The 60,948-nt window shown below is 64.2% G+C and overlaps 7 protein-coding genes across 15 annotated transcripts in view; 6 read left to right on the top strand and 1 right to left on the bottom strand.

Annotated features, from left to right (window-relative positions):
- The first annotated feature begins 6,605 nt into the window (after positions 1 to 6,605).
- PIM2 (Pim-2 proto-oncogene, serine/threonine kinase) lies at positions 6,606 to 10,369 on the top strand. The gene is made up of 6 exons (XM_074937461.1): positions 6,606 to 6,638; positions 7,586 to 7,714; positions 7,915 to 7,965; positions 8,533 to 8,905; positions 9,139 to 9,315; positions 10,022 to 10,369. Exons 1-6 carry the CDS (start codon positions 6,606 to 6,608, stop codon positions 10,189 to 10,191), a joined length of 933 nt encoding a protein of 310 aa, XP_074793562.1. The 3' UTR covers positions 10,192 to 10,369.
- A 1,898-nt stretch (positions 10,370 to 12,267) lies between these two features.
- SLC35A2 (solute carrier family 35 member A2) lies at positions 12,268 to 20,347 on the top strand. The gene is made up of 5 exons (XM_074937914.1): positions 12,268 to 12,351; positions 15,073 to 15,255; positions 15,796 to 15,947; positions 16,120 to 16,814; positions 19,848 to 20,347. Exons 1-5 carry the CDS (start codon positions 12,300 to 12,302, stop codon positions 19,873 to 19,875), a joined length of 1,110 nt encoding a protein of 369 aa, XP_074794015.1. The 5' UTR covers positions 12,268 to 12,299; the 3' UTR covers positions 19,876 to 20,347.
- A 645-nt stretch (positions 20,348 to 20,992) lies between these two features.
- On the bottom strand, positions 20,993 to 23,358 carry PQBP1 (polyglutamine binding protein 1). 2 transcript variants are annotated; one of them, XM_074937917.1, is made up of 7 exons: positions 23,309 to 23,358; positions 22,964 to 23,045; positions 22,316 to 22,427; positions 22,076 to 22,185; positions 21,774 to 21,905; positions 21,462 to 21,522; positions 20,993 to 21,188 (listed from the first exon to the last, which is right to left on the bottom strand). In XM_074937917.1, the coding sequence occupies exons 2-7, from the start codon at positions 23,028 to 23,030 to the stop codon at positions 21,032 to 21,034; spliced, it is 639 nt and encodes a 212-aa protein (XP_074794018.1). In that variant the 5' UTR covers positions 23,031 to 23,045; positions 23,309 to 23,358; the 3' UTR covers positions 20,993 to 21,031. The 2 variants fall into 2 exon arrangements, with proteins under 2 accessions (XP_074794018.1, XP_074794016.1); XM_074937915.1 differs by having other exon boundaries at positions 23,251 to 23,338.
- A 409-nt stretch (positions 23,359 to 23,767) lies between these two features.
- TIMM17B (translocase of inner mitochondrial membrane 17B) lies at positions 23,768 to 26,084 on the top strand. Of its 2 annotated transcripts, none has more exons than XM_074937919.1 (6): positions 23,768 to 23,864; positions 24,750 to 24,849; positions 25,055 to 25,118; positions 25,236 to 25,364; positions 25,525 to 25,635; positions 25,932 to 26,084. In XM_074937919.1, exons 1-6 carry the CDS (start codon positions 23,839 to 23,841, stop codon positions 26,018 to 26,020), a joined length of 519 nt encoding a protein of 172 aa, XP_074794020.1. In that variant the 5' UTR covers positions 23,768 to 23,838; the 3' UTR covers positions 26,021 to 26,084. The 2 variants fall into 2 exon arrangements, with proteins under 2 accessions (XP_074794020.1, XP_074794019.1); XM_074937918.1 differs by having other exon boundaries at positions 23,834 to 23,883.
- Positions 26,085 to 28,365: 2,281 nt separating this feature from the next.
- On the top strand, positions 28,366 to 36,527 carry CDK20 (cyclin dependent kinase 20). Of its 5 annotated transcripts, none has more exons than XM_074937907.1 (9): positions 28,366 to 28,482; positions 29,159 to 29,260; positions 29,552 to 29,665; positions 30,773 to 30,961; positions 31,248 to 31,369; positions 31,514 to 31,576; positions 32,368 to 32,491; positions 32,601 to 32,756; positions 36,066 to 36,527. In XM_074937907.1, the coding sequence occupies exons 1-9, from the start codon at positions 28,414 to 28,416 to the stop codon at positions 36,510 to 36,512; spliced, it is 1,386 nt and encodes a 461-aa protein (XP_074794008.1). In that variant the 5' UTR covers positions 28,366 to 28,413; the 3' UTR covers positions 36,513 to 36,527. The 5 variants fall into 5 exon arrangements, with proteins under 5 accessions (XP_074794008.1, XP_074794012.1, XP_074794010.1 ...); XM_074937911.1 differs by lacking the exon at positions 36,066 to 36,527 and adding an exon at positions 33,078 to 33,477; XM_074937909.1 differs by lacking the exon at positions 28,366 to 28,482 and adding an exon at positions 28,484 to 28,568.
- Positions 36,528 to 39,807: 3,280 nt separating this feature from the next.
- Positions 39,808 to 55,777, top strand: GATA1 (GATA binding protein 1). 2 transcript variants are annotated; one of them, XM_074937913.1, is made up of 7 exons: positions 39,904 to 39,972; positions 41,590 to 41,627; positions 45,122 to 45,315; positions 45,869 to 46,255; positions 46,352 to 46,497; positions 54,358 to 54,483; positions 54,950 to 55,777. In XM_074937913.1, exons 3-7 carry the CDS (start codon positions 45,144 to 45,146, stop codon positions 55,247 to 55,249), a joined length of 1,131 nt encoding a protein of 376 aa, XP_074794014.1. In that variant the 5' UTR covers positions 39,904 to 39,972; positions 41,590 to 41,627; positions 45,122 to 45,143; the 3' UTR covers positions 55,250 to 55,777. The 2 variants fall into 2 exon arrangements, with proteins under 2 accessions (XP_074794013.1, XP_074794014.1); XM_074937912.1 differs by lacking the exon at positions 41,590 to 41,627 and having other exon boundaries at positions 39,808 to 39,972.
- A 1,894-nt stretch (positions 55,778 to 57,671) lies between these two features.
- Positions 57,672 to 60,948, top strand: part of HDAC6 (histone deacetylase 6) — a 14,308-nt gene continuing 11,031 nt past the window's right edge. Inside the window, exons 1-7 of one of the 2 annotated variants that reach the window (XM_074937889.1) lie at positions 57,674 to 57,792; positions 58,013 to 58,119; positions 58,416 to 58,541; positions 58,742 to 58,830; positions 60,274 to 60,358; positions 60,525 to 60,565; positions 60,941 to 60,948. The exon at positions 60,941 to 60,948 is cut by the window's right edge and continues 89 nt beyond it. In XM_074937889.1, the coding sequence (XP_074793990.1) occupies positions 58,117 to 58,119; positions 58,416 to 58,541; positions 58,742 to 58,830; positions 60,274 to 60,358; positions 60,525 to 60,565; positions 60,941 to 60,948 (352 nt within the window). In that variant the 5' untranslated portion in view covers positions 57,674 to 57,792; positions 58,013 to 58,116. Of the gene's footprint in view, positions 57,793 to 58,012; positions 58,120 to 58,415; positions 58,542 to 58,741; positions 58,831 to 60,273; positions 60,359 to 60,524; positions 60,566 to 60,940 lie in introns of both variants that reach the window. The other variant, XM_074937890.1, reaches the window with a different exon arrangement.

Here is a 60,948-nt window from a genome sequence, read left to right as displayed (position 1 = left end):
CGGTCGAGCTGGGGGGGCTGCGGGTCGGGAGTGAGGGTGTGAGGATGGGACGCAGCAGGGAGGGGGGAGTGTTGACCTGGGAATGTGCCCTGGGGAGGGGAGACCTGAGAGCCGGTCACCTGAGCCGGGAGGGGAAGGGGAGGTGACACCTCTGCCTGGGAATGTGGACACAGGCTGGAGAAGGGAGCCGGCTGGGGGGGTTGGTTTCAGTTTGGGGCTGGGTGGAGTGACGCAGGGAACCCCAGGGCTGGGGTCTAAGCTCCCTGCTCCCCCAGAAGGACTTGACTGAGGGGTCCTGGGTGTCCCCACAAGCTCTGTTTTGGACTGTGTTCCTGCTGTCCAATAAACCTGTTTTACTGGCTGGCTGAGAGTCTCAGTGAATCCCAGGAAGAGGGGTGCAGGCCCCGGACTCCCCCACACTCCGTGACACCTGGTGGCAGCGGTGGGATGTACTGCACCCCGTGAACGGCGCTTCCTGCAGTAAGTGACTGGGGAGCAGTAAAACGAAGCAGGATTGACGGGGACCCGGCGTGCTGAAGATTCAGAGAGAGACGGTTTCAGGGGGCGGTTAACCCCTGGGAGTGTGTGACCAGAGAGAAGGACTTTTGCAGTAACAGGGTCCCCCGGGGGATCACAGCGAGCGGTCCCAGGGGCGGAGGAGTCTGCAGCTCGACCCTGGCAAAGAGGTGGTGACCTCAAGAAGGACTGGCACCCTTGGGGTTTTTCCTGGAAACCGTGGACAGCTGCCCGGCCTGCGAGTGGCCAGCCGGGAGATGTACGCTAAACGCCTTAAGAGCGACCTGGTGGAGCTGTGCAGGCAGAGGGGGCTGCGCGTCGGGAGGTCCACCAAGGAACAGCTGATTGCCCAGCTGGAGGAGAGGGATCGCTTGGATGACCCGATCCCTGTCCCGGAGGGAAGCCGCCCGGGGGACGCAGCGTGGGCCCTGGGGCCTGACCGGGCTGGGAGGGGTCAGACTGCTGCCCAGGACATCCCGAGACCCTTCCTACCTAGGCCTGGGGGAGGGGTTGTGGGAAGCCCAGCAAATACCGAGGGCCCCCTGACCCCAGCAGCCAGCAGGGGATCCTCCCGGCGGAGCTCCCCGTCCCTGGAGCGGATGCGGCTGGAATGGGAGAGGGAGAGGAAAATGAGGGAGCTGGAGGATCATGAAAAACAACGTCAACATGAGCAGGAGGAGAAGGAGAGGGAGCGTCAGGAGAAGGAGAAACAAAGACAGCGTGAACTGGAGCTGGCCAGGCTGAGGAGCAGTGGGGCCCCGGCTGCGGTGAGTGCGGGGGGACCCAAGACTGCAAGGAGCTTTGATAAGTGCTTCCTGGCCCAGCGGAAGGAGGGGGAGGACATAGATAGCTTCCTGACGGCCTTTGAGAATGCCTGCGAGCTGCACAGGGTTGACCCTGCAGACAGGCTCCAGTTCCTCACCCCCTTACTGGACCCCAAAGCCGTGGAGGTCTACAGCCGGATGACAGGGCCGGAGGCAGGGGACTATGAACTGTTCAAACAGGCCCTGCTCCGTGAGTTTGGGCTGACCCCCGAGATGTACCGGAGAAGGTTCCGGAGTCAGCGTAAAACGCCTGAGGTCACCTACCTACAACTGGTCAACCGGACGCAGGGATATGCCCGCAAGTGGACAGCGGGGGCCCAAGCTAAAGAGGACCTGCTTGACCTGTTCGTACTGGAGCACCTGTATGAACAGTGCCCTTCCGACCTGAGGCTGTGGCTGGTGGACAAAAAGCTCGCGAACCCCCAACACGCAGGGCGGCTGGCCGACGAGTTTGTGAACAGTCGGTCAGGGGGTAGCAAGGAGGAGTCCCAAAAGAACAGGCCCCCCCCCGATGCAGAGAGAGAGTCACCATGGGGCCTCCCAGCGGGGAAATCGGGAGAACCCCCTCCCAAGGGGAACGCCTGGCGTCGGGCCCCTCCGACCCGCTCGAGGGGACCAACGTGACCTGAGCTGCTATCACTGTGGCCAGAGAGGCCACGTACGGACCCAGTGCCCCGGGCTCAGGGACAGACTGAGCAGACCCAACCTACCCAGGGTTAACTGGGTAGGGACCCAGCTGGACGAGGGGCAGACGGCCCAGGCAAGGGGGGCTGCCAGTTTATCACCTGCTCAGGAGGGAAGAGTACCCCCGGCCAGCTCCGCCAGAGGGCTGGGTGCTCTGGACTCAGGGTGCTCGGTTTACAGGGTGGGTGCGGGGCTGTCCCTCCGGAGAGAGTGCCTTGTTCCCCTCGAGGTGGATGGGAGGAAGGTCAATGGATACTGGGATACGGGCGTGGAGGTGACGCTGGCCCAGCCCGAGGTGGTGGCCCCAGATTGGGTGGTGCCCAACACCTACCTGACCCTGACGGGGGTGGGCAGGACCCCATTCAAGGTGCCCGTGGCAAGGGTACACCTGAAATGGGGGGCCAAGGAGGGCCCCAAGGATGTGGGCGTGCACCACCATTTGCCCACTGAAGTTTTGATTGGGGGGGAACTAGAGGACTGGCCAAGCGACCCCCAGACCGCCCTGGTTGTGACCCGTAGCCAGAGCCGGCGAGGGGCACTGCGACCTGACCCTGGGGAGGGTACCACACCGGAGGCGCGAGACCCTACTCTGGTGGGGAGGGAGCTCCGAGGGGCACGGCTCAGAGAGGCTGAGGCCTCAGACCTGGCCACGGAGGGGGAACCGGGCCCCATCCCTTCCCCAGCCGCTGAGTTCCAGGCCGAGTTGAGGAAAGATCCCTCCTTGCGGAAGCTCAGGGACCTGGCCGACCTCAGTGTGGGACGGACCATGAGGAGAGGCTGCCAGGAGAGGTTCCTGTGGGAGAAGGGGTTCCTGTACCGAGAATGGGCTCCCCCAGGGGAAGGGGAGTCCTGTGGGATCAGGAGGCAGCTTGGGGTCCCCCAGAAGTATCGCCGCAAGCTCCTGTCCCTGGCCCATGACATCCCCCTCGCAGGGCACCAGGGAATCCGGCGCACCCGGCAGAGGTTGCTACAGAACTTTTACTGGCCCGGGGTCTTTACCACCGTCCGGCAGTATTGCCGATCCTGTGACCCCTGTCAGAGGGTGGGGAAGGCCCGGGACAAGGGGAAAGCGGCGTTGAGACCTTTGCCCATCATAGAGGAGCCTTTCCAGAAGGTGGCCATGGACATCGTGGGGCCTCTCAGCAAGACGACCCGGTCGGGGAAGAAATACATTCTGGTGGTGGTAGATTTCGCCACCCGCTACCCCGAGGCAGTGCCCTTAGCTTCCATTGAAGCAGACACCGTGGCAGATGCGCTCCTGACCATTTTCAGCCGAGTGGGGTTCCCCAGGGAAGTCTTGACAGACCAAGGCTCCAACTTCATGTCGGCCCTGCTCCGGTGCTTGTGGGAGAAATGTGGGGTCCGGCATGACTGGGCCTCAGCGTATCACCCCCAGTCCAATGGGCTGGTGGAGAGGTTTAACGGGACGCTAAAGATGATGCTGAAAACCTTTATGAACCAGCACCCGCAGGATTGGGACAAGTACTTACCTCACCTGCTGTTCGCGTACAGGGAGGTGCCCCAGGAGTCTACCGGATTTTCGCCTTTCGAACTGTTATATGGAAGGAGGGTGAGGGGCCCCCTGGACCTGATGAGAGACGAGTGGGAGGGGAAGGCCACTCCCGATGGAGAGTCAGTGGTGGAGTATGTCCTGACCTTCCGAGAGAGACTGGCTGAACTCATGGGCCTGGCCAGGGAGAATCTGGCCAGAGCCCAGAGGAAGCAGAAGGTCTGGTATGACCGCACGGCGCGGGCCCGTGCCTACGCCACCGGGGATCCGGTGATGGTTCTCATCCCCGTGAGAAAGAACAAACTACAGGCCGCCTGGGAGGGCCCGTTCAAGGTCGTCAAGCAGCTCAATGAGGTAAACTATGTGGTGGAGCTGTCGAACCGGGCCCACCACCGCCGGGTGTACCATGTGAATATGATGAAGCCATATTATGCCAGGGGGAATGTGGTGTTGGCCGTGTGTGGACAGTGGGAGGAGCAGGGAGATGACCCTTTAGTAGATCTGTTCCTTGGGACCAGAGCTGGTTCCCCCCTGGAAACAATCCCCCTCTCGGATCAGCTCACCCCTGTCCAGCAAGCTGAGGTCAGGGGGGTGCTGCATCCGTACCGACAGCTGTTTTCCAACCAGCCTGGACGCACTAATCTGACTGTCCACCGGGTGCAGACAGGGTCGCACCCGCCGATAAGATGCTCCCCCTTCCGAGTCACGGGGAAAACTGCTCAGGACCTGGAAAGAGAGGTCCGGGACATGCTGGCTTTTGGGGGTGATCCAGCCATCGGCCAGCCCTTGGGCCTCGCCGGTGGTGCTGGTCCCCAAAAAGGATGGGTCGGTCCGGTTCTGTGTGGACGATCGGAAGCTCAATGCCATCACTGTATCGGATGCCTACCCCATGCCCAGGCCGGACGAGCTCCTAGACAAGCTGGGAGGAGCTCGGTACCTTACCACCATGGACCTTACAAAGGGCTACTGGCAAGTGCCGCTGGATGCAGATGCCCGGCTGAAATCGGCCTTTATCACCCCTCTGGGGCTCTATGAGTTCCTGACCCTGCCTTTCGGCCTCAAGGGAGCGCCGGCCACCTTCCAGCGCCTGGTGGACCAGCTCCTGAGGGGGATGGAGAGTTTTGCCGTGGCGTATATTGATGACATCTGTGTCTTTAGCCAGACCTGGGAGGACCACGTGTCCCAGGTTAGACAAGTGCTGGACCGACTCCAGGGGGCTGGGCTGACTGTCAAAGCGGAGAAGTGCAAGGTGGGGATGGCGAAGTCTCTTACCTGGGCCATCGGGTGGGGAGCGGCCGCCTAAAGCCAGAACCGGCCAAGGTGGAGGTGATCAGAGACTGGCCTGCTCCCCACACCAAAAAGCAGGTCCAAGCCTTTATTGGGATGGCAGGATACTACCGAAGATTTGTGCCCCACTTTAGCGCCATAGCCACCCCCATCACTGAGCTATGCAAGAAGGGGAAGCCAGACAAGGTGGTCTGGACCGAGCAGTGCCAGGAGGCTTTCCGGGCGCTGAAGGAGGCTCTGGTCAGTGGCCCAGTTCTGGCAAACCCAGACTTTGACAAGCCCTTTGTGGTGTTCACCGACGCCTCCGACACGGGACTGGGGGCGGTGTTAATGCAGGAGGATGAAAAGGGGGAGAGACGCCCCATCGTGTACCTGAGCAAGAAGTTGCTACCCCGGGAGCAACACTACGCGGCCATCGAGAAGGAGTGCCTGGCCATGGTGTGGGCCCTCAAGAAACTAGAGCCCTATCTCTTCGGGCGACACTTCACCGTGTACACCGACCACTCTCCCCTGACCTGGCTGCACCAGATGAAAGGAGCCAACGCCAAGCTCCTGAGGTGGAGCCTGCTCCTGCAGGATTACGACATGGACGTGGTCCACGTGAAGGGAAGTGCCAACCTGATAGCGGACGCACCGTCCCGGAGAGGGGGCCCCGAACTTCCCCAGGTCACTGGTCACAGTGACCCCGCTCCGTTCAGTCTCGAAGGGGGGAGAGATGTGACGATGTGACGCAGCAGGGAGGGGGGAGTGTTGACCTGGGAATGTGCCCTGGGGACGGGAGACATGAGAGCCTGTCACCTGAGCCGGGAGGGGGAGGGGGAGGTGACACCTCTGCCCAGGAATGTGGATGGAGGCTGCAGCAGGGAACCTGCTCGGTGGGTTTGGTTTCGGTTTGGGGCTGGGTGGAGGAACACAGGGAACCCCAGGGCTGGGGTCTAAGCTCCCTGCTCCCCCAGAAGGACTTCACTGAGGGGTCCTGGGTGTACCCACAAGCTCTGTTTTGGACTGTGTTCCTGTTGTCCAATAAACCTTCTGTTTTACTGGCTGCTGAGAGTCTCAGTGAATCCCAGGAAGAGGGGTGCAGGGCCTGGACTCCCCCACACTCCGTGACAGGGGGCACCGGCCGAGCTGGGGGGGTCAGGGGGCTGCGGGTCGGGAGCGAGGGGCACCGGCCGAGCTGGGGGGGGCTGCGGGTCGGGAGCGAGGGGCACCAGCGGGGCTGGGGGGGGGGGGCAGGGGGCTGCGGGTCAGGAGTGAGGGGCACCGGCCGAGCTGGGGGGGGCAGGGGGCTGCGGGTCGGGAGCGAGGGGCACCGGCCGAGCTGGGGGGGGCTGCGGGTCCGGAGCGAGGGGCACCAGCGGGGCTGGGGGGCTGGGGGCTGCGGGTCGGGAGCGAGGGGCACGGGCCGGGCTGGGGGCGGGGGGGCTGGGGGCTGCAGGGTGAGAGTGGAGAGCTGACATGTCCCCTGGGAGCCCGGACGCCTGGGTTCCCTCTTGGCTCTGGGAAAGGCTGGGAGCCCGGACGCCTGGGTTCGCTCCCTGCCCGAGCAGTTCCCGAGGCGCAGCCGGCCCCTCGCTGAGGGTGAGGGGACGTGCGAGGCGCCGCGGCGGCTGGTTTGGCCGCGACCGAGCTCCCAGGAACCGGGACGGCTCCGCTCCCGCCCCCGCGCTCCCGCCCCCCCCCCGCGCCCCGATTCCTGGAAAATCACCTCGACGCCCGCCCGCCGCAGCGGCCGGCGGGGCGGGGCATGCAAATGAGGCCGGCGCTGGTTGGCTGGCGGCGCGATGGTCGCGAGGGAGCCGCGCGGCGTGGCGCGAGTCGGTCCGGGGCTGCGCTCGGGGCGGCTGCGGGGTCCGAGGCTGCGGGGCGCGGGGGGGCGCGATGCTGCCCCAGGCCACGGGGGGGCGCTGCTGCCCCGGAGGTGAGACCCGGCCCCTGGGCCCCCTGCTCCTGCCCCTGTCCCCGTCCCACTGCCCCACAGCCCCCTTCCCTCCCTCCCTCCTGCCCCCACCCCTCCCTTCTCCTGCCCTGTGGCCCCCTCCTGCCCCACGGCCCCCTCCCCTTCCCTTCCCACAGCACCCTCCTGCCCCACGGGCCCTCTCCCCTCTCCTCCTCCTGCCCCGCTGCCCCCCTTCCCCTGCCCCAGAGGTGACACCCTGCCCACTGCCCCCTCCTGCCCCACAGCCCCCACCCCTCCCTTCTCCTGCCCTGTGGCTCCCTCCTGCCCCACAGTCCCCACCCCACTGTCCCCTCCTGCCCCACGGCCCCCTTCCTCTTCCTGCACCACTGCCCCACAGCTCCCACCCCACTGTCCCCTCCTGCCCCACGGCCCCCTCCCCTCCCCTCCCCTCCTCCTGTCCCGCTGCCCCCCTTCCCCTGCCCCAGAGGTGACACCCTCCCAACTGCCCCCTCCTGCCCCACGGGCCTCTCCCCTGCCCCACTGCCCCCTCCCCTCCCCTCCACATTCCCCATTTCTCTCCGTTCACTTTCACACCTGGTCTGCCTGTGTCTGTCTCTGTCTTCCACAGCTCCCCCCCCCCTCCCGGGGTCCTGGGGGGGCTCCTCTCCCCTGTATCATTCCCCGGGTCTCTCTGGGGGCCCTTCATCTCCCCCGAGCCCGCCACGCATGCCTGGCTCCCCCTCTGCAGAACTGCCCCTGCCCTTGTCTCCCACTTCATTCCTTGGGCTGGGGCGGGGGGACACCTGGCTCTGGGGAGGGAGTGGGGGCTAGAAGCCAGGACACCTGGGTTCTCTTTTCCACGAGAGTAACATTCTGCCCTCCCCAGGGAAGGACAAAGACGCCTTTGATGCTGTGTATCAGCTTGGGGGGCTGCTGGGGAAGGGCGGCTTCGGGACCGTCTATGCTGGTCACCGGCTGGCTGATGGACTGCAGGTGAGAAAACCGGCTGGCCCCAGGGGTGTGGGGAATGGGGCAGGGGTCTGTCCCCTCTGGGGGGCTCCAGCCCCAGGGCAGGACTGGCTGGCTCAGGGAATGGGGCAGGGGCCTGTCCCCTCTGGGGGGCTCCAGCCCCAGGGCAGGACTGGCTGGCTCAGGGAATGGGGCAGGGGCCTGATCTCTGTCTCTCTCTGCAGGTTGCCATCAAACACGTTGGGAAGAACAAAGTGACCCACTGGTCCAAGCTGGTAAGTTTTGTGGGGAGGGGGCCTGAGGCAATGATTGGATGTGTGTGTGTGGGGGGGTCATTTAGTTTAGGAGCTAATTCCTAGACTCCACTCGTTAGCTCAGGGTGCTCTTGCTGGTTAATTGCTTCCCCTTTGGAAAGCTCCACCTGATGACTCACGCTGAGTCTGTGTCCTGACTGTGGGCCTGGGGAGGTTAACGAGGGGACAAGCTCAGCAAATTCCCATTGGGGTCCTCAAAACGGCACTTAGATCCTTGGACAAGGGTTTATGCAAATTAAACCCAGACTCCTCCTTTCCGATTGGGTCCAAATAAAGGGGGCGGGTCTATGGGCTGAAGGTGCTTTATCATAGAAATCACTACAACCTCTACTGCCCCCTGCAGCACGGCACCCCCCAGCGCCCGGCCGTGACTGCCAGGACTCCTGGGTTCTCTCCCTGGCCCCGGGAGGGGAATGGGATCTAGTGGTTAGGGCAGGGGGAGGCTGGGAGCCAGGACACCTGGGTTCTCTCCTTGGCTCTGCAGCATAAGGCCCAGCCTCAGTCTCCCCCCTTTCTCTCTCCCCACAGCCCAGCGGCCTCCGGGTGCCCCAGGAGGTGATGCTGATGAAGCGGGTGTGTGCCAGGGGCGGGCATCGGGGCGTGATCCGCCTGCTGGACTGGTACGAGACCCCCGAGGGGTTCCTCCTGGTGCTGGAGCGGCCCGAGCCCTGCCAGGACCTCTTCGACTACGTGACGGAGCGGGGGCCCCTGGCCGAGGGGCAGAGCCGGCGCTTCTTCCGCCAGGTGCTGGAGGCCGTGGGTCACTGCCACGCCCGGGGGGTGGCGCATCGGGACATCAAGGACGAGAACATCCTGGTGGAGCTGCACACCGGCCGCCTCCAGCTCATCGACTTCGGGTCCGGCGCCCTCCTGAGGGACTCGGTCTGCACGGAGTTCGACGGTGAGGGGCCCGGACGCCTGAGTTCTCTCCCTGGCTGTGGGAAGGGACTGGGGGCTGGTGGGTTACAGCAGGGCTGGGTGGGAGCCCAGACACCTGGGTTCTCTCCCTGGCTCTGGGAGGGGAGTGGGGGCTGCTGGGTTAGAGCTGGGGGGGAGCTGGGAGCCCGGACGCCTGGGTTCTCTCCCCACCTCCGGGAGGTAGCCCTGCTAACCTGTGTGCCCCCCCTCCCCCAGGCACCCGTGTGTACAGCCCCCCGGAGTGGGTCGGCCTGCAGCAGTACCACGTGCTGCCGGCGGCCGTCTGGTCCCTGGGCATCCTGCTCTACGACATGGCCTGCGGTGACGTCCCCTTCCAGCGGGACGAGGAGATCCTGGCCGCACAGCTCCACTTCCCGGAGCCCCTGTCTGACGGTGAGCGCCCCCCGCCGGGGCCCAGCGCTGCCCCCTACGCCCAGCGCTGCCCCCTACGCCCAGCGCTTCCCCCCGCCGGGGCCCAGCGCTGCCCCCTACGCCCAGCGCTGCCCCCCGCCGGGGCCCAGCACTGCCCCCCTATGCCCAGCACTGCCCCCCTATGCCCAGCTCTGCCCCCTACGCCCAGCGCTTCCCCCCGCCGGGGCCCAGCGCTGCCCCCCGCCGGGGCCCTGCGCTGCCCCCTACGCCCAGCGCTGCCCCCCGCCGGGGCCCTGCGCTGCCCCCTACGCCCAGCGCTGCCCCCCGCCGGGGCCCTGCGCCCCCCTACGCCCAGCGCTTCCCCCCGCCGCGGTCCTGCGCCCCCTATGCCCAGCGCTGCCCCCCTATGCCCAGCGCTGCCCCCCCGCCGGGGCCCTGCGCCCCCCTACGCCCAGCGCTGCCCCCTGCCGGGGCCCTACGCCCAGCGCTGCCCCCCGCCGGGGCCCTGCGCCCCCTACGCCCAGCGCTCCCTACGCCCAGCACTGCCCCCTGCTGGCCCTCTGGGGTACTGCACCCCGACACATTCATCTCCTTTCATTCTTTCACACTCACCCCCCTGTCCAAAATGATTAGTCGGGTGGGGGTACAGCATTGGTGGGAGGGGTCTGGGAGCCAGGAGTCCTGGGTTCTCTCTAACCTCCTTTCTCATTTTTCCCCTGCCCCCCAGGCTGCCAGGATGTGATCCGGTGGTGCCTGTCCCCAGAGCCTGCAGACCGACCCACACTGGAGCAGCTTCTCCTGCACCCCTGGCTGCAGCCCGATCCCCAGCTCCAACCAGAGGAGCAGCCACAGAACCCAGCACCCCCTAGGGGCACCGCTGGCAACAGCAGCTGCTGAAAGACTTGGATTTACCCGGCATCTCCCTGCCGGGATGGGGACCCACCCATGGGGACCACTTCAGCCTAAGGCAGCTGGGCCAGTGGCCAGCTGAGATCAGAGTTGACCTGGTTTTACAGGTGTCTAGACCTGGGGATAGAACCCAGGAGTCCTGACTCCCAGACCCCAACCACTAAGACCCAACTCCCCTCCCAGAACTGGGGAAAGAACCCAGGAGTCCTGTCTCCCAGTCCCTCCCTGCCTCCCCCCCAGTTCTTCCCCCTCCCCCGCTAGAGGTTTGGATTCTGGTCCCTTTCAAGGATCAGCCGTGTCTCTGTAGGTGTAAATACTTGTGTATTGCCATGAGCTGGGCTCCCCTCAGTACCAGCCCATGAGGTGGGGATGAGGTTTGGGGGGCTCTAGCCCCCCCATTTCCAGCCCCTCATACGCTCCCCAAGGTGTGGCTTACTGGGCTGAGACTGAGGTACCTTATCTAAGCTGCTTAACGGGCCCCGATGCAGGGGACCCCGGTGCCAGCGTGAGATTCAGACCAATTCTGTACAGGATTGAGAGGAAGAAAAATCTATTTAAATAAAAGAGGTTTTATCTTTATCCAGAAAATCCTTGTAGAGTCAGTGCTTCCTCTCACTATGCGGAGGTGGGAACCCAGGAGTCCTGACTCTCATCCCTGCCCCAGCTCTAACCCACCAGACCCCAGTCCCCTCTCAGAGCCAGGGAGAGAACCCAGGCGTCCTGGCTCCCAGTCCCCCCTGCTCTGACCACAGGACCCCGCTCCCCTCCCAGGACCGGGGAGAGAACCCAGGCGTCCTGGCTCCCAGCCCCTCACCCACACTAAAGGTGTAGCTCCAGCCAGCACTCCCGGATCCAGCAGTGACGCACACACACTCACCAGGCGTCCCCTACGTCAGCCCTGTATTTACCTGCCCTCCCCTGCGCACACCTGCTGTGACAACAACCGCACCCCAACACCTGCCAGCGTTTCATACCCCGCCCCAGCCACGCTCTTCCCACTCCCGGCTGGGGCTTCAAAGCTCAAGGGGGCGGGGAATGGGGCGGAGGCCTGTCCCCTCTAGGGGGTTCCGGCTCCCATCCGGCCCCAAGGCGGGGACTGGCTGGCTCAGGGGGGCGGGGAATGGGGCGGAGGCCTGTCCCCTCTAGGGGGTTCCGGCTCCCATCCGGCCCCAAGGCGGGGACTGGCTGGCTCAGGGGGGCAGGGAATGGGGCAGGGGCCTGTCCCCTCTGGGGGGCGCCAGCTCCCACCCGGCCCCAGGGCGGGCCTGGCTGGCTCGGGGGGGGCGGGGAATGGGGCAGGCGCCTGTCCCCTCTGGGGGGCGCCGGCTCCCACCCGGGCCCAGGGCGGGCCTGGCTGGCTCGGGGGGGGCGGGGAATGGGGCAGGCGCCTGTCCCCTCTGGGGGGCGCCGGCTCCCACCCGGGCCCAGGGCGGGCCTGGCTGGCTCGGGGGGCGGGACAGGGGGCCTGTGCCCTGTAGCTGACATGGCCGGTCTCTTCCGGCAGCCTGCGGTGCCCAGAGGCAATTACCCCGTCCACGGGCTCCCCTGAGAAGCATCCCGGCCCCCGGCGCCCCCGAACCACGGAGCTGGGGGGCTGGAGGGGAGCCCGGGGGAGGGGTCGCTGCCCCAGGGGTGTGTGCTCTGGGGCTGGAACCCAGGAGTCCGGGCTCCCACCCTGCCCCCACCCCCCTCCCAGCGCCAGGAAGAGAACCCAGGAGTCCGGGCTCCTGCCCCCCGGTCTAACCACTAGCCACCCCTGCTCTCAATGGTCCTCCCACTGGGGCTCCGCTCTAGCCAGCCCCCTTGCACTCTATAGTCCTCGCGCTCCACTCTAGCCCGTCCCCCCCGCTCTCTATGGTCCGCCCGCTCGCGCTCCGCTCTAGCCCGCCCCTGCTCTCTATGGTCCGCCCGCTCGCGCTCCGCTCTAGCCCGTCCCCCCCGCTCTCTATGGTCCGCCCGCTCGCGCTCCGCTCTAGCCCGCCCCTGCTCTCTATGGTCCGCCCGCTCGCGCTCCGCTCTAGCCCGCCTCTCGCGGTGGGGCCGGAAGCGGAAGTGGCCGCGGGGCGGGGTGCGGGGGTTGCCGGGCAGTTGCCACCATGGCAGCGGCGGGGGGGGCTGGCAGCGGCGGGGACCAGGCGGCACCGGGGGGTGAGACCCTGGGCCGGGGGGGCTGGTGGGGCAGGCTCTGGGGGGGGGGCTCCGGGGGCTGGTGGGGCAGGCTCTGGGGGCAGGCTCCGGGGGGACTCTGGGGGCCGGGGGGGGGCTGGTGGGGCAGGCTCCGGGGCCGGGGGGACTCTGGGGGCCGGGGGGGGCTGGTGGGGCAGGCTCCGGGGGGGGGCAGGCTCTGGGGCCCGGGGGGCTGGTGGGGCAGGCTCCGGGGGGGGCAATGGGGGCTGGTGGGGCAGGCTCTGGGGGCAGGCTCCGGGGGGGGCAATGGGGGCTGGTGGGGCAGGCTCCGGGGGGGGGGGGGCTCTGGGGGCTGGTGGGGCTGGTGTGGGGGCTCCGGGGGGGAAGGGGCTCCAGGGGGGAGCTGATGCCAATGGGGGGCTCAGGACTGGGAGGGAAGTGGACATGGGAAGGCGGGGGGTGCCGGGGGGGGCAGTGGGCAGCGCAGAGGGGATGGGTCACTCCTGGTGATGGGGGGGCAGACACCGGTGTGGGTGGGGGGAAGGGTAGATACCTGGGGGGGTCCCTGGCCTTGCGGGGTGGGGGGGAGTTTGTGGGGAAAGGGCTTATGCTGCCGTGGGGAGATGCCGGGGGCAGGGGGTTGATGGGGGAGCAGATGATGTGGGGAGGGACAGACACTGCAGGGAGGGGGACACACTGAGGAACGGGGCGGGGGAGCAGGGGGAGACGCTGGAAGGGGGAGGGGTGGATGCAGGGGAAGGCGGTGGGGGGGGAGCCCTGGGAGGGGCAGACACTACAAAGGGGGGTGGTTGAGACACCGGGACAACATGGGAGCAGTGGGGTCTGGGAGTGGGGCAGGGGGTGGAGTAGGGAAGACCAGGGAATTGCTGCTGCTGAAGGGGGAGCGTGTGGGGTTGGCCATACACATAGGGGGGTGTCTGGTGTACAAGGGGGAGCTCTGGCCCCCATGATGAACGGGGCGGGTTGTACAAAGGGGAGACTCCCTGTAGAGAAAGACGGGGTGGGGAGTGGGATTTCCTGCTCTTCTCCCCACTCGGAGGTGGGATCCAAGGGCCTTGGGAAGGAGCAGCAGAGTCAGAAGGTGTACTTTGGTAGGACAGAAAACTTTTAAGAAGCTGCCGGGGGCGCTGTGCTGCAGGGCGGGGAGCTCGGCAGGGGCCTCTCTCCCCCAGCAGCCAGCGCTGGCCCCAGGGCTGATCTGCGATTCTGTTGGATGACAGATCCCCCTTATGTATCCTTTCCTCAATTGTTGTGCACTGTTATGTGTAGCTGTTCCCCAGCTGCTCCTCCCCAGAGGCAGCTGCGTCTCTGTGCTGTGTGAGCTATTCCCGGCATAGCCGGCCGGATTTCCCTCTTATGGTAGCCCTGGGCCAGCCTGACCATTCCTTGGATTGGAATGCAGTCAAGGGACGGAAATTCCCCACCCTTTTCTCATGTTTCCTGGTTTGACTCCGGACAGGTGTGTGTTTGCTTAGCCGGGTGCAGCAGGAAGCCAGTCGCTTAGCTGCATCTGATTCCCTTCAGCTGATGCCAAAATACCCCCGGGCACCTGAAGTGCTGCCAGTCTGGGTGCTGGTCTTTCATCCAGGGCTCATGAGTTGAAATTAGCTGCAGTCGATCACGCCGGGAAGCAACATTTAGATTGGATTGTGGGCCCACCTACCCGGTGTCCTGCCTCCGACCAGAGAAATCCTTGTCTCCCAGCTCCCAAGAGCTACTTGGTCCCCTCCCCAATGGGCGAAAATCTTTGGTGGTTGTTGACAGTTTCTATTATGGTAGGGTCTACAATCAAACTTCCACTGCGCTAGGCGTTGATTATTTCAATTATGGTTGGGTCGCCGTGCAGATTTCCATGGTGTTAGGGGCTGTACAGACACAGGGTAGAAAGCCCCGTTGCAGAGCTGAGGTTTTTCGTTTCATTGTAACGTCTCTGGCGGCTGAGTGGGGAGCTCATTGGCTGTAAACAGGAGGAGAAAGACCTGGGTGCATCGGGTTGCTGGAGCTGGGGAAAAAGGCCCCGGGGTGTCTCCAGCCAAGATCGGGACATATGAACGATGAGGGCCTCCTCCGGACTCCTGTGTTCTATTCTGGGCAGCCCGCGTCCGAGGGAAAAAAGTGGGCAGAGGAAGGCTGATCGGGGGAGCAGTGAACCGATCTCGCCATGGGCCTAGTTGGCCTAGCTGAGCCGAAAACGCGGGCTGACAGGGGTGGGGGTTGAAGCACCAGGGGAAGAACTACTGATGCTAAGCGACAACCCTGGCACGAGAAGAAATGCGGACAAACTGGCCAGGCAGTGATTGAGGCTGAAAATAAGTGTTGAACCACCTGAGGGAGAGGGCGAGCCATCCCTGTGCAGCGTTATGTGTGGCTGTTCTCCAGCTTCCCTGTCCCAGAGGTGGCTGCATCTCAGCGCCGCGAGCCATCCCCATGCACCTTGTGTGTGGCTGTTTCCCAGCTGTCCCGCCCCAGAGGTGGCTGCATCTCAGGGCCGCAAGCCCCCTGAATGCGTCCCGTGTGTGGTGGAGCCAGGAGGGGGAAGTCTGCCTTCTACATGTGCAGTGGATCAGTGTGCGAGGGAGGGTGTGGGATTTTGGCATTAGGGGATTGGCTGGGTGCAGCATTGCAGGGAAGGGGTGTGTGTGAAAGGCCATGGGGGGTCTGATGGGGAGAGGGGGATGCCAGGCTGGCTGCTCTGGGTCTGACCTGTCCCCGTCCCGGCAGGGAACCATCGGTTGAAGTACATCAGCCTGGCGGTGCTGGTGGTCCAGAACGCCTCGCTCATCCTGAGCATCCGCTATGTGCGAACCCTGCCCGGGGAGCGCTTCTTCGCCACCACGGCCGTGGTCATGGCTGAGCTCCTCAAGGGAGCCACCTGCCTGCTGCTCATCTTCCTCCAGAAACGAGGTAGCGGGGACTGGGCTGTGGGCAGGGGGCTGGGTCGGGGGCGCTCTCCCCTGGCAGGCCGGGCTGGGCACTGGGGGGTGCTGTAGGGCAGGGGGCTGGGTATGGGGTGCTCTCCCATGGCAGTCCAGGCTGGGTGCTGTAGGACAGAGGCTGGGTAGGGGGCGCTCTCTCCTGGTAGGCCGGGCGCTGTAGGACAGAGGCTGGGGAGGGGGTGCTCTCCCCTGGCAGGCTGGGCTGGGCTGTGCGGAGTGGGCAGGAGGCTGGGGAGGGGGCGCTCTCCCCTGGCAGGCCAGGCCGGGCTGTGCGGAGTGGGCAGGAGGCTGGGGAGGGGGCGCTCTCCCCTGGCAGGCCGGGCCGGGCTGTGCGGAGTGGGCAGGAGGCTGGGGAGGGGGCGCTCTCCCCTGGCAGGCCGGGCCGGGCTGTGCGGAGTGGGCAGGAGGCTGGGGAGGGGGCGCTCTCCCCGGCAGTCTGGGCTGGCGGGGGCACCGTGCCGCGCCAGGCAGACTGGTGAGCCGTCCCCGGCGTGCGCTCTGCCCGCAGGCAACATGAAGCAGTTCGCCCTGTTCCTGTACGACGCCGTGGTGCTGCAGTACGTGGATACGCTGAAGCTGGCGGTGCCCTCGCTGATCTACACGCTGCAGAACAACCTCCAGTACGTTGCCATCTCCAACCTGCCGGCAGCCACCTTCCAGGTGGGACCCCAGCCCTGACGCTGGGCTTGATGGGTCCGTCGGTGTGACCGGGGGATACCGGGTGGTGGGTCCTATGTGGGACTGGGGGAGGATCTGTGGGTTGGCAGGCAGTCAGGAGGGGATGCCAGCCTGGCCCCCCGCCGTTCTGACCTGCCTGCCCGCCGCCCCGCAGGTCACCTACCAGCTGAAGATCCTGACCACGGCCATCTTCTCGGTCCTGATGCTCCGCAAGAGCCTGTCACGCCTGCAGTGGCTGTCGCTGCTCCTGCTCTTCTCCGGTGTGGCCATCGTCCAGGTGGAGCAGGGCCAGGCTGGCGGGCAGAGCTCCCCGGGCACAGCCCGCCAGAGCTACGTGGTTGGGCTGGTCGCCGTGGTGGTCTCCTGCCTCTCCTCGGGCTTCGCCGGCGTCTACTTCGAGAAGATCTTGAAGGGCAGCTCAGCCTCCGTCTGGCTGCGCAATGTGCAGCTGGGCATCTTCGGGACCCTGCTGGGGCTGCTAGGCATGTGGTGGGCCGAGGGGGCAGCCGTGGCCGCCCAAGGCTTCTTCCATGGCTACAGCCCAGTGGTGTGGGGCGTGATCCTCAACCAGGCCTTCGGCGGCCTCCTGGTGGCCGTGGTGGTGAAGTACGCGGACAACATCCTCAAGGGCTTCGCCACCTCGCTCTCCATTGTGGCCTCCACTGTGGCCTCCATGCACCTCTTCGGCTTCCGCCTGCACCCGCCCTTCGTCCTGGGGGCGGGGCTGGTCATCGGGGCCGTCTACATGTACAGTCTGCCCAAGGCCGGGCCGCCCCTGGGCCCCCGCAAGGAGCCCACCACCCCGCTGCCCCTTGGCAAGGAGCACAGCGAGCCGGGCTACCCGCCCAAGTCAGTGCTGGTCGAGTGAGGTCTGCAAGGGGGCGGGTTGGGGGGGGTCTCTCCTGCACCCCTTCTCTGGGCTGTGAGCCCCTCCATCTCCCTGAGCCCCCTCCATAGCCTCTCCCTGCCCCGCACCTGCCCTTAACCCCCCACATCTCTCTGCCCCTCCTTCTACCTTGGCTTCCCCCCCAAGTCTCTCTCACTTGATAGGTCTTTGGGGAGAAGCATGTCCCCCTTTTCCACCCCCATCCAATCATTCCACTGCTGCTCCCCCATATAACCTTGTCTCCCTCCAAGCCAGTCACTTTCCAACCCTGCCCCATGTCTGTCCTCCACCCTGCTCCAGCTCAGACCCTGTTCCCCTCTCCTGGGTCAGGATGACTGACACCCCCCCTTCGGCCCAGGAGAGGCATTTAGGTGCACACTACAGGGGGGAGAGATCCTGATTCTCGTCCCCCCAAGCCGCGGAGGTTCGGCAAATGGATTGAGCCAGAGAATTATTTTTGTACGATCCTGAAGCAGCCCCGATGGACGGAGCATCAAGACGGGGGGCGGGAGGGAACCCCCAGGAATGGCTCGGCCGTACCAAGCTGACACGTGGAGGAAGGACTCGCCACCATTCCAAAGGGTGATGGTTCACCCGGGCAGCATAGGAGTGCTGCCCCCTGGATTCCCCACAGCACCCCCTTTTGCTGAGTACTCTCAAGCCCAGCCCCCCAACATGTTAAATCATGGGGGAGGGACTGGGAGCCAGGACTCCTGGGTTCTCTCCCTGGATCTGGGAGGGGAGTGGGGTCTAGTGGTTAAAGCAGAGGGAATGGGAGCCAGGACTCCTGGGTTCTATTCCTGGCTTTAGGAGTGGAGTGGGGTCTAGTGGTTAGAGCCGGGGGGCTGGGAGTCAGGACTCGCTGTCTGTAAATTTCAGCTGAGTCCATCCTCCAGCTCTGTACCTCAGTTTCCCCTGGGTGTTCCAGGACGCTGACCTGCCCTGGCTCCATGTTTCTGTAGCTCTTTGGGGCTCGGCTGGGTGGGAGCAAACGGCTGCGACCTGCCATTAATTACTAATCAATATTTCCCTGTCGGGAGGCGGCGTCCCTGGGCAGGCACATCCCGCTGGCAGTGGGAACAGAGGCCTCTGTTGGTACCACACAGCGGGGAGCAGCCGGTGTGAATGTGCATCATCCGCGGGACTCCACTGCAAACCCCTTCCCATCAGCTGGGGGGCTGGCCCCAGTGACTCTATGGAGCAACGGCCGATGGACATGTTGGGGGCTGGCCCATACCTGAGACGATGAGATACATTTTAAGTGTCACTCTAACCTATGCTGCTGTTGAGGGGTGGGGCTGGGAGCCAGGGCTCCTGGGTTCTATCCCCTGCTCTGGGATGGGAGTGGGGTCTAGTGGGTTAGAACAGGGGGGAGCTGGGAGCCAGGACTCCTGGGTTCAATTCTCAGCTCCATCCCTCTGTCTGCCTCAGTTTCCCTCCCTCCCCCAAAGCCAGGGGGAGTGCTGCTTTGCCAAGGGGCCAGCTGGCTGTGTTTTTCGGGGAGGGGGGCACTCCTGCTGGGGCACTAACATTGAACATAGATTCCGGGTGACACGTTTTGTACGGACGGGGGTGGGGGGTGGTGGTGGTTTTTTTAAACGCCTGTAACCCTGCCGGCCGCTGTCCTGTCTGTGCAGAGCCGCCGCGCGGAATAAAGAGACTGTATTTATTTAGCTGCCGTGCTCGGTGATTGACATGGGGGGGGATGTGTATGTGTGGGGGGTGAGTCCTAGGATTTGTGTTAGTGCAGACCTCTAACCCTACTAACAGCTGGAGAACGGGGCATGTCCCCTCTAGGGGGTGCCGGATCCCACCTAGCTGCAGGGGCAGTTCAGGGGGGCAGGGAATGGGGCATGGGCACCTCCAGGGGGCGCCAGCCAGGTGAGGGGGTCAGGGAATGGAGCACGGGGCCTGTCCCCTCTAGGGGGTGCTGGCTCCCACCTGCCCCAGGGCAGGGACTGGCTGAGTCAGGGAATGGGGTCCGGGGCCTGTCCCCTCTGGGGGACACTGGCTCTGCTCCTGCGGGAAGTTTGCCAGGTCTCAGCCCAGTCCTGCTACAGCAGCTTCCCCCAGGCAGGGAAATACCCGGCCCCCGTAGCTGAGATCCCCCCACTTCTCCCAGGGCTGGGTGCCAAGTGTGGGGCGGGGGTGACCACAACACTGCCCCCCAGCCAGTCAACCCCCCCCCCCCCACAGTACAGAGCCATGTTCAGTAGTGGTCTTATCTCCTGCTGGGGCCCCCTGGAGATTGGGAAGTCTCCATGGGAGGGGCCCTGCCTAGACCTCCACAGACAGTGATCAGAGCTGCCCCCCTCACCATTGGGGCGGGGGCTGCACTGATGCCACCCCCTCCCCCAGCTGAGATCTCAGCCCCTCATTGGGCCAGGCGCTGCCCAGACCCAGAGGGAGAGACATTCCCTACCGCCCACAGCTTCCAGTTGAAATAGACAAAGGTCGTGTTGGCAGCAGTGGGGAAACTGAGGCACAGAACGGCCTTTCCCAGCAGCTCCCAGAGATGGGCCAGGAGGCCGGAGCCCCAGGGAGGGACTGGCTGGCTGGCTGGCTGGCTATGTGGGGGGGATGGGAAATGGACATGGGAGCCTGCCCCTCTAGGGAGGGCCACCTTCCATCTGGCCCCAGGGGGAGGGGGGGAATGGGGCACAGAGCCCCACTGTCTCTCTTGTACTCTTCGCTACTAGCAATGAAAGTGGGGTGCTGGGGGGTAGTTTCTTAATAGCCCTGAGTCCCTACTGCTGGGGGAGGGGGCAGTCATAGGGTGTGGGGGGAGCTGGGGCACTCCAGGGCGCTGCCTCAACTACTGGGTTGTGAGATGGGGTGGGGGAGGCTGGGAGCCAGGACTCCTGGGTTCTCTCCCCAGCTCTGGGAGGGCAATGGGGTCGAGTGGTGGGGGAGGGCTGGGAGCCAGGCGCAGGGAGTCTACCCTCTCTCTGGGCTCCAGCTCCCCAAGTCCAACCATCCCTTTTTCTCTCTTGCAGGCTGGCGTGTAAGGAGAAGGGATCCTGAGTGAGGCAGCGACTGGGGGGCGTGACGGTCACCTCGTCTCCGAACATCCAGCCCCGTCTTCGGCGAGGGGGCCCCTCTGCCCTGCCCCAGAGGTGGCTGCATCTCGGTGCCAGGTGAGGCAGCCTGGGATCCTGCCAGCATCTTTCAGAAAGAAGAGATACAGTGGAAGGGTAGGGCTGGGCGCCAGGACTCCTGGGTTCTCTCCCCGGTTCTGGGAGGGGAGTGGGGTCTGATGGGTTAGAGCTGGGGGGGCTGGGAGTTCCACCTCACTGCCATTTCCTGCTTCACCCTGCCTCAGTTTACCCTTGCGTAAAAGGCAGACAGCCATTCCTAGGTCCCAGAAGGAGATGCGCCCCCTCACAGCGTGGCCAGTCCCCCTCGCTCAAGTCCCCCAGTGCTTGGGGGGGGGGGGACACCCCGGCATGAGTCGCTCAGTATTAATGTCCCTTGGGGCAGCCGTGTGGAACCCCCAGTTTTTATCACTCCCCTTGTGGCCTTTTCTATTTATTATCCATCATGGATTTTGACACTAAGTCACGTGTGTCCTGTCATCTGTGGGGCTGCAGGACTCCTGGGTTCTCTCCCCAGCTGTGGGAGGAGAATGGGGATCTGGTGGTTAGAGGAGGGGGGGCTGGGAGCCAGGACTCCTGGGTTCTCTCCCAGCTCTGGCTCGAGGACCCAGGGAAATACATTTTGTGTGACCCTCACTAGAAATTCAGGGGGTGGGAGAGTTTCAGGTTGCGGAGCAGGAAATCGAGGCAGGGGAAAGGGGGGGTTCCAGTTCTGTTTGGGGGGGCTACCAGCCCCTAACCATGCTTCCCCCCCAATGCAGAGCAGAAGGCACATCACCAGGAGGTCCCCAACCCCCCCGTGGCTTTGCCAATCTTTCCCTCCCGCTCCACACACCACCCCATGCAGCAGGCTTGGAAAAACCCTCTCTCTGCCCCCCGGACACCTGGTTTCTCTAGCAGGGGCAACCCATCGCCCCTGCTGGGAGGCGGAAGTACGGCAGCTCGCTGGGGAGAGGAGAGCAGAAGTGGCAGGGAGCGGAGAACCAGCCCTGTCAGCCGGGGAGAGCACCCCCTGCAGGCCGGGCACACACTGCGGTCGGTCCAGCTACATCTCTGCAGGTTTATTACAAAGGGGGGCGGGGGTGTCAGTCCTGTTGCTTGGCGCGGGAGGCCTCGGCATTGGCCCGCAGCACGGCGCCCGGGCTGGGGTACGGGCGCTGCTGGAACAGGGGCCCGGCCGCGGTCGTGTCGGCCCCCGTCTTCGCCTCATTGCGCTTCGGCAGCCCCGTCGACCACGTGCCCCTGCGGGGGGGTGCGCAGGTCAGTAAAACAGCCTCCAGGTAGGCCCCGCCCACTGCAATAGACTCCTCCCCTTAGTCCCCCTCTCAGCTCCTCCCCCACAGCCCACCCCACCATAATAGGCCCCTCCCCCAAACTCCTTCCCCTCTGTAAGCCCCTCCCTTGGCCCCTCCCCCACCTGCTACGCCCTCTCAAACACCCCCCCAAGCCACACTGTGGGACTACAGCCCCCCTCCCACCATACCCCCCCAGGGGGAAGGGGCAGCAAGATCTCACCGTGGGGCGTCCGAGTAGGCGCTGGGGTCCATGGGGTCTAGCTCCTCGTCCTTGCGGCTGCCTGGGGAGGGAAAGGCAGGGGGAGGGAGAGATCCTGCTAAGTTGAGTGCTCCCCCAAAGCCCCGCCCCCCAAGTCCAGATACAACCCCATCCCCCCAGGAACTAATTCACTCTGCTCCCCACCCTGGGCTCAGCCCCACCCTCTCCAGGATGTCATAGCACCCCCATCCTTCATCCTCCTTTCTCCCTGTCCCCCCCATGCTGGCAGGGATCCAGCTGCATCCCTCACCCCCCCCCCCCACACGCACGCACTTTTCTTGGTTTTGGGATATGGCGCCAGCTCCTCCCGGCGATGGTAACGCCGCTCCTTCACCTCCTCGCGCTCGGGCTTCTCATAGGGGCGCTCGGGCTTCTCGTAGGGGCGCTCGGGCTTCTCGTCAGCCTCTGGGGGAGACACACACACTGCTCCTGACAGAACCCCGGCGTTCGGGCCCCTCCGCCCTGCCCCAGTCTAAGCCCCTGGACCCCATGCCCTGCCCAGAGCTGGGGACAGAAGCCCAGGAGTTCTGAATCCCAGCTGCCTCCCCCCACTAACCCCACTCCCCTCCCATTACCTAGGCTGTTTTTCAACTTCTTAGCTGCTTTGGTGATGATGGAGCTGGGGTCGTTGGGAGAGAGCCAGGAGACCAGGTCGTTCTCCATGTTCCAGTAATAGGGAAGACCGCTGGAGGGCAGGGGGAGACAGAGTAGATTCACCTGCTGTTATAGCATGCACGCTGAGATGCAGCCACCTCTGGGGGAGGACAGCTGGGGAACAGCCACACATAACACCGCCCAGGGATGATCAACCTTACCAGATGGGGTCGAACACTTTATACCAGTTGGGTGGCAAGTTCTCGATTCTGGTGGCTTCATAATCCACGTGGTCGTCATCATAATCCTCCGCGATGACCTCCTCCTCGGGCTCTAAGGACAGTGTGGGTCAGAGAACCCCCTCCGCGGAACCCTACCCCATGGTGCCCCTTAGTGCCAGGCCCTGCCTGCCAGGGAGAGCTCCCCCAGCTCCAGTGCCCAGCCCCACAGCACCCCCCTCAGCCCCACTCCCTGCCCCACGGAGCCCCTTAGCGCCGGGCCCTGCCTGCCAGGGAGAGCTGCCCCAGCGCCTGGCCCCATGGCACCCCCCCCCAGCCCCACTCCCTGCCCCACGGAGCCCCTTAGCGCCGGGCCCTGCTTGCCAGGGAGAGCTCCCCCAGCTCCAGTGCCCAGCCCCACAGCACCCCCCTCAGCCCCACTCCCTGCCCCACGGAGCCCCTTAGCACTGGGCCCTGCCTGCCAGGGAGAGCTCCCCCAGCCCAGCGTCCAGCCCCACGGCGCCCCCCCCCAGCCCCGCTCCCTGCCCCACGGAGCCCCTTAGCGCCGGGCCCTGCCTGCCAGGGAGAGCTGCCCCGGCCCCAGCGCCCGGCCCCACGGCGCCCCCCAGCGCGCGGGTGTCTCGCACGCACCGGGCTCCACGTGCTTGAGGAGGCCTCTCTTGGCCAGGCGGGACTGGAGCGCCACCGGCAGCGGCATCTGGAGCGGCCCAACCTGGGGTGAGGAGAAGCGTCAGTGGGGGGGATCCGGGGCTCGCCCCCCCCGGCCTGTCCCCCCCCCGCACCCCCGGGGAGACCTGCCCCCCCCGGGCTCCTCCCCCCTCCCCCGGGGAGACCTGCCCCTCCCCGGCTCCCGCCACGGCCCCTCCCCCACCCGCCTTCTCACAGCCCGGGGGGACCCCCCCCGGCCCCTCCCCCACCAGTCTCCGTCCGGTCCCTCCGCTCCCTAGGCTGCCCCTAGACCCTCCAGCCACACACGTGACACACTCGGGCCAATCAGCGGCCTCCTCTTCCCCTCTCGCTCACCTGAACTTGCTCCCACCGCCCCGCCCATGTGACAGGCTCCGGCCAATGGGAGGGAGAGAGGCGGTGTCGTCATGCTTCTCCTTTTCCGGCTGGCCAATCGGAGGGATAGAGCAGAGGGTCCAGCCTCCGAAGAAAACCAATCAGAGTGAAGACGTGATTATCACGTGATACCCAGAAGCTGGTGACAAGGAGCAGCGCAAGTCACGTGATCTCAGAAGATCCAATAGAGAGGCGGAATCCCCTCGTCACGTGCTCACAGGGCCGGAAAAGTGGGTTCTCCTCCGCCACGTGACTCCAACTGACCAATCAGAGCTGAGACCCCTCCCGGCGCCTCTTTGTGACGTAAGGGGGGGACAAACACACGTGATCCCAGCTGCCCAATAAGAGGCCGCGGGGGACTCTCACCCGTTACGTTCGGGGCGGGACAAGGGGGTGGAGCGGTGCACCGCACCCACGTGACCGCGCGGTCGCGGCTTGGAGTCATGGAGGAATATGCCCGGGAGCCCTGGTGAGCGGCCGGGACCGGGGTCAGCCTCCCCCCGCGCGGGGCACTTGGTACCGCCCGGCGGGCGAGCCCACTGGGAGGGGAATTGGTCTCTTCCCCGTGGTAGGGGCCTGAGGGCCGCTACATTAGGAGGGGGAGGGAGAGCTGACCGGCCGGTCCAGAGCGGAGCCTCCCCCCGCATGTTTGGTCCCTTGGTAGCTCCCAGCCTACTGGGTGGTCTCAGGGTGGGCGAGTCCATGGGGGGAGCAGTGGAGGGGGAGGGACCCCTCTCCGCAATGGACTTGCCTATCGCCCCATAGACACCCCTATTCGTGGTCACTTGGTATGTCCCTGCCCTTTGGTGTCTATGGGCGGGCGAGTTCATTGGGGGGAGAAATGGGGAGGGCGGAAGAAAAGGGCCTGCCCCCGACCTCTCATCGGCTCCATGGGCTGGGAGATACCAAGTCACCATAGCAGCGCGGGTTGGGAAATACCAAGAGCACAAGCATGGAAGGGGTGTTTGTACCCCGTGGTGTTGCCCGGGCGGGGCAGGGGGCATTATTATTGTAGGGCCCCTTGCCGTCCGTGGGGAATTGTTGCTGTAGGGTCTCTTCTCGCGGGTGGCGTGGCGGGGGAGGGGAGGGGGTGCGTGAGGCGAGGTTGGCGCTGGCCGGAGGGGGGTTGTCATCGTAGGGTCTCTTCCCTCCGGCTTGCTGCTGGTCCGTGGGCGGAGGAATTATTTACCGTAGGGTCGGCCGTCCCGAGGGGAGGGGGGCTGTCCTGGGGTCACTCTCGTGGGGTTGGCAGGGATCTGTAGGGTTCCCACCCCCAGGCTGCTTGTAGGGTTTCTCCCAGGTTTGTTTGTCAGGTCTCCCCGCCTGGCTAACCAGCTCCCTTCTCTTCCGGCAGCCCATGGCGCATCGTGGACGACTGCGGCGGTGCCTTCACCATGGGGATGATCGGTGGGGGGGTCTTCCAGGCCGTCAAGGGCTTCCGGAACGCCCCCGTGGTGAGTCCCACCCTCCGTCATCAGCGGGACCCAGGCTCTGGATTCTGTTGATGTGATTCCCTTCTTTCTGATGGCTCTGGGCCCTCCTGGCTGGGGCGGGCCACACGCCTGAGGGGTGGCTCCCTGATCGCTATTGGGGGAGGGGAGAATTGGGGGGCCATGCAGCATCTCACCCCAACTCTTCCTCTGTTGCTTCCCCTCCTAGGGCGTCCGACACCGATTCAAAGGGAGCGTTAGTGCCATCCGCATCAGAGCGCCGCAGATTGGAGGTGAGGGGGGATGTTGTGTGGGGGAGGCGGGCGGCGTGGGGAGCCTGGGCCAGGAGGATCCCAGCAGCCGGGGAGGGGGCCGAGGTGTATCTAATCGCCACTCCCTCCTTTCCCCAGGTAGCTTTGCTGTCTGGGGGGGCCTTTTCTCCACCATCGACTGCGGCCTGGTGAAGATGAGGGGGAAGGAAGATCCCTGGAACTCAATCACCAGTGGGGCCCTCACAGGGGCCGTACTCGCCTCCCGCAGTGAGTGTCCTGTGCAGCACCCCTGCTGGTGTCCTGTCCGATATCCTCCTCCACCCCCTCCCCCCCCCCCTCCGCTGCTTGGCCCTGACTGCCAGGGGAGAGCGGCCCCCTGCCAGGCGCCCCTAACTCTTTTTAATACATCTCTTCTTCTTCTTCCCAGGTGGCCCGTTGGCCATGGTCGGCTCAGCCATGATGGGAGGGATTTTACTGGCCTTGATAGAAGGAGTCGGGATCTTACTCACCAGATATACGGCACAGCAATTCCAGAACTGTAAGGATTGGCTGGGGCTGGGCTAGCAGGGGCTGTGGGTCGGGAGTGAGGCGCACCGGCAGAGCTGGGGCGAGCCCAGGGCTGGGCTGGCAGGGGGCTGCGGGTTGGGAGTGAGGAGCGCTGGGGGAGGGCTGGGCTAGCAGGGACTGCAGATCACAATGAAGGAGCTCCAGCCTTGGCGGCTGTATTTCAGCACTGGTCAGGCTGTCTCTGTGTGGGGCTGTTCCCAAGCTGCCCCACCCAGAGGTGGCTGCATCTCTGCCTTCTCACTAATAGTTTTGTTCTCCCCCCACCAGCTAACCCTTTCGGTGAAGACCCCAGTCAGTTGCCCCTGAAGGACAGCCCAGCGCCTCCAGGATACCCGGGCTACGGACAATATCAATGAAGCTCTTTGTACTTGGGGGTCCCCTCTATTTTTTGGGGGGGGTGGCAGCTGCAGCTAATTCACCCCTCCCCCTTGCCGGTGCTCAGGATGTGATTCCAGCAACTTGTCCCTCCAGTTTTTGGATTCCTCCCCCAGGAGGCAATGCTGAATGGGCTTGTGGAGGGGAGAGGGGTTTGCTGGGAGCCTCTCTAAATTTGCATATTTGGAGGGGAGCTTGGCATGGGGGCTGGGGATTATGGGGCAGGGGATTGTCTATATTTCCTTGCTACTACAGTATACATTAGGGGGTTGGCATCTGCTCTCAGTGGGGAGCCTCCTTTTTGGAGCTCCCCCGCCCCCCCGTTCTATTTGGAAGTGCTCCTATTTCCAGCTTAAAAATAGAGTTCAATACATGCCTGAAAGGGCACGAGATGGCTGTATCACCCTGTTTAGCTGGGGTGAAACTTAGGGGGGCTGCAGGGTTATAGATGATGGGGTGCTCCCAGCCCTGCACTGGGGGTGCCTATCTTACGGCAGCCCCCCGAACCTTGTAGTGACACGGAGCCTCAGTGTTAGAGGTTTCCCGGCATCCCTGCTCCTGAGATGGGGGGGCTGGGGAGAGGCATCTCTTGGAATGAAGCCACGTGGGTCTCTTGAAATAAATATGACATAAAACAGTACACCCTTGGGCTGTCTTGCCTCTCCCCCCCCCCCCCCCAAGGGGTGTGATCTCCATTTTCATAACCAGTGAATTCTGATGTCCCCCCAATCCAGCTGTGAAACACCACCTTGGTGTGTATCCCCAACCTGTCCCAATTAAGGTTCTGTCCCCCTGCTGTCAGGGCGTGCTGTGCCGCCCCCCCCCCCCACAATGCCCAGTTCTGAGCCCACTTTCACCTCTTTTAGAGTGTTTGTATTTAAAGATGTTTTTAAAGGTGTCAGTTTTTTTTTTTCCAGGTGCAAAATAGAGAAAGTGATTTGCTGGTGTGTCAGAGTGTTTAATGATCTGCCTGCCAGTGGGGGGTGCTGTGATGCAGGGATGGGAATGGAGTTTGGTGGGTGGAGCAGTGGGGGCTGGGAGCCAGGACTCCTGGGTTCTCTCCTGGTTCTGGGAGGGGAGTGGGGTCTAGTGATTGTAGTGCAGCGGTGGGGGACCCTGTTTGTCTTCCATCAGCTTTGGTTCTCTGGTTAAATGAATAGAGAATCCCCCTCTTGGAGAGCAGTATAGGGGAGCTGAACCAGATGGCTGATCATTCCATCCAGCACTGAGGAGAGTATGAGATTGGACCTCAGCTCTTCCACCAAGAGGGCAGCATGGCCAGAGCAGGAGACCCTCCCCCCGGCTGTCACGGACCTATTCAGGCAGTTCCTGCTTTTAAGTGTTTGTATTCTGATCAGACAAAATGCCCCCTTGCAGAGAGAGGGAAACCGAGGCATGGAAAGAGGTGTGTCTGGCACAGAAGCAAGGGCTGAATCGCAGCAGCCTGACTTGTCATGCCGGGGGTTAACCTCTGCTCCTGCCTTGTACTGTCAGCACCCAACTACACTCACTCCCTTTCACTCTCATGGTCCCCCCGCAAATTCATCTCCACCCGTGCCTGGGCTTAAGGAGCTTGAGATGCCTTTCTTGGGGCATCTCCTGCTTCCTGCTGAGCCCCCAGGGCTGATCCATTTCAAAATCCCCTGAGCAGTCCTAAGCAGCTGTGGGCCGCAGCCTATGGGTTGGGGAGGGCACTGGAGGGTCACAGACAGAGACACCCCAAACAGCAGCAACTGTGTTTCAGCACCTCTGTCCCCACTCTTCTCAGAGATGGGCTCGGAACCCAGGAGTCCGGGCTCCCAGCCCCACCTGCTCTAACCCACTAGACCCTACTCCCCTCCCAGAACTGGGGAAAGAACCCAGGGGTCCGGGCTCCCAGCCCCCACTGCTCTAACCACTAGCTCCTGTCAAGGCAGGCATGGATTTTTTGGGGCAGAAGAGCCCCCCACTCCGTGCCCCCTGAGGTGGGGAATGGGCCCCCCCAGAAGGGCTGATCTCCCAGACAGACGCATGGCACGGGAGGGGGGCGGTGGCAAGGAGTCTGCACACCGAAAGCCTGGGCGTGGGGTGCAGTGGAGGAGACCGGGACCCTTTGGGGCAGGGAGTTAGGGAAGGGGGGGAACCCACCAGGGGGCACCAAACGGGGTGGCGGATTTGGGCATTTTAAAGCCGGGGTGGGGGCTGGCAGCCAGGACTCCTGGGTTCTGCGCATGGGGGCTCCAGGGGCTGGGGAGCGCCCCTGTTAGGGGGCTGCTGGGGGCAGAGCCAGGCACTAGATGGACGGGGGGGATGGGTCAGAGAATCCCAACCCCCTAGCGCCGGGGAGGGAACCCAGGAGTCCGGGCTCCCAGCCCCTTGTCATGTGACTGGGCCCATGCCGGCTTCGGGCAGTTCCGGGTGCGTTGCTAGGCAACTGGGCCCCGGTTGCCAGGGCGCCCGCCAGGTACTGGGGCTGTGGGGGGAGAGCGCGGCGCGGTGCATTGTGGGAAGGGGCGCTCCCCCTCTACTGGGGTGCCTCAGGAATTGGGGGTAGCTAGGGAGGGAGCAGTGCATTGTGGGATGGGGCGGTCCTATAGGGCAAGAAAGCCGTGCATTATGACATAGGGTGCCCCCCCAGTATCCCACAATGCACTGCGGTGCCCCAGATATGGGGGCCACAACTTGAGAGGGAGCAGTGCATTATGGGAAGGGAAAGGGACCCCCCCCAGTATCCCACAATGCACTGCAGGTGCCCCAGAAATTGGGGAGGGGGTTGCCTGGAGCAGTGCATTGTGGGAAGGGAAAGGGGGTCCCCCCCACAGATATGGGGTGAGGAAGCAGTGGGTTATGAAATAGGACACCCCCTGATATCCCACAATGCACTGTGGGTGCCTTAGTAATGGGGGTATGGCCTGAGACAGGCAGCAGTGCATTGTGGGATGAGGCTCCCCCAATAACCCATAGTGCACTGCGGGTGCCCCAGCATTGGGGTTCCCTCAGTATATGGGGTGAGGAGCAGGCCATTATGGGACAGGGCAAATTCCCCGCCCCCCCACATACCCTTGGTATGCCACAATGACGAGTGCCCCTTTCGGGGGTGGGGGGGCCCCTAATAGGGTGTAAATTCCTCTCCCCCACAGGTCCCAGTGCAAACCAGTCAGCCCAGCATGGATCAGTACAGCATCCTGGGCAGGATCGGGGAAGGAGCCCACGGCATCGTCTTCAAAGCCAAGAACATAGAGGTGAGAATGTCCCCCCTCAATCTGATCCGCACAGCCAGGGCTGGGGGCCAGGCTGCCAGGGTTCTCTCCTCAGCTCTGGGAGGGGGAGTGGGGTCTAGTGTTTGGGGGCAAGGGAAGCAGGAGCTAGGACACCAGGGTTCCCTCCCTGGCTCTGGGGGGGAGCGGGAGCCGGGACTCCTGGGTTCTCTCCCCGGCTCTGGGAGTGGGGAGTGGGATCTAGTGGTTGGGGCAGGGGGGATGGCGGGAGCTAGGACTCTTGGGTTCTGTTCTCACTGCTTCCCTGCTCCACAGTCGGGGGAGACTGTGGCGCTGAAGAAGGTTGCTCTGCGGAGACTGGAGGACGGGATCCCGAACCAGGCGCTGCGGGAGATCAAAGCACTACAGGAGATTGAGGAGAATCAGCATGTGAGTGGGGGGCAGGGAGCCAGGACTCCTGGGGTTCTCTCCTTGGCTCTGGGAGGGGACTGGGGTTTAGTGGGGTCTGGGCTAGGTGACCTCTTGGGGTCCCTTCCAGCCCTACAGCACTGGTGTTCTGTGATGGCAAAGCCACTGTGTTGGGGGTCAGAAATAGAAACCCCAGGGTCTGTTTCTCCGCATCCCCTTCCACTACCCGGCCTGCAGCTACCCTATTCTCCTGTCTCTGGGTTGCTGCCTTCATTCATTCTTTCTTGTTCCCCTGTTTCTTTTTTCCTTTCTCTGTATTCTTTCTTTCGTTTTCTCTGCTGCTTTTTTTGGTCTTTCTCTCTTTTCGTTCATTCGCTTCTAGAGCTGGGCAAAACAAAATCAACAAAGAGTGAAACTGCCCCAAAATGCAGTTTTCAAGGCACCAAAACTGTTTGAAAATTCAAGTTTCCATCAACCCCCCGAAAAAACACTGTGGGTTGGGGGGAGAGAACCATCAAAAGGTTTTATTGTGACCCAAATGAAATTTTGTCAGGTTTGTTTGTTTGTTTTGTTTGTTTCCGCGAGAAAAACTGCAAAAATTCAGTTAGAAACTAACCAAGTTTTCCCCCAAGATCGATCAATCTATAGATCTATCTATCTTTTCTCTGTATTATATTCCCTTTCTTTCTTTTTCATCCTCTGTTTGTTTTTTCATTCATTCCTTTCTCTGGATCTCTTTTTCTTTCTCTTTTCTTGTTTCACTCTTTTCTCTATATTACATTCCCTTTCTCAGTCTTTGTTTTTCATCCCTCATTTTTTTTTCTCTTTGGTTCATTCTTTTCTCTGCATTTTCTTTCTATTTTTCTTTCTTTTCTTTCTTTCTTTCTTGTTGCTGAGAGATAGTTGGTAATTTAACATGCCAAGAAAGCAGAAGAAGTGAGGTATGGATGGGTGTCCACCTGTCTATCTGGACTGAACTGGTTAGGGGCAGCAGACACTGGGATGGGTGGGCCCATGGCTTGGACCAAAGGCGGGATACTGGGGTCGATGTGCTCATGGCTGAGACCTGGCATGGCCGGGACATCAGGCTGGCTGGGCTCACAGCTCTGCCCGTCTTCCCCGTCACAGGTGGTGAAGCTGAAGGCCATGTTCCCCCATGGCGCAGGCTTCGTGCTGGTGTTCGAGTACATGCTGTCGGACCTGGCCGAGGTGATCCGCAATGCCCAGCAGCCCCTCACGCAGGCCCAGGTGAAAGGCTACATGCTCATGCTGCTGCAGGGGGTGGCCTTCTGCCACGCCAATAACATCATGCACCGGGTGAGTCCAACCCCTCACCCCCCAGCTCCCCCTGGTCTAACCACCAGGCCCCACTCCCATCCCCGAGCCAGGGAGAGAACCCAGGAGCCCTGGCTTCCAGCCCCCCCTGCTCTAACTCATAGCCCCCACTCCCCTCCCAGAGCCGGGAAGAGAACCCAGGAATCCTGGCTCCCAGCCCCCCACTGCTCTAACCACTAGACACCACTCCCCTCCCCGAGCAGGGGAGGGAACCCAGGAGTCCTGACTCCCATCCCCCCTCCTGTAACCCACTCATTGTTCCCAGCAGGATCTGAAACCAGCCAATTTACTCATCAGCTCTGCGGGGCAGCTGAAGATTGCAGATTTTGGCCTCGCCAGGGTGTTCTCCAGTGACGCAGGCCGGCTCTACAGCCACCAGGTGGCCACCAGGTGAGTGGGAGTGTCCGGGCTGGGAGCCAGGACTCCTGGGTTCTCTCCCTGGCTCTGGGAGAGGAGCGGGGTCTAGTGGGTTAGAGCGGGAGAGGCTAGTGGCTGGTATGGAGGTGTGTAACAGTCTCTCCGTCTCCCCATTAGGTGGTACCGCGCCCCGGAGCTCCTGTATGGCGCCCGGAAGTATGACGAAGGGGTGGATTTGTGGTGAGCTCCCCGGCCCCTCATTTATTAGAAGCCCCCTACTCCAGTCTCCCCTCCATGCTTGAGCCCCCCTATGGCTGGACACCCCTCTTTAGTGTGAATCCCCACCCCCCGCTGATGTGGGGGTCAGGAACACAGAGATCTCTGCTGGAGTTGGATTCAATTGCGTACTTAATTGAGGGACATGGCCAAGGGGCCCTCCCTCCTTAATCCAGCCGTAGCCATGCCCTGTTCACCCTGCCCCCTGGCCACTCTCCCCCCACATAATCACACCGCCCAACCCTCTTTAAAGGGAGCCAGACCACAGAGCGGGGCCCTAGAGGGGGTCTCAGCCCCCACACAGCCCTCTGTGTATGGGGGGGGTCTCCTTCCCACACCCCCCAGTGGAGACGTGACAGGGCGGTTCGCACTTCTGCGAGCAACCGGCTCAGGCTCTCTGCAGACTCAGGCAGTGCCCCTGTATCCGTTACACTCAGGCAGTTCGCACTTCTGCGAGCAGTCGGCTCTTCGGGCGGGTGTCGCGTTTTGACACTTCTCTCCCCAGACAGGAGTCCCAGGAACTCCTGTTGTTTTTTTTTATCCTGAAGGCCCAGAGTCTCTCATGTGGGGTGCAGGGGCCATGTCTGAGCCCTAAATGATCTCCCCCACCCACTCTGCGGCACAGCGGTAACTGGGGATGGTGAGGGTTGCCCTGCAGACCCTGGGGACCCTGGGGGACAGGGTTCAGTCAACCCTGGGGTTCCATACCCCCCCCCAACCCCTGGCGTGCTCCCCCTTTTCTGTGTCTGCTCCAGGGCTGTGGGCTGCATTTTTGCCGAACTGCTGAACAATTCGCCCCTCTTCCCCGGGGAGAACGACATTGAACAGCTCTGCTGCGTGCTCCGGGTGCTGGGCACCCCCAGCCAGCGCGTCTGGCCGGTGAGTGGCGGGGGGGGTCTCCCCCCGGCTCTGGGGGCTGGTGGTTAGAGCAGTGGGGGCTGGGACTCCAGGACTCCTGGGTTTTCTAACCACCCGTCTCCCATGGCAGGAGGTCACGGAGCTGCCTGACTACAACAAGATCTCGTTCAAAGACAACCCGCCCATCCCGCTGGAGGAGGTGCTGCCCGACGCCCCCCCACAGGCCCTGCAGCTCCTCAAGCGCTTCCTGGTCTACCCTTCCCGGGAGCGCGTGAGGGCAGCCCAGGTAAGGGAGCCCACTCCTCTCCCAGAGCCTGGAGAGAACCCAGGAGTCCTGGCTCCCAGCCCTTTTTGTCCCTTGCTCCAACCCACTGCACCCCACTCCCCTCCATCCCTAATCTCCCCTGGCATTCAGAGCTGGGTGCTAGGGGGTGCCGAGGGGTGGGAGCCGGGCAGGGGGCTCAGCAGGGGGCGCTCTGCTAGAGTTGGGGAGTGCAATACCTCAAGCTGCCACCAGAGGGCGACCCAGACTCTGCCATTAGTCAGCTGTGCCGCTGGGGCAGGGGTGTTACCAGGTTAACCCTTTCTTCCCCCCTCCCCCCCCCAGGCATTGCTGCATCCCTATTTCTTCACCCCCCCGCTGCCCGCCCACCACTCGGAGCTCCCCGTTCCCCAGCGCGGGGGCAGGAAGGCCCGGCAGGGACCCCCGCACCAGCGCGACTTCCACGTCGAGCGGCCCGTGGAGGAATCTGTGGTGGACCCCGAATGGGTGGCCCCTTATGTGATGCGAGGGTGAAGATGGGACATGGGGCCTGTCCCCTCTAGGGGGCGCTGGCTCTGAATCAGCCCTGTGGAGGGTGAAGATTGGCACCAGATCCCTATATAGTCCCTGTAATAGGGACCTGCAGTCTGTCTGTCTGTCCCCCCAGCATCTCCCCCTCTGGTTCCTGGTGCTCTCTGGACTCTGTGGTGACACTGAGTTTTGTAATTAAATGGCTTTTGTTTACTGTGAACTGACTCCTGGCCCCTTTCCTGGAAATGCCTTGCCCCCTGGTCTGGTTCTGTGTATGGAGCCAGGACTCCTAGGTTCTCTCCCCAGCTCTGAGAGGGGAAGGGGGGCTAGTGAGTTAAAGCAGGGGGGCTGGGAGCCAGGACTCCTGGGTTCTCTCCCTGGCTCTGGGAGGGGAGTGGGGTCCGGTAGTTAGAGCAGAGGGGCTGGGAGCCAGGACTCCTGGGTTCTCTCCTGAGCTCTGGGATGGGAGGGGGGCTAGTGGTTAGAGGGGGAGCTGGAAGTCAGGACAACTGGGTTCAGTCTCCGGCTCTGCCTTGCTCCCCCGTTCTCCCGGCAGTGACAGCCGGGTGACAGCAGTCCAGCCTGAGCCGGGAGATAGCGTTATCTCTGTCGCCATGTGCCCGCCTCTGGGCTGTGCTAGCACTGCTGGGGGGTGGAGGGAACAGGGTTGGCTGGCCACGGAGCCCTCACTTTCCTCCCCTGCTCTGGCCTTGTCTCCCTCCGTTCCTGCTCTCTAGGCCTGTCCTGCTCTCGCGCGCTTTCGTTCTTCCCATCTCTTTCACTTCTTCGTTCCTCTCGCACGTGTCTCACACTCTTTCCCTCCAGCCTCCCTTCCTTCGGTCACTGTCAGCCCCTGTCTTTCACTGTCTCGCTCTCCGCCTGTCACCCTCGTCCTCTTTCATTAGCACCTTCCCCTGCCCGTCTGTCGTGCTTTCCGTGATCTCCTCTTTCACTCCATCGTTCATCTGGGTGATGGCCCATTGCGCCGGGAGCTGTACAGTGTCTATTAGGTGTATTACGGTACCTCCTAGGTGCCCCAACCACAGCCCAGGACCCCACTGTGCCAGGCGCCGTACAAACCCACAACGAAAAGACAGTCCCTGCCCCCCGCAGAGCTTCCCGCCGGAGACAAGGGACCCAGGGCGGGTCCAAACAGGGACTGCAAGGAAACGACAAGTCCCTGTTGCAGCCAGCTCCGTGCCCCGGCAGCCTCCCCCTTTCCAAGGTTTTCCCTGAGGTGTCTTGGCAGAGGGGGCGGAGAACGGGGTGGATGTCAGCGGGGCCGTGCACCCGAGCCCGAAGATGCTCGCTGGGGAGTGACGCGGGCGGCGGAGGCTGGGGTCGGGGGCCCGGCGAGGGCAGGGGCAGGAGTGGAGCTCCGGGTAGCGACGGTGCTAGATCAGCTGCCAGAGACCTTATACAGTCCTAGATTCCTCGCTCCGAAGAGTCGCTGCTTCGCAGGACAGAGCCCCCACCCTTCGCACGGCCGGCGTTCTTGTTCCTACGTGGACACGTTCACGTTTAGCCGTATACGAAACCACACATTGTTAGCTTATGCCCGGATTCCCAGGCACTCCTGGTGGCTCGGTGGCTCTGACCTGCCCCCCTGCAGAATTTACCCACCATTTTTTGAGCCATCTGCAAACTTTATCAGGGATGATTTTATATTTTCTTCTAGGGCATTATCAACATGCCTGGCCGAGAACTGATTCCAGGGGACCCCACTGGAAACAGACCCACTCGAGGATCATTCCCCGTTTACAGCTACATTCTGAGATCTATCAGTTAGCTGGTTTTTACGCCATTTAATGTGGGTTGTGTTAATGTTACATTGTGTGAATTTTTAATCCGTGTTATGCGCGACCAGGTCAAACGCCTCGGCAAAGTCTGCCTGTTACATGAGCACTGTCACCTTTAGCAACCAAACGTGTAATCTCGTTAAAAATAGATATCAAGTTAGTTTGACCGGATCTATTTTCCCATAAACCCCTGTTGATTGACATTAATTACATCACTCTCTTTTAATTCTTCATTGATTGAGTCCTGTATCCGCCTCTCTGTTCTTTTGCCCAGGATGGATGTCAGGCTGACAGGCCTATAATTACCCAGATCATCCCATTCACCCTCTTTTAAAAAATTGGCACATTGATTTATTATAGTCTTCTGGACCTTCCCCAGTGCTCCAAAGCAACAGTAACAGTACACCCAGCTCCTCAGCCAGCTCTTGTAAAACTCTTGGATTGAAGTTCTCTGGGCCACATGATTTAAAAATGTTTGATTTTGAGTAGTGTCTGTGTAACATTCTCCAGAGACACTAGTGGAATGGAAAGAGTGTTGTCATCACTCGTCCGATGAGCCTGCAATGTCTGTTTTTCTTACTCAGAACAGAAATATTTATTGACCACGTCTGCCTGTTCTGTGCTAGTATTGGTAAGTTTACCATTTCCATCAAGGAATGGACTGTTCTCAGGGTCCTTTTTGTTCCTCATGTGGTTAAAAAAAACTCCTTCTCATTGTCCAAATGGCTTATGTCTGATGTGCCAGAGAAGGGGGTGTCAGTGGAGGGCTGCAAGGGTTCGAAAACGCGTTAGATAAGTTCATGGCTGATCGGTCCATCAGTGGCTATTAGCCAGGATGGCTAGGGCTGCCTCCCCATGGTCTGGGTGTCCCTAAACCTCTGATTGCCAGTAGCTGGCACTGGGTGACGGGGTGGATCACGGTTCATTCCCTCTGAAGCACCTGGCGTTGGCCGCTGTCAGCAGCGATTGGACTGACCCGGCGTGGCCGTTCTTCTCTTCTTAGGGGCAATGTGGTCAGAGAAATGGGCTTGGAGGAGGATTTCGGGCCCCCCGCCCATTCCAGGCAGGGATGAGCCGGGCAAGATCGCACGGACGATGCAGTGGGGCGAGGATAGAGAGGAAAAGCTGGATCTTGAGGACGTCGGGCGGCATCCTCAAAACTTCCACGGAGTCCACACGTGAGAGGAAGGCCCGCGTCGACCGTGACAGGCAAGCTGGGGTGAGGAGCTGGTTAGATAGCCAGGAGATGGCCGGATTTTTGCTTGGTGAGGTCGATCTGGGAGTGGAGGCAGGAGTTAGACCCGGGTTTGCGAGGAGAAGGTGCAGATGGAGAAGAGAACAACCGAGCCCCAGGGAGGCGGGAGGAGAGCCAAGAATGGATGGAGTCAGGGAAGCCGAGGTGCCCAGAAAAAGAGCGAGGTGGAGGGTGGATACTCCTCCTTTTGTGTGATCTTTCAGTCATTGTCGATTCTTTTTGTGTCGTCCTTCAGTGCACCCTTTGCTCCCTCTAGCAGAATCTTTCTTTCTTTCTCTCTCACTCTTCCTATCTTAGACCCTTGCAGAGCTCGGTAAGCTGCAGAATTTTTTCCCTATCAATAAGAAAATAAAACGACCTAGGAAAGACCAGGCAAAAACCTTGTTTAAGTTTTAAAAAAGAAATGAGGACATGCCAGATAGCTTAAGGTTCCCGCAGTAAACTTTGATTTTGAGATCGGGGTCTTGTCATGCCAGGTGCTGCCCAGACCCCGCCCACAATCAGGGCCACCCGGGCGCTGCCCACACCCCGACCAATCGAAGGCTGGCTTGGTTCTGATGGATAAAATACCTTTGCAGGGAGAGACTCCTGGGCGCTAACGAGCTCGTTACTCTCTCAGCAAAAGACAGAATAAGAACCCACGGCTGGGGGTTAAAGCCAGACGCAGCCCAGCTGGAAATGCAGCCCTGACTTTTCCCAGCGTGGGTGATGAGCCCTTGGAACAAACCACCTGAGGACATGGTGGATTCCCAGACTCCCATGGGGTCAGGTCCGGGCCAGATCCCTTTACAGAAGGGGCTTTAGCCAAGTCAGTGGGCTCAGCGCAGGGGACCCTCGGTGAAATTCACCAGCCTGGGCTATATGGGAGGTCAGCCTTGGTGGTCTAAGGGGCTTTTCTAGCCAGTCCCATGGTTTGTGGCAAGTTCATTGCTCCCCCAGGGGCTCTGTGCCCCCCTCCATCCCCCCCAACCCCTCTTATTCACAGACTCCCTCTGTGTCCCCTAATTTCCTCCATGCCAGGGGCTCTGGGTGCCCCCCAGTCTCCCCAGAGCAGGGTCCCCCATTCTGCCCCCCCCATGCCAGGAACTCTCTGTGCCCCCCATTTTCACCACCCTTCTCTGAGGGGTCATTCATTCAAGGGGTCCCCCGGTTACGGTCCCTCGGGGAGCTGGCCTGAAGAAGGTGTCAGTTTCTCATCCCCCACCTGTGGGCTCTTTGATCTCCACCCAATGGCCGAGGTGCTAAAACGGTGGCCGTGCTAACCGGATGCCAGGCGGGGGCTCCCCATGTATCCCCTCCATTTTCTAATTTCCTCCCCCTCCCCAAATCCACAGACTCCAAATTTCCTGGGGACATTCCGGGCACCAACGGGCAGGAAAGGACTGGCCACGGTATCTGGCAATTGTTGCCTGATGCGTGGGTGGAGACACGCCGGGACGGTGAGCGTGAGAGCTTCGCCAGCTCGGCCAGGGACAAGATTAGACTCACCCGCGAGCTGAGCTCCGCCTCGGGGAAAGAGGATGAGTGGATGGAGACTCTCTGCTACTGGGTAGCAGTATAGGGAGCATGACACACAGCAGAGTTTTCAAAGAGGGCCCTGCTGTTTACGCCCAGAGCAGGGCCCATCCCCTGCAGCAGGGACGGACACACGCGCACACAGCAGGGCTTCTCCTCTCCAGCAGGGGGTGTCAGGGTCCCCCCCCAGCCTTGACCATTACAATCTTATTACAACAAGCCTTATGTTATGAACCTGCTGTGCTTAATGTAGGTCCTACTGTATTTACTAGCCCAATGACACTGATCTCTGCTTGATAGTGCTGAGGGAGCTGTCCCAGGGCTGGGCTAGCAGGGGCTGCGGGTTGGGCGTGAGGGGCACCGGCGGGGCTGTGGGGAGCCCAGGGCTGGGCTAGCAGGGGCTGCGGGTCGGGAGTGAGGGGCACCGGCAGGGCTGTGTTGGAGGGTGGGGAGGGCTGGGGCTGCGGGTCGGGAGTGAGGGGCACCGCGGCGCTGGGTTTGGGCTCATCTCTCTCTCTCTCTTGCTCAGCTCCTTCCCCTTTATCTGGCGCTGGGAGATAAGCGGGTGTTTTTCGGAGAATCGGTCGCTGGCTTCCCCTGAAGTCTGGGTGAGACTCACCCGCCCCCACCGCCAGCCTGTGCGCGGGGCCAGGGGTTCATCTGAGCCAGTCCTGACAGAGAATCTGCATCAGTTTCTGTCAGCCAGTGTCTCGGGGACACCCCCATCTACAGCCGCAGTGGGGGTCTAGTGGGTTAGAGCACGGGGGGCTGGGAGCAGAACTCCTGGGTTCTCTCCCTGAGTCTGGAAGGGGAGTGGGGTCTAGTGGTTAGAGCGGGGGGGGAGGGCGCTGGGTGCTAGGACTCCTGGGTTCTCTCCCCAGCTCTGGGAGGGGAGTGGGGTCTAGTGGGTTAGAGCATGGGGGCTGGGAGCCAGGACTCCTGGGTTCTCTCCCTGGCTCTGGGACACTAGCAGAGGCCAGGAAGACTCTGCGGCCCTCCCACCCCAGAAGCAGCGGGGGGCCCGGGGGCGTCTCCATCACCCACGTCTGTTATTCCCAAGCTGCCCCCCTGCCCTGCCCGCCCCAGCCCTGTGGCATGGGTTGTTCCAAGCCCCATCACCAAGAATCCGCCAACCGCCAGCTCCTGAGCCTGGCATCAGATAAGGGCTTATCGGGGACTTCCAGGCCTGCTGCCATAACCTCCCCAGGCCCCAAACTGGCTGAGCGGTTAGTGGGGCAGGGAATGGGGTCTGGGGCCTGTCTCCTCTGGGGGGCGCCGGCTCCCACCCGGCCCCAGGGCAGGGACTGGCTGTCTCAGGGGGGTGGGGAATGGGGCACAGGGCCTGTCCCCTCTAGGGGGCGCCGGCTCCCATCCGGTCCCGGGGCGGGGGCTGGCTGAGGGGGGCGGGAAACGGGGCCTGGGGCCTGTCCCCTCTAGGAGGTGCCAGCTGCGATCTGCCCCTGCATGTGAAATCTCTAGGGATGCTGAGTGATGATAGACCAGTTGCCACCTCCCCATGTATCCACCGCTGCCTCACCTCCCCCAGACGAGCGTGGGGGTACCGCACCAAGACCCCAAAACTCCCAGCCCCCCCCCCAGGGTTTACCTGCCTCCTCCCACTGAGCCAGGGAGAGAACCCAGGCATCCTGCCTCCCAGCCCCACCCCCCCACTAGACCCTAGTCTCCCCCGAGAGAACCCAGGAGTTCTGGCTCCCAGCCCCCCGCCCCCCAACCACTAGACCCATCTTCTTCTACACCAGAGAGAGTTTGGGGGGGCTAGTTTTCTCTCTCTCTCTCTCCGCCGTACATTAGGGGTAATTGAGTTCTCCAAGGTGGGGGGCAAGAGCCCCCCAGCTGTTCTCCCCCTCCCCTCTCTGTGCCCCACAAGAGCCCGTCCCGTCTCAGAAGGCGGGACCTCACCCGCCTGGGCTGCTGTGTCATTTTTAGCGTCTCTGCCCCCCCCCCACACTCCTTCTTTCCGTCTGTCTCTCGGAGCCACCAGCAAGTTGGGGCCAACCCGCGGCTGGGTAGATCTGGGGGAGCTCGCTGCGCTTCAAACCGCCCCCCTCGAAATTCGCCACTGGTCCACCTGGCACTGCATGGGGGCCTCCCCCCCCAAAATTTTTTTGCCCAGCTGTAGGTGAGTGTCAATCCGAGGCCAGCGGGGGACAGGCGGTGTCCGGTTTGGGGCAGTTGTGAAGAGAGACCAATGGACAGAACGAATCGGGACGGACGGGGTGGTGCACGGGCGGTGCAAACAGTGGGCTGGCACGGGGGTACCAGGGGGCAGCGGGCATGGAGGGCTGTCGCGGTGGTACCAGGGGGCAGCGGGCAGGGTGGCCTGGCACAGGGGTACCAGGGGGCAGTGGGCACGGTGGGCTGGGGAGGTCGTCGGTCGCTCAGGAGCCAAACCAGGAATGGGGCAAGGCTGGAAGGGGAGAGAAGGAACCGAGTAAAGGGCCAGAGTGGAGGGACCGGTGTCCCGTCCGCACAGCTGGGTTGTCCGTGGCCCAGCAATGGAGCACTGGGGATCGAGGGGCAGGGTGAGGGGATGGGGATGGAGAGGGAGTGGGTGTGCTTTGGGATGGACCGGGAGAGAGAGAGGGGTGCGTATTGGGGGGATGGATGGAGGGCAGGGTGTGGAGGGATGGGTGGATGGAGGGGTTTAGTGGGGAGGATGGGGTGGGGGGAAGGATGGGGAGGGGGGATTTGGGGGGATGGAGTAGATGGAGGGGTGTGAGTGGGATGGAGGGGTGGGGGGAAGGGGATGGATGGAGGGATGAGGACAATGGGTGGATGGAGGGGTGGGGGGCAGTGGATGGAGGGGTTTGGGGGGTGGGTGGAGGGGTGTGAGTGGGATGGAGGGGTTTGGGGAAGGGATGGGGGGATGGAGGGGTTGGGGGAGGGATGGTGTGTGGGTGGGAGGGGGGATAGGGTGGATGGAGGGGTTTGGGGGATGGGTGGAGGGGTGTGAGCGGGATGGAGGGGTGAGGGGAAGGGTGGGGGGCAGACAGAGGTGGGTGGGGGCGTGGGGCAGATGGATGGATGATGGGTGGGGGCAGATGGATTGCACGAGAAAAAGAGGTGAGAAGACTGGCAGGTCCCTTCCAAGTTAATGTCGGGGTTTCCCTCCCCGACTGATTTCCACCCCCCATTTGAGTTCCCGCTGGTCGTCCGGGGATCCGGGGGGTGGGAATTTCCATCTCCCATTGACCGGCAGAATGGTCAATTGTCTGGAGATGTTCAGTCCCGTGTGTGGGCGTCGGGGTCAGGGAGGGGGAGACCCCCCCCCCATCTAGAGACACTTTTCCAGCCCCCCCACATCCAGCTGTTTAAAAAACCTGGTTCGGTGATGAATATTCTACTCCGCTCCTGGAACCAGGGAGAGAACCCAGGAGTCCAGGCTCCCAGCCCTGCCCCCCAACCACTAGACCCCACTTCCCTTCCAGAGCTGGGGAGAGAACCCAGGAGTCCTGGCTCCCAGCCCCCCCCCCCGTCTAACCACTAGACCCCACTACCCTCCCAGAGCTGCGGCGAGAACCCAGGAGTCCCGGCTCTCAGCCCCCCCTGCTCTAACCACCAGGCCCCACTGCCCTCCCAGAGCCAGGGAGAGAACCCAGGAGTCCTGGTTGCTAGCCCCCCCCACCCCCCCAACCCACCAGCCCTCCCTCCTCTGAGTACTGAGCGAGGGTGCAATAAAAGGGAGAATTCGATATCCCAGGGGATCAGAACTTTACCTTCTGTTCTCTTCTCTCAGCCTCCGGGACGCCTGGGTTCTTTTGAAGCCTTTGCGAGGTAAATGTGGGGGTGGGAGTGTCGCCCTTGGCTGTGGGGGGGTGCGGGGGTTACAATACACCTTGTTCTACCCACTGAGCTGTGTAGGGGCAAATCTGTCACTGCCGTGTGATCCGCCCGTCAAGGCAAGGGAGATAATTTTTATCTCCCGGCTATTCCTTATCTGAGGCCCTAACCCCGATAACGGCTGTACAATCGTTGGGCCCCACACGTCCTATTTCCTCCCCCCCTCCGGCCTGGTACACACCCACACAATGCGCAGATCCTGCGATGCTGGAGCTGGATGTGAATATGGTTCAAGGAGATGGAAGTGGGGGTGATGGGGGGCGCGCAGGGCACTGGGGGGTGTTTGGAGTGTGTCTGTGATGGGGGGCGGTGGTGGGGTTGTGGTGGTGTGCATCTGCGTTTGGCTTTGTGCTGCTGCTGAGGGTGTGTCTCCTTGGGTTGTGTGTCTGTCTTTGGGAGGTGTGTGTTTGGGTTGTTTGTCTTTGCGGTGGTATTGAGGGGGTCTCCCCTTGGGTTGTGTGTCTGTGTGTGTGTGTGTTGTGTTTTGTAGTGTTCAGGGTGTTTGTCTTTGGGTTGTGGTGGTGAGGGGGTGTGGTGGTGTGTGTGTTTGGGTAGTATGTCTTTGGGTTGTGTCTCTTTTTGTGTGGGTCTGGGCTGTGTTTTTGTAGTGTGGTGGGTGGGTGTATTTGGGTTGTGTCTTTGTCTGTCTTTGGGTTGTGGCGGTGTGTCTGTGTTTGGGTTGTGTGTCTTGGTGGTGGTGGTGAGAGTCTCTCTCTTTGGGTTGTTTCTCTTTGTGTGGGTCTGGGCTGTGTTTTTGTAGTGTTGAGGGTGTGTGTCTGTGTGTTCGGGTTGTAGCTTTTTGTGTGTGTGTTTACGCTGCGTGTCTTTGTGTGGTTTGGGCTGTGGTGGCGGGGTGTGTGTGCGCTGTTTGGGACTGCCTGTGCGGTGTGTTTCATAGGGCGGGCGATAGTTTCGGTGGCTGTGACTTGGTGTGTTGTTTGTGTTGAATTGGCATGTCTGGGTGGGCTGTTGTGTTTTCCTGAGGGTGGTTGTTTGGTGGGTGTGTATCTCTTATCTGTGTGTGTTGTATCCGTGGGTTAGCAGCGTGTTGTGGCTGTGGGGGGCTTTTTGGGGAAGTATTTCCCTGAGTGTGGTGTCGGACGTGTGAGTCTGTTGTTCTGGGGATGCTGAGTGTTGGCTTTTTGGGGTGTTGGTGTGGTATTTTGGAGTGCTTTTGTGTGTGTGTTGGGGGGCTTGTGTGTCGCGGAGGGAGTTGTGCTTTCTCTGCACTTTGGGCTGGATTTCTTTGCCTGTCTTTGTAATGTGCATGTGTGTGTGTCCATCCCTGCTGCCCCCTGCTGGAGGGCCTGAGTCCTGCTGTGTGTGTGTCCTTGTGGTCTGGGATTGTGTGTGTCTCGATTGTGGTGGGGTGGCACCATGGAGATGTTTAAGTATTGGCGAGGGGTGTACATTTGTGCGATGTGGGTGTCCCGGGTGGGTGCGTGTTTGTGGGTTGGGAGCAGGGCTGGGTTGAATTGTGACTTAGCAATGGACATAAGATTAAAAAAGCAACAAATTCACAACATGAGAAGGACACAACAGGGCACAGAGTGGGTGTGGGGATTATACACACCCCGACCAACCTGTACACAGAGCCAGGGAGAGAACCCAGGTGTCCTGGCTCTCAGCCCCCCTGCTCTAGCCCCACCAGACCCCACTCCCCTCCCAGAGCCGGGAGAGAACCCAGGCGTCCTGGCTCCCAGCCCCCACTCCACTGTGGGTGGTTAGTTCGCTGCTCCCCCTCCCCCCCCTGCGTTATCTGCCCCATCTCTGCTGCGTTGGGGATGAGGCAAGGGCAGCTTTTGAAATCAGCTTTGAGACCGGGCCAACTTCCTCTGCACTGTGCCACCCGCCACCCCCCCCACACACACACCCGGCAGCCAGGACGCCTGGGTTCAATCCCTGGGTCAGGGAGGGGAGTGGGGGCTAGTGGTTAGAGCAGGGGAGGGGAACCAGGACTCCTGGGTTCTGTGTGAGGGGAGGTGGGTTCACAGAGGGGACAGGCCCCATGCCCTATCCCCCTGAGCCAACCAGGCCCCGCGCTGGGGCCGGGTGGGAGCCGACTTGCCTGGGAGGGGGCAGGCCCCGGCTCAAGTCTCTGGCGGACGTTGGGGGGGCTGCGTGCGAGATCGGGGGGGCGGATAGGGCCGGGAGGCCCCAGTTCTCAGAACGAGAGGCTTGGAGCACCTGATGGGGAGAGAGATAGAGACAGAGAGATGCAGAGATTGGGCGGGCGGCAAGGGCAGCATCTTCCGGGGTGGCCCCCCAGGCCAGAGGGGGGCCCAGGGACGGGGTATATAGGGGCGGGGTCACCAGGGCCGGCCTGGCTGGCTGGAGACAGAAAGGTGGGGATGGGTAGACAGAGGGGTCTTGGAGGGAGGGAGGGGCATGGGGGGGATGGAAGGGGGGATTGGAAGGAGGGGGGGGGATGAATGGAGAGAGGGGCATGGGGGGATGGATGGGGTGGGGGAGATGGAGGGCTGTGTCAGGAGGGATTTGTGGAGGGGTGTGGAGGGAGGGAGGGGCATGGGGGGATGGATGGGGTGGGGGAGATGGAGGGGGGATGCAGGCAAGGAGGAAGGGGGGGGCCTGCAGGGAGGGAAGGGTGGATTCAGACGTCGGGGGAGGGACAGACCCATAGTTTTCAGTCCCGTAAGCCCCACGTTTCCCCTCGTGGCTCCAGGACCTCTCGCTCCTCCCTGGCCTGTTTCCCTCCCCCTCCCCAGTCCTTGTCCTCGCGCCCCCTCGGGCCCATTCTCCAGTCTGTCCATTCCCCGCCGGGGCCCCCCCATCCCGCCCACCCCCAGCGCCTCTCAGTGCCCTCCCCTAGCCGGGGACCGGGCGGGTGGGTTTCCTTCACCAGACCCTGTAGTGCTGAGAATGGTGACCTGGCTGGTGCGTGCACGGCCCTACCCTTGAGATGCCAACCGTTAACCCTTTATCAACCGTTTGACTCGCGAAGCGTGGCCAGCCAGCGGCCTCGGGGGGCAAATCCCCCCCGGCTTGTCCCAGTCCGGCCCAATTCGCACGTGGAATCGCTGCATTTGCACGCTAGTGAGCAGCCGTTTTTGCACGTGGCCTCTCTCAAGAACGGGATTCTGCTCCACGGGAACATGTCATCGCGGGTATGGGGGGCAGACGGACGGTGGGGAGCCGGCCCCTCGCGTTGTCTGGGCCCTGCAGGGGCTCGGGGCTGGGGGAGCACGGGCTGGCATTGCCTCCTCTTAAACAGCCCTGACTTTGCTTTTGGCTGCTTCTCTAACCACTAGACCTCACTCCCCTCCCCAAGACAGGGATGGAACCCCGGAGTCCTGGCTCCCCGCTGCCTCGCTCTAACCACTACACCCCACTTCCCTCCCAGAGCCAGGGAGAGGACCCAGGAGTCCTGACACCCTGTGTCTTGTCCCCCATGTAAATTCCCCATCTAGGTCAGGAGCTCTTGTGCCCGGGATGGATTTTGCCACCCTGGGGGGGCTGGAGATGACCCCCCATTTCCTGGAGCCCCCCCTCCTGCCGCCGGCCGATGAATCTGCAGTCTTCTTCCACGGAGCCGAGGGCGGGGACCCCGGCGCGCTCGCTACCTACTTCTCCCGGACGCCGGACTCCTACCGTAATCCGACAGGTGGGTGGCCAGAGCTATGTGGCCCGGGACCCCCCGCCCCGAAACCCAGCTGGGGACACCCCCCCCCCGTTTCACCACCCCGCAGGGCTCCTTGGAGGGGCATCGCCTGGGGCCGCCCACAGAAGGCCCTATGCCACAGTCACACTGTTGCCGTGGTGATTGTTACCACGGGCTGTGGTTGCTATGGGACCACGGTTGCCGTGGCTTCCAGCAGCAGACTCGCACTGCCGCCATGGCTGCCTGTGGTGTTGCCAGGGCTCCTGCAGGGGGGGGGGGGCCTGCCTGGTTGCCATGGCAACAGTGCCATTACTATGCCATTGTGTGGGGTTGTTGTGGTCGCCGTGGTGCCCACCTGCGTTTCCATGCCCCCCCCGCCCCCCCGGATTCACTGCAATGGTCGGGGTTTCTCCTGCCAAGGTTGCCATGGTTCCCTGCGGCCTCATCCCGTGGTTGCCGTGGCCCCTGCCTCGCCATGGCGACGGGTTGTGTGTCCCTGTGGCAGCTGTGGGTTCCCCTCCCACTAACCCCCCCTCTCCTTTTCCACCCCCTGCAGCGCGCCCGGTGTACCCTCTCCTCAACGGGCTGCAGTGGGTGGATGGGCACCCCTACGCCACGGCCGGCTGGACCCCCGTCTCCTACGGCAAGCCCCAGGCCGGGGTCCCCCTCTACCCGGCTCCCCCCTCCTCCTCTTCCTACAGCCCCCCCTCACCCAAGGAGCAGCCCCCCGAGGACAAGGGCAGCCCCAAGTTCCTGGAGATGCTGAAGACGGAGCCAATGAGCCCCCCCACTGCCGAGCTGCTGACGTTGGGGTCCCCCGCCGGGGCCCCCCACCCCGCCTACACCGGGACCCCGGAGCTCGGGTTCTACCAGCCCAGCGGGAGCCCCCTGATGGCTGGGTACTCCCCCAAACTCAGGGGGCCGCTGCAGCTGTCCCCGTGCGGTGAGAGCCTCCTTCGGGCTGGGGGGGGCGGGGGGGCGGCGCCCCCTGCGGGGAGAGGCCCCATCGCTGACTCAGTTTCCCTCTCCCGTCCCTCAGAGGCGCGGGAGTGTGTGAACTGTGGGGCCACGGCCACGCCCCTGTGGCGCCGGGACGGCACCGGGCACTACCTGTGTAACGCCTGCGGGCTGTACCACAAGATGAACGGGCAGAACCGGCCCCTCATCCGGCCCAAGAAACGCTTGGTGAGTGGGGACTTGCCCCCCGTTCCCCTGGGGTCCCCCTGGACCCCCTGCCACTGCCACGACATCCCCCCGCTCCAGCCTCCCCCGACACCTTCCGCTCCCGTGAGACCTCCCTGGCCCAGCCGCCCCCGACGCCCCCTTCCCCTCCCGTGAGACCCCCCCTCAGACCCAGCCGCCCCCGACGCCCCCTTCCCCTCCCGTGAGACCCCCCCTCCGACCCAGCCGCCCCCGACGCCCCCTTCCCCTCCCGTGAGACCCCCCCTCCGACCCAGCCGCCCCCGACGCCCCCTTCCCCTCCCGTGAGACCCCCCCTCCGACCCAGCCTCCCCCGACGCCCCCTTCCCCTCCCGTGAGACCCCCCCTCCGACCCAGCCTCCCCCGACGCCCCCTTCCCCTCCCGTGAGACCCCCCTCCGACCCAGCCTCCCCCGACGCCCCCTTCCCCTCCCGTGAGACCTCCCTCTGACCCAGCCTCCCCCGACGCCCCCTTTCCCTTCCCCTCCCGTGAGACCCCCCCTCAGACCCAGCCGCCCCCGACGCCCCCTTCCCCTCCCGTGAGACCTCCCTCTGACCCAGCCTCCCCCGACGCCCCCTTCCCCTTCCCCTCCCATGAGACCCCCCCTCAGACCCAGCCTCCCCCGACACCCCCTTCCCCTCCCATGAGACCCCCCCTCAGACCCAGCCTCCCCCGACGCCCCCTTCCCCTTCCCCTCCCATGAGACCCCCCCTCCGACCCAGCCTCCCCCGACACCCCCTTCCCCTCCCGTGAGACCTCCCTCTGACCCAGCCTCCCCGACACCCCCTTCCCCTCCCGTGAGACCTCCCTCTGACCCAGCCTCCCCGACACCCCCTTCCCCTCCCATGAGACCCCCCCTCAGACCCAGCCTCCCCCGACGCCCCCTTCCCCTTCCCCTCCCGTGAGACCTCCCCTCAGACCCAGCCTCCCACGACGCCCCCTTCCCCTCCCATGAGACCCCCCCTCCGACCCAGCCTCCCCCGACGCCCCCTTCCCCTTCCCCTCCCGTGAGACCCCCCCTCAGACCCAGCCTCCCCCGACGCCCCCTTCCCCTCCCGTGAGACCCCCTCCGACCCAGCCTCCCCGACGCCCCCTTCCCCTCCCGTGAGACTGCCCCAGCCTCCCCGACACCCCCTTCCCCTCCCGTGAGACCCCCCTCCGACCCAGCCTCCCACGACGCCCCCTTCCCCTCCCGTGAGACCTCCCCTCAGACCCAGCCTCCCACGACGCCCCCTTCCCCTCCCGTAAGACCTCCCTCTGACTCAGCCTCCCCCGACACCCCCTTCCCCTCCCGTGAGACCCCCCCTCCGACCCAGCCTCCCCCAACGCCCCCTTCCCCTCCCGTAAGACCTCCCTCTGACTCAGCCTCCCCCGACACCCCCTTCCCCTCCCGTGAGACCCCCCCTCCGACCCAGCCTCCCCCAACGCCCCCTTCCCCTCCCATGAGACTGCCCCAGCCTCCCCGACACCCCCTTCCCCTCCCGTGAGACCTCCCTCCGACCCAGCCTCCCCCGACGCCCCCTTCCCCTCCCGTGAGACCTCCCTCTGACCCAGCCTCCCCCGACGCCCCCTTCCCCTCCCGTGAGACCTCCCTCTGACCCAGCCTCCCCCGACGCCCCCTTCCCCTCCCGTGAGACCCCCCCTCAGACCCAGCCGCCCCCGACGCCCCCTTCCCCTCCCGTGAGACCCCCCCTCAGACCCAGCCGCCCCCGACGCCCCCTTCCCCTCCCGTGAGACCCCCCCTCCGACCCAGCCGCCCCCGACGCCCCCTTCCCCTCCCGTGAGACCCCCCCTCCGACCCAGCCTCCCCCGACGCCCCCTTCCCCTCCCGTGAGACCCCCCCTCCGACCCAGCCTCCCCCGACGCCCCCTTCCCCTCCCGTGAGACCCCCCTCCGACCCAGCCTCCCCCAACACCCCCTTCCCCTCCCATGAGACTGCCCCAGCCTCCCCGACACCCCCTTCCCCTCCCGTGAGACCCCCCTCCGACCCAGCCTCCCCGACACCCCCTTCCCCTCCCGTGAGACCTCCCTCTGACCCAGCCTCCCCCGACGCCCCCTTCCCCTTCCCCTCCCATGAGACCCCCCCTCAGACCCAGCCTCCCCCGACACCCCCTTCCCCTCCCATGAGACCCCCCCTCAGACCCAGCCTCCCCCGACGCCCCCTTCCCCTTCCCCTCCCATGAGACCCCCCCTCTGACCCAGCCTCCCCGACACCCCCTTCCCCTCCCGTGAGACCTCCCTCTGACCCAGCCTCCCCGACACCCCCTTCCCCTCCCATGAGACCCCCCCTCAGACCCAGCCTCCCCCGACGCCCCCTTCCCCTTCCCCTCCCATGAGACCCCCCTCAGACCCAGCCTCCCCCGACGCCCCCTTCCCCTTCCCCTCCCGTGAGACCCCCCCTCCGACCCAGCCTCCCCGACGCCCCCTTCCCCTCCCGTGAGACTGCCCCAGCCTCCCCGACACCCCCTTCCCCTCCCGTGAGACCTCCCTCTGACCCAGCCTCCCCGACACCCCCTTCCCCTCCCATGAGACCCCCCCTCTGACCCAGCCTCCCCGACGCCCCCTTCCCCTCCCATGAGACCCCCCCTCTGACCCAGCCTCCCCGACACCCCCTTCCCCTCCCGTGAGACCTCCCCTCAGACCCAGCCTCCCCCGACGCCCCCTTCCCCTCCCGTGAGACCTCCCCTCAGACCCAGCCTCCCACGACGCCCCCTTCCCCTCCCATGAGACCCCCCCTCCGACCCAGCCTCCCCCGACGCCCCCTTCCCCTCCCGTGAGACCCCCTCCGACCCAGCCTCCCCGACGCCCCCTTCCCCTCCCGTGAGACTGCCCCAGCCTCCCCGACACCCCCTTCCCCTCCCGTGAGACCTCCCCTCAGACCCAGCCTCCCCCGACACCCCCTTCCCCTCCCATGAGACCCCCCCTCCGACCCAGCCTCCCCCAACGCCCCCTTCCCTCCCGTAAGACCTCCCTCTGACTCAGCCTCCCCCGACACCCCTTCCCCTCCCGTGAGACCCCCCCTCCGACCCAGCCTCCCCCAACGCCCCCTTCCCCTCCCGTAAGACCTCCCTCTGACTCAGCCTCCCCCAACACCCCCTTCCCCTCCCATGAGACCCCCCCTCCGACCCAGCCTCCCCCAACGCCCCCTTCCCCTCCCATGAGACTGCCCCAGCCTCCCCGACACCCCCTTCCCCTCCCGTGAGACCCCCCTCCGACCCCAGCCTCCCCCGACACCCCCTTCCCCTCCCGTGAGACCTCCCTCTGACCCAGCCTCCCCCGACGCCCCCTTCCCCTTCCCCTCCCGTGAGACCCCCCCTCAGACCCAGCCTCCCCCGACGCCCCCTTCCCCTTCCCCTCCCGTGAGACCCCCCCTCAGACCCAGCCTCCCCGACGCCCCCTTCCCCTCCCATGAGACCCCCCCCTCCGACCCAGCCTCCCCGACGCCCCCCTTCCCCTCCCATGAGACCCCCCCTCAGACCCAGCCTCCCCCGACGCCCCCTTCCCCTCCCATGAGACTGCCCCAGCCTCCCCGACACCCCCTTCCCCTCCCGTGAGACCTCCCTCTGACCCAGCCTCCCCCGACGCCCCCATCCCCTCCCGTGAGACCCCCCCTCCGACCCAGCCTCCCCCGACGCCCCCTTCCCCTCCCGTGAGACCCCCCCTCCGACCCAGCCTCCCCCGACGCCCCCTTCCCCTTCCCCTCCCCGTGAGACCCCCCCTCGGACCCAGCCTCCCCCGATGCCCCCTTCCCCTTCCCCTCCCATGAGACCCCCCCTCAGACCCAGCCTCCCCCGACACCCCCTTCCCCTCCCGTGAGACCTCCCTCTGACCCAGCCTCCCCGACACCCCCTTCCCCTCCCATGAGACCCCCCCTCCGACCCAGCCTCCCCCGACGCCCCCTTCCCCTCCCGTGAGACCCCCTCCGACCCAGCCTCCCCCGACGCCCCCTTCCCCTCCCGTGAGACCCCCCCTCCGACCAGCCTCCCCCGACGCCCCCTTCCCCTTCCCCTCCCGTGAGACCCCCCCTCCGACCCAGCCTCCCCCAACACCCCCTTCCCCTCCCGTGAGACCTCCCTCTGACCCAGGCTCCCCGACACCCCCTTCCCCTCCCGTGAGACCTCCCTCTGACCCAGCCTCCCCCGACGCCCCCTTCCCCTTCCCCTCCCGTGAGACCCCCCCTCCGACCCAGCCTCCCCCGACGCCCCCTTCCCCTTCCCCTCCCGTGAGACCCCCCTCCGACCCAGCCTCCCCCGACGCCCCCTTCCCCTCCCGTGAGACCTCCCTCGGACCCAGCCTCCCCCGACGCCCCCTTCCCCTCCCATGAGACCCCCCCTCAGACCCAGCCTCCCCCGACGCCCCCTTCCCCTCCCATGAGACTGCCCCAGCCTCCCCGACACCCCCTTCCCCTCCCGTGAGACCTCCCTCTGACCCAGCCTCCCCCGACGCCCCCTTCCCCTTCCCCTCCCGTGAGACCCCCCCTCAGACCCAGCCTCCCCCGACGCCCCCTTCCCCTTCCCCTCCCGTGAGACCCCCCCTCAGACCCAGCCTCCCCCGACGCCCCCTTCCCCTCCCATGAGACCCCCCCCTCCGACCCAGCCTCCCCGACGCCCCCTTCCCCTCCCATGAGACCCCCCCTCAGACCCAGCCTCCCCCGACGCCCCCTTCCCCTCCCATGAGACTGCCCCAGCCTCCCCGACACCCCCTTCCCCTCCCGTGAGACCTCCCTCTGACCCAGCCTCCCCCGACGCCCCCATCCCCTCCCGTGAGACCCCCCCTCCGACCCAGCCTCCCCGACGCCCCCTTCCCCTCCCGTGAGACCCCCCCTCCGACCCAGCCTCCCCCGACGCCCCCTTCCCCTTCCCCTCCCGTGAGACCCCCCCTCGGACCCAGCCTCCCCGATGCCCCCTTCCCCTTCCCCTCCCATGAGACCCCCCCTCAGACCCAGCCTCCCCCGACACCCCCTTCCCCTCCCGTGAGACCTCCCTCTGACCCAGCCTCCCCGACACCCCCTTCCCCTCCCATGAGACCCCCCCTCCGACCCAGCCTCCCCCGACGCCCCTTCCCCTCCCGTGAGACCCCCCCTCCGACCCAGCCTCCCCCGACGCCCCCTTCCCCTTCCCCTCCCGTGAGACCCCCCCTCGGACCCAGCCTCCCCCGATGCCCCCTTCCCCTTCCCTTCCCATGAGACCCCCCCTCAGACCCAGCCTCCCCCGACACCCCCTTCCCCTCCCGTGAGACCTCCCTCTGACCCAGCCTCCCCGACACCCCCTTCCCCTCCCATGAGACCCCCCTCCGACCCAGCCTCCCCCGACGCCCCCTTCCCCTCCCGTGAGACCCCCTCCGACCCAGCCTCCCCCGACGCCCCCTTCCCCTCCCGTGAGACCCCCCCTCCGACCAGCCTCCCCCGACGCCCCCTTCCCCTTCCCCTCCCGTGAGACCCCCCCTCCGACCCAGCCTCCCCCAACACCCCCTTCCCCCTCCCGTGAGACCTCCCTCTGACCCAGGCTCCCCGACACCCCCTTCCCCTCCCGTGAGACCTCCCTCTGACCCAGCCTCCCCGACACCCCCTTCCCCTCCCATGAGACCCCCCTCAGACCCAGCCTCCCCCGACGCCCCCTTCCCCTTCCCCTCCCATGAGACCCCCCCTCAGACCCAGCCTCCCCCGACGCCCCCTTCCCCTCCCGTGAGACCCCCTCCGACCCAGCCTCCCCCGACGCCCCCTTCCCCTCCCATGAGACCCCCCCTCAGACCCAGCCTCCCCCGACGCCCCCTTCCCCTTCCCCTCCCATGAGACCCCCCCTCCGACCCAGCCTCCCCCGACGCCCCCTTCCCCTCCCGTGAGACCCCCCCTCCGACCCAGCCTCCCCCAACGCCCCCTTCCCCTCCCGTAAGACCTCCCTCTGACTCAGCCTCCCCCAACACCCCCTTCCCCTCCCATGAGACCCCCCCTCCGACCCAGCCTCCCCCAACACCCCCTTCCCCTCCCATGAGACTGCCCCAGCCTCCCCGACACCCCCTTCCCCTCCCGTGAGACCTCCCTCTGACCCAGCCTCCCCCGACGCCCCCTTCCCCTTCCCCTCCCATGAGACCCCCCTCAGACCCAGCCTCCCCCGACGCCCCCTTCCCCTCCCATGAGACCCCCCCTCAGACCCAGCCTCCCCGACGCCCCCTTCCCCTTCCCCTCCCGTGAGACCCCCCCTCAGACCCAGCCTCCCCCGACGCCCCCTTCCCCTCCCATGAGACCCCCCCCTCCGACCCAGCCTCCCCGACGCCCCCTTCCCCTCCCATGAGACCCCCCCTCAGACCCAGCCTCCCCCGACGCCCCCTTCCCCTCCCATGAGACTGCCCCAGCCTCCCCGACACCCCCTTCCCCTCCCCGTGAGACCTCCCTCCGACCCAGCCTCCCCCGACGCCCCCTTCCCCTCCCATGAGACCCCCCTCTGACCCAGCCTCCCCCGACGCCCCCTTCCCCTCCCGTGAGACCTCCCTCTGACCCAGCCTCCCCCGACGCCCCCTTCCCCTCCCGTGAGACCCCCCCTCCGACCCAGCCTCCCCCGACGCCCCCTTCCCCTTCCCCTCCCGTGAGACCTCCCTCTGACCCAGCCTCCCCGACGCCCCCTTCCCCTTCCCCTCCCATGAGACCCCCCCTCAGACCCAGCCTCCCCCGACGCCCCCTTCCCCTCCCGTGAGACCCCCTCCGACCCAGCCTCCCCCGACGCCCCCTTCCCCTCCCGTGAGACCCCCCCTCCGACCAGCCTCCCCCGACGCCCCCTTCCCCTCCCGTGAGACCCCCCCTCCGACCAGCCTCCCCCGACGCCCCCTTCCCCTCCCGTGAGACCCCCCTCCGACCCAGCCTCCCCCGACGCCCCCTTCCCCTTCCCCTCCCGTGAGACCCCCCCTCCGACCCAGCCTCCCCCGACGCCCCCTTCCCCTCCCGTGAGACCTCCCTCCGACCCAGCCTCCCCGACGCCCCCTTCCCCTCCCATGAGACCCCCCCTCAGACCCAGCCTCCCCCGACGCCCCCTTCCCCTCCCATGAGACTGCCCCAGCCTCCCCGACACCCCCTTCCCTCCCGTGAGACCTCCCTCCGACCCAGCCTCCCCCGACGCCCCCTTCCCCTCCCATGAGACCCCCCTCTGACCCAGCCTCCCCCGACGCCCCCTTCCCCTCCCGTGAGACCTCCCTCTGACCCAGCCTCCCCCGACGCCCCCTTCCCCTCCCGTGAGACCCCCCCTCCGACCCAGCCTCCCCCGACGCCCCCTTCCCCTTCCCCTCCCGTGAGACCTCCCTCTGACCCAGCCTCCCCGACGCCCCCTTCCCCTTCCCCTCCCATGAGACCCCCCCTCAGACCCAGCCTCCCCCGACGCCCCCTTCCCCTCCCGTGAGACCCCCTCCGACCCAGCCTCCCCCGACGCCCCCTTCCCCTCCCGTGAGACCCCCCCTCCGACCAGCCTCCCCCGACGCCCCCTTCCCCTCCCGTGAGACCCCCCCTCCGACCAGCCTCCCCCGACGCCCCCTTCCCCTCCCGTGAGACCCCCCCTCCGACCCAGCCTCCCCCGACGCCCCCTTCCCCTTCCCCTCCCGTGAGACCCCCCCTCCGACCCAGCCTCCCCCGACGCCCCCTTCCCCTTCCCCTCCCGTGAGACCCCCCCTCCGACCAGCCTCCCCCGACGCCCCCTTCCCCTCCCGTGAGACCCCCCCTCCGACCCAGCCTCCCCCGACGCCCCCTTCCCCTTCCCCTCCCGTGAGACCCCCCTCTGACCCAGCCTCCCCCGACGCCCCCTTCCCCTCCCATGAGACCCCTCCGTGCCCTGGGCGCGGGTGCCAGACTCGTCTCTCCCCCAGATCGTCAGCAAACGAGCGGGCACCCAGTGCAGCAACTGCCAGACGAGCACCACCACCCTGTGGCGACGCAATGCGGGCGGGGAGCCCGTCTGCAACGCCTGCGGCCTCTACTACAAACTGCACAATGTGAGCCGGACGCCGGGGTTCTCTGCCCGGCTCTGGGGGGCGGGGTCTGGCGGTCAGAGCGGGGGGATCCAGGACTCCTGGGTTCTCTGCCCGGCTCTGGGGGAGCGGGGTCTGGCGGTCAGAGCGGGGGGATCCAGGACTCCTGGGTTCTCTGCCCGGCTCTGGGGGAGCGGGGTCTGGCGGTCAGAGCGGGGGGATCCAGGACTCCTGGGTTCTCTGCCCGGCTCTGGGGGGGGAGTGGGGTCTAGCGGTTAGAGCAGGGGGGGCTGGGAGCCAGGACTCCTGGGTTCTCTGCCCAGCTCTGCGGGGGGAGTGGGATCTGGTGGTTAGAGCAGGGGGGGCCTGGGAGCCAGGACTCCTGGGTTCTCTCCCCAGCTCTGGGAGGGGAGGGGGTCTATTGGTTAGTGTGGAGGTTGCGGGGACCCCGGATGCCTGGGTGCCATCCCTCTCCCCTTCCCCTCTGCAGGTCAATCGCCCCCTGACGATGCGGAAAGACGGCATCCAGACCCGCAACCGCAAAGTCTCCGGCAAGGGCAAGAAACGCCGGGGGGTGGGTCCGGGCGAGGGAGGGGCTGGGCTCCCCGCCCCGCTCGAACTGCTCTCCCCCCTGGCCGAGGACCCCGGCTCCCTCTACGCCCTGAGCCCCATGGTCCTGTCCAGCCACCTGCTCCCCTACTCCCCCTCCACCCACCACCTCCTCGGCCCCTCCCCAGCCGCCTACCATCCCCCCCACGCCTCCCCGGGGGCAGGCGCCTCGCTGGGGTGATAGGTGGCCCCTCGCAGAAGGAGGCAGAGCTGGAACAAGGGGGAAGCCGGGGAGACACTGGAGTACAGCTGTTTGGGGGGGTCACCCCTCCAGCCACGGAGTTGGGGTATGGGCCGGAGGGGGCAGAGTGTTGGGGTACAGGGGGATTCTCACCTCAGCAACCGCAAGGATTGGGGGGGGCTCTCCTTAGAAATGGGCCCACCCCCACACAGGCCTCCCTGAGTCCATCCCCCTACCATCTGTCCATCCCTGCACCACCCCATCCATTTCCCCCCCCATACCCTCCCGTCTGTCCATGCCTCCCCCATCCGTCCATCTGTCCCTCCCTCCATTCACCCGGCTGCTTTCGAAGGAAAGACCCCCTCATTTCTACCCTCCCCTGTGCCTGGATTTCCCCTTCAGCCCCCCCAAATCCTCACACTGGGAGCTTCCCCCCATTCCTCCTCCTACACCCTCTCAACCCTTCACCCCTTGTGTCCCCCCAGTGAACCCATCTCCCCCATGATCCAGCACTGGCTGTGATAGGACCCCCCCTTTTTACTCGCCCTTCTGGCACCCTGATATATTGTGGGTTAAAAAATATATTATATGGAAACCACATTTTAAAATATATTCTATATTTCTTGTAATGACTTGGGTGTCATGTGTTTCAATGCCTCCGGGGTGAAGTTGGGGGTTCAGTTTGGGGGTGCAGGGTTGTCCTTCCAGAAACAGCCCCAAATTAGCGCAGTTGGGTTGAGCAGTGTGGCTGGGGGGGACACTGTAGGTTGGGAGGGGGCTGGATTGGTGTTTAACTATTGGGGTGCATGCTCCAGTTTGGGGGGATCATCTTAGTCTAGATACACCCCAAAACCTATGCCACTGTTTTTGAGCAGCATGGATGGGTGGGGGGCTCTGACTGGGGGGCTGGTTAGCTGTTCAACTACTGGGGTGCATAGTTCAATTTTGGGGGTGTCAGCTTGTTCTACCTGCACCCCCAACTCAGCTGGTTTTGAGTACCATGAGGGGCTGCAGGGGGGATGGATTAGTGTTCAGCTATTGAGGTGCATGCTCCAGTTTGGGGGTGTCCTCACTTATTGGGGTGCTCTGTGGGGTTTCAGGGGGGTTCTCTGTGGAAGGTTTGGGATGAATCTAGGAGGTTGCTCACCCCCCCCAGTAAAGAGCAAATATTGGGGGTCCTCTTGCTTTTGCTCCCCCAAACTCAGAGATGGGGGGATGCAAGGAAGGCAAATGTGGGGGTTGGGATGTGGGAATCTGAGGGAGACGGCAGTGGGTATGTGTCAGGATGGATCCAATTTTATGGGATGTTTAATTCCCTCCCCCGCAAAGTATTGTTTTGTGTAAAGAAAACGGGATGGTTGGGGGAGTGGGGGCTAGTGGATTAGAGCCGGGGGTGGCTAGGAGCCAGGACTCCTGGGTTCTCTCCCCGGCTGTGGGAGGGGAGTCGGGTCTGGTGGTTTGAGCATGGGGGCTGGGAGCCAGGACTCCTGGGTTCTCTCCCTGGCTCCAGGAGGGGAGGGGTCTGGGAGCCAGGAGTCCCATCCCACCTATCAGCCCCATCTCTGGCTCTCCCTGAATCTCTCTCTCGATCAAAAGGGGCAGGAAAGGGGTTATCTGCCCCATTTGGCCAGGGCCCAGGGGGAGCTAGGGGGAGAGATGGGCCCCCAAGCTAAGGGCTGGCCAGGCGGGGAGCTGGGAACAGGATTTCAAAGGGACCTGTATGCGGAGGAGGGGCAGGGCTGGGAACTGGAGATGGGGCCCAATCCTGGATGCTGCACCAGGTAGCAGGCTGGGGCCCTCCCCCTGGGGGCGGCAGGGACACGCTGCGGTCACTGGTCTGGGCTATTTATCCCAGTCCCACTGCTACTTCAGGGCAGGCCCAGCGCCACCTGCTGGTGCAAAGCCCTCGCTGCTCCATCCCTGGGTGGTGTTATGTGTGGCTGTTCCCCACCCGCCCCGCCCCGCCCCACAGGTGGCTGCATCTCAGTGCTGGGTGCGCCATCCCCATGCGGCATTATGAGCGGCTGTTCCCCAGCGGCCCTGCCCCAGAAGTGGCTGCATCTCGGCCTCAGGGGCCATGTGATGCTACACTAGGGGGCAAGGCCCTGTGGGCCCAGCTCCCCCAAGGGGAGGAGGTCAAAGGAGAACCAAGGTCGGGGTGAAAGGTCTCTGGAGCAAGTTGGGGGAGGGGTCAAGAGTTAAAGGTCACAGGGTGAGAGGTCATGGGGGGGATTCCCCCAAAGACCTGGCCCATGAAGAGAGGGGGGATTTTTCCTCCAACACCCCCCTCCCTATGTCAACGGTTTCTCCCAGACCCCCCCATGCTCCAATGGTCTCTCCCAGCATTCCCTGACATTCAGTGTGAATGGTTTCTCCCAGGCCCCGCCAATTTCAGAGCGAATGGTCTCTACCAACCCCCCCATGCTTCGTGCCAATGGTCTCTCCCAGTAGGGGGGGGCAGGCCTGAGTGACAGCATCAGGCAGCGCCTGGCTGGAAGAGACCATCTGACGGCGCCGGAGGGGGGAGGAGCCGCAGGAGCCAGGTGAGATGGTGCCCCTCACTCCCGACCTGCAGCCCCCTCCGCCGGTGCCCCGCCGCCCCCCCCTCCCGACCCGACCCCCCCGCCGGTGCCCCCCACTCCCGGCCCGCCCCCCTCCGCCGGTGCCCCCCCCACTCCCGCCCGGCCCGGCCCGGCCCGGCCCGGCCCGGCCGCGGGGTCCGGGGCCGGCTCCGACCCGGCTCTAAGGCTCTTTGCTCCCCAGACCTGCCCAGCGATGGCGGCGCCCCCAGGGGTCTCCCCGGGGGAGCAGGGACCCAGCCCCCCCCGCCCAGGGGTGAAGTAACCCGCCCCCCAGCACACGTGGCCATGGTGAGTCCGCCTGGGGGCGGGGCTGGAGGGAGGGGGCGGGGCTCTCGTCCAAGGGGCGGGGCCCTGGGTGGGTGTGGCCCGCGGCTGGGGGGCTGTGGGGGGCGTGTCACGGAGGGAGAGGGCGGCCTGCCTGGCAGCGGCCAAGAGGTGGGGCTGGGGGCTGGGGGCGGGGCTCTCCTCCAGGTGGGGTTTTGGGGCGGGCTGGGGGCAGGGCTCTTGTCTGGGGGGGCTGGGGAAGTCGGAGTGTGTAACTCCCCACCTTTTTCCCCCCTCTCTGCCCCATGCGCTCCTCCCAGAAGCGGGGTGGCCGGAAGGGCCCCCCGCCCCGTCGCAGCCCTGGGCTCCCCGAAACCAAGCGCCGCGGCCGAGCCCAGAGGATGAACAAAGAGGCGGAGGAGCTGGAATCGGGGCTGCGGCGCCTGGTAGGTGGGGCAACCGGACACCTGGGTTCTGTCCCTGGGTCTGGGAGGGGAGTGGGGTAGAGCAGGAGGGGCTGGGAGTCAGGACTCCTGGGTTCTCTCCCCAGCTCTGGGAGGGGAGCGGGGTCTGGTGGATTTGGGTGAGAAGTGCCAGGGGGTGGGTGCCCAGATGCCTGGGTTCACTGTGTTTTCTCCTGCCCCAGGATCTGAGCGTGCCGGGGGCGGTGCCCGTGGGGACGGGTCTGGCCTTTGACGAGCGGCTCACTGACTTCCACTGCCTGTGGGATGACAGGTACTTGGGGGGCGGGTCCCAGATCCCCCCGGTCTGGGTTGTATTGGCCTCCCCTCCGGGGGCAGATCCCAAAAACCCTGGGGGAGCCACAGCCTGGCCCCCAAAATGCCCTGTCTCAATCTATGAGCCTCACCCTTCCTGCTTGTCAGTAATCGCCTCGCTGCCCTTTCTCCTCGCCCGCCCCCTTTCTCTGGAATCGCCTCGCTGCCCTTAATCCTAATCTCATGGCAAGGTTCCTGCCCCACTGTGAACTCTAGGGTACAGATGTGGGGACCTGCATGAAAACCTCCTAAGCTTACTTTCACCAGCTTAGGTTAAAACTTCCCCAAGGTACAAACTATTTTACCTTTTGCCCTTGTACTTTATCGCTGCCACCACCAAGCGTCTAACCGGGATATAATTTGGAAAGAGCCCGTTTGGAAACGTCTTTCCCCCCAAATCCTCCCAAACCCTACACCCCCTTTCCTGGGGAAGGCTTGATAAAAATCCTCACCCATTTGCATAGGTGAACACAGACCCAAACCCTTGGATCTTAGGAACAATGAAAAAGCAATCAGGTTCTTTAAAAGAAGAATTTTAATAGAAGTAAAAAGAATCACCTCTGTAAAATCAGGAGGATAAAGACCTTACAGGGTAATTAGATTCCAAACATAGAGAAACCCTCTCGGCAAAACCTTCAGTTACAAAAAGACACAAAGACAGGAATCTCCATTCCATTCAGCACAGCTTATTTCCTCAGCCATTTAAACAAACAGAATCTAACGCGTCTCTAGCTCGATTACTGACTAAGTTCTAAGACTCCATTCCTGTTCTGTCCCTGGCAAAAGCATCACCCAGACAGAGGGAGAGAGAGGGGGGCTTTGTTTCTCCGTCCCCCCAGCTTTTGAAAGTATTTTGTCTCTTCATTGGTCATTGTGGTCAGGTGCCAGCGAGGTTATCCGAGCTTCTTTACCCTTTACAGGTGAAAGGGTTTTTTCTGTGGCCAGGAGGGATTTTAAAGGTGTTTACCCTTTCCTTTATATTTATGACAGCCCCTTTCTCTGTAATCGCCTCGCCGTCCTTACTTCTCGCCCACCCCCTTTCTCTGTAATCACCTCACTGTCCTTAATCCTAATTCGCCCCTTTCTCTGTAATCACCTTGCCGTCCTTAATCCTAATCCGCCCCTTTCTCTGTAATCACCTCGCTGTCCTTAATCCTAATCTGCCCCTTTCTCTGTAATCACCTCGCCATCCTTACTCCTAACCTGGGGCGTTAAAATCCTAATTGGAGAATCATAACCCCCACCCCCCGCCCCCGGACAGGCCTGCCGGTGCCCCTCACTCCCGACCCACAGCCCCTGCAAGCCCAGCCCTGGGCCCCCACCCCCGCAGCCCTGCCGGTGCCCCTCACTCCTGACCCGCAGCCCCCTGCCCCAATCCATCTTCTCCTCGTTTCATTCCCAGCTTCCCCGAGCGCCCGGAGAGACTCGCGGCCGTCAAGGGAAAGTTGCTGCAATGCGGCCTGTGGGAGCGCTGTGTCCCGGTGGAGGTGAGAGAAGGGGGAGGGGCTGGGCGCCGGGACTCCTGGGTTCCATCCCCAGTAGTGGGCTCCTTTCCCCGTGGGCGGGAGGGGTCAGAGACCAGCAGCTTCTACCCTCCAGTCTCCACTTTAGTGGTTTGCGGGTTCCGGCTACAATTCTTTCCTTTCCTCACAGGCCCGGCTGGCTACCGAGGAAGAGATTCTGCTAGCCCACAGGTATTTATGGAAGAGAGGACCCTGTGGCTGCGGGTCAAGAGTGAAGGGCACTGGTGGGGCCGCGGGTCGGGAGTGAGGGGCGCCAGCAGGGCTGGGGGGTGGGGCTGGGGGGCGGGACTGAGGGGCGCGGGCGGGGTGAGGGGCGCGGGCGGGGCGGCGGGGCGGGAGTGAGGGGCGCAGGCGGGGGTGGGGCGGCGGGGCGGGAGTGAGGGGCGCGGGCAGGGCTGGGGGGTGGGGCGGGAGTGAGGGGCGTGGGTGGGGCTGGGGGGCGGGGGGGCGGGGCGGGAGTGAGGGGCGCGGGCGGGGCTGGGGGGCGGGAGTGAGGGGCGCCGGCGGGGCTGGGGGGCGGGGCGGGAGTGAGGAGCTCTCTCTCAGCCAGGAGT

This window comes from Natator depressus, chromosome 23 (genome assembly GCF_965152275.1).
Source record: "Natator depressus isolate rNatDep1 chromosome 23, rNatDep2.hap1, whole genome shotgun sequence".
Lineage (NCBI taxonomy): Eukaryota > Metazoa > Chordata > Testudines > Cheloniidae > Natator > Natator depressus.
This window is presented reverse-complemented; position numbering and strand designations above follow the sequence as displayed.

Excerpts from the sequence above, each read along its gene's own strand:
- TIMM17B (XM_074937918.1), top strand. The coding sequence starts at position 23,849 with ATGCCCGGGAGCCCTGGTGAGCGGCCGGGACCGGG. Across the intron at positions 24,850-25,054 it reads GCTTCCGGAACGCCCCCGTG|GGCGTCCGACACCGATTCAA; the intron begins GTGAGTCCCACC and ends TTCCCCTCCTAG. Across the intron at positions 25,365-25,524 it reads GGCCGTACTCGCCTCCCGCA|GTGGCCCGTTGGCCATGGTC; the intron begins GTGAGTGTCCTG and ends TCTTCTTCCCAG.
- CDK20 (XM_074937907.1), top strand. The coding sequence starts at position 28,414 with ATGCCGGCTTCGGGCAGTTCCGGGTGCGTTGCTAGGCAACTGGGCCCC. Across the intron at positions 29,261-29,551 it reads TCAAAGCCAAGAACATAGAG|TCGGGGGAGACTGTGGCGCT; the intron begins GTGAGAATGTCC and ends CCTGCTCCACAG. Across the intron at positions 32,757-36,065 it reads AGCGCGTGAGGGCAGCCCAG|GGGCAATGTGGTCAGAGAAA; the intron begins GTAAGGGAGCCC and ends TTCTCTTCTTAG.
- PQBP1 (XM_074937917.1), bottom strand. The coding sequence starts at position 23,030 with ATGCCGCTGCCGGTGGCGCTCCAGTCCCGCCTGGCCAAGAGAGGCCTC. Across the intron at positions 22,186-22,315 it reads AAAGTGTTCGACCCCATCTG|CGGTCTTCCCTATTACTGGA; the intron begins GTAAGGTTGATC and ends CCTGCCCTCCAG. Across the intron at positions 21,906-22,075 it reads GAAGTTGAAAAACAGCCTAG|AGGCTGACGAGAAGCCCGAG; the intron begins GTAATGGGAGGG and ends TGTCTCCCCCAG.
- SLC35A2 (XM_074937914.1), top strand. The coding sequence starts at position 12,300 with ATGGCAGCGGCGGGGGGGGCTGGCAGCGGCGGGGACCAGGCGGCACCG. Across the intron at positions 15,256-15,795 it reads CATCTTCCTCCAGAAACGAG|GCAACATGAAGCAGTTCGCC; the intron begins GTAGCGGGGACT and ends CTCTGCCCGCAG. Across the intron at positions 16,815-19,847 it reads GAGCCGGGCTACCCGCCCAA|GCTGGCGTGTAAGGAGAAGG; the intron begins GTCAGTGCTGGT and ends TCTCTCTTGCAG.
- GATA1 (XM_074937912.1), top strand. The coding sequence starts at position 39,932 with ATGGGGGCCTCCCCCCCCAAAATTTTTTTGCCCAGCTGTAG. Across the intron at positions 39,973-45,121 it reads ATTTTTTTGCCCAGCTGTAG|GTCAGGAGCTCTTGTGCCCG; the intron begins GTGAGTGTCAAT and ends TTCCCCATCTAG. Across the intron at positions 45,316-45,868 it reads CTCCTACCGTAATCCGACAG|CGCGCCCGGTGTACCCTCTC; the intron begins GTGGGTGGCCAG and ends CACCCCCTGCAG.
- PIM2 (XM_074937461.1), top strand. The coding sequence starts at position 6,606 with ATGGTCGCGAGGGAGCCGCGCGGCGTGGCGCGA. Across the intron at positions 7,715-7,914 it reads GGCTGGCTGATGGACTGCAG|GTTGCCATCAAACACGTTGG; the intron begins GTGAGAAAACCG and ends CTCTCTCTGCAG. Across the intron at positions 8,906-9,138 it reads GGTCTGCACGGAGTTCGACG|GCACCCGTGTGTACAGCCCC; the intron begins GTGAGGGGCCCG and ends CCCCTCCCCCAG.